The 72,089-nt window shown below is 42.6% G+C and overlaps 2 protein-coding genes across 6 annotated transcripts in view; one reads left to right on the forward strand and one right to left on the reverse strand.

The window, feature by feature from the left end:
- The first annotated feature begins 19,408 nt into the window (after nucleotides 1–19,408).
- Nucleotides 19,409–37,631, forward strand: POU3F2 (POU class 3 homeobox 2). Of its 3 annotated transcripts, XR_004426209.1 has the most exons (3): nucleotides 19,409–20,624; nucleotides 24,368–24,437; nucleotides 37,425–37,511. XR_004426209.1 is itself a non-coding variant. In XM_033143475.1 (2 exons), the coding sequence occupies exons 1-2, from the start codon at nucleotides 19,581–19,583 to the stop codon at nucleotides 37,497–37,499; spliced, it is 1,119 nt and encodes a 372-aa protein (XP_032999366.1). In that variant the 5' UTR covers nucleotides 19,420–19,580; the 3' UTR covers nucleotides 37,500–37,631. The 3 variants fall into 3 exon arrangements, 2 of the variants coding, with proteins under 2 accessions (XP_032999366.1, XP_032999365.1); XM_033143475.1 differs by lacking the exon at nucleotides 24,368–24,437 and having other exon boundaries at nucleotides 19,420–20,624; nucleotides 37,425–37,631; XM_033143474.1 differs by lacking the exon at nucleotides 24,368–24,437 and having other exon boundaries at nucleotides 19,425–20,852; nucleotides 37,425–37,631.
- Nucleotides 37,632–48,745: 11,114 nt separating this feature from the next.
- The window catches only part of FBXL4 (F-box and leucine rich repeat protein 4), a 25,023-nt gene continuing 1,679 nt past the window's right edge, over nucleotides 48,746–72,089 (reverse strand). For all 3 annotated transcript variants that reach the window (XM_033143476.1, XM_033143477.1, XM_033143479.1), the window contains exons 2-8: nucleotides 69,270–69,870; nucleotides 67,207–67,555; nucleotides 63,802–64,046; nucleotides 59,968–60,181; nucleotides 55,333–55,404; nucleotides 53,332–53,644; nucleotides 48,746–49,232 (exon numbers count right to left, since the gene is read on the reverse strand). In XM_033143476.1, the coding sequence (XP_032999367.1) occupies nucleotides 49,069–49,232; nucleotides 53,332–53,644; nucleotides 55,333–55,404; nucleotides 59,968–60,181; nucleotides 63,802–64,046; nucleotides 67,207–67,555; nucleotides 69,270–69,760 (1,848 nt within the window). In that variant the 5' untranslated portion in view covers nucleotides 69,761–69,870 and the 3' untranslated portion in view covers nucleotides 48,746–49,068. The remainder of the gene's footprint in view (nucleotides 49,233–53,331; nucleotides 53,645–55,332; nucleotides 55,405–59,967; nucleotides 60,182–63,801; nucleotides 64,047–67,206; nucleotides 67,556–69,269; nucleotides 69,871–72,089) is intronic.

Here is a 72,089-nt window from a genome sequence, read left to right on the forward strand (position 1 = left end):
TAATGATGCATAGGGTTATACTTGAAACAAATGCCTTGAGCATGCAGTTTTATATGTGGCAAGGAGTTCAATGCACACCAAAAGAAAAAGAAAAGAAAAAAACAAGGACTTTGCCATGTTTGGTGTTTTACACTTGAAGTCAAGGGCTGTTTTTCTAGAATAATGCAGAAGTTGGATGTTAACAGTGCAACCTTGTGCATGGTTACTCAGAACTATGTTAATAAGATTTACTTCCCAGCAAGAGTCCATAGAACTGCAGCCAAAGGTTGGGCAGGTAGGTAGAGTTAATTTTTAGTATTGATATAAGAGGACTTTATGGGATATAGTTATCATGCCTATTTGCTTAGTGATAGTTTATCCAGACCTGCTTACCTTCTGAACAGCTTCTTCCTTACCTAAAGACCACTATAGCAGTGTGTTGCCAGATATAAAGGGAAGAAGTAGCAGACAGTTTGAGAAATCAATGGAAAGTGCCGTTCATAACACTCACAGCTCAGTTCTATATACGTCTGCTCAGACGTACCACCCTCTGAGTTCAATGGGGCTTATTCCCAGTTGAGTGGGTATACAATTGTAGCCTGGTTGAGTGACAGCAGGGGTTGGGAAGCTGTGGCCATCCAGATTGTTTAGACTGCAACTCCCATCAGCCCTAGCCAGCAGAGTCAATATTCAGGGGTGATGGGAGCTGTAGTCCATCAACATGTAGAGGGTCACACGTTCCATATCCATGAAATACAGCTCCAGAACTGAGCCTGGTCTTCTTTGCTCCAGAGGAATCTTAGTAGTAGTAATAGTGGGACTACCTTGAAGAGGATTGTGGGTAATATGTTCTACCTCTGGGACTCATTTTAAGACATGAGATCTCAAATGGGGTACAGCAGGGACCTGCGGCCCTCCTGATGTTGCTGGAATCCAGTCCCCATCAACATAGTCAACAGGATAATGAGAGTTGGAGTTCAACAGCACAGCAGGAGCTTAAGTTTCCCACTCCTGGGGACAGTATACAATGGAGTGAAACTAGGTGTTCCTTTAAACATGCCTTTTTTCGTACAATCAAATTCCACATTCAAACACCTAGTGTGGAAGTACCCTTGTTTCAAATATGGCTTGTGCAAAAGCGTCATTTTAATGTGCTTGTTTATTTCATATTTTCAACTACAATATTCCAGAGTTTCTGTACAAATGGAAACTGAACAGGAACCAACCAATCCTACAAAATGTTATTCACCTGAGCAATCCCTACCCTCCTGGGAGCGCTTTTTACCTTTGAGGCAAATTACTTCAGTGAGCATAGAACCAAAAGGCAGGAGAGTTATCAACGCACATCAGATGAAACTTAAGACATGACAGAAATACCAGCGAGTGTTATATGCACTTTCAAAAATTAATTATGGTGAAGAGTTATGGGTGGAATCAGGTGATTGGAGAATGGCACTTTAGAAGGGGGGCAGGGGACACAGCTGTCTTTCACATGTGATGATGAGCTTACCTTGGCAGTTATTTTGTCTAAGGGACATCCAAACTTGTGTCGATTAACAATGCGATCCTGTGGACTCTTACCTGGGACAAAGCCCTATTGAATACAATAGGTTTTCCTTTCCAATAAATTTGCATAGGATTGCACCATCTGCATGGTTAGCGTTTTATGAATAGGAACCTTTCGGTACAATGTTCAGCATAACTACTAGGAAGTCAGGCCCACAATGGTGCTTACTCCCAGGAAAATGGGTACAAGATTGCACTCTCGTTGTCAGTACAGTGGTACCCTGGATTACGTATGTAATCCGTTCCGGGTTACAGTACGTAACCCGAAAAGGACGTAACCCGAACAATTCGTTCTGCCCATGCGCAGACCAAAAAAACCCAAAAACCATGAAAAACCACGAAAAAAAGCTCTGCACATGTGCAAATCACATGTGCATCAGGTTGCGCTTCCGGGTTAGCGGAGTTCGTAACCCAAAAAGTACACAACCCAGAGCGTACGTAATCCGAGGTATGACTGTAATCGAGGTAAAGATCGATATATGAATAGTCTCTGACAGGCACTGGGGGAGGGGAATGGGGCGGGGCTATCTACCTTATGCGTGAAAGTAGTTATCTGCCCCCCCCCGCCCCTCTATGATGCCTATAGCTAAAACTGCGGTCCTAAAACTCACCCTGAACACAGAGACTGGCATTTACTCCAGAGAAAGCATTTCTAAGATCAGACTTAACCTCCAACGAAAAGTTTGGTTTCTCGTTTGAGTTTACGACAGGGAAGTAAACTACAGAGGATGCGCACAGAAAACGCGTTCTTAAGCCTGGAGTGTCTCCGACTTCACGGCAATGTTCCCTGTAATAAATCAAAGCAGCAGCGCTAGCTAGCGGGAGGCGCCATAGCTCGCTGCACACAGTGGGTGCCTGCCTCGCCTGGGAAGACGAGCTGAACCGCGCCGGCAGAAGAGGAGAAATGCCCTCCTCTTGGAAATCAGGAGTGCCCTTGTGCATCTCGATTCTACGCGCGCCTAGTCCTCAGCAAGTAGTAGGCTACCGCTGACAGTGCGCAACGCACTTAATTGACCAGCAACGCAGAGTGTGCGCTGCGCCCGAAGTCACATGGGTGAAGAAAACTAGGACCCGCCCAGAGAAGCTGCTTTCGAGGATGCCTGAAGTCCATTGGCTGGAAGGGCACATGGCGCGGGGGCCTCCAGATGGAGCTACCGTAGGAACTCCTTCCTGTGGCGATCATACCTCGGCAGTGTCCGCAAACCAGGCAGCCGCGTCTCCAACATGTGCCCTGCAGCTGTCTCTGCTTTCTATCCAGCACCTCGCGCTCTGTAACGTAGTTCGCCTAGGCCACTTTTGGGATGGGGGGGGGGCGGGTTTAGAACGCACCGCACCACTGTTTACTACGAGTGGAGGAAGGAATCACATTTTTTAATGTTCTAGTTGAGATCATCCCAGACAGGAAAGGGCTAAGCTAGATTCTTTCCCCTTGATAAGGCTATGTTCTTACTTGCAGGGCGCTTTTTTTTCACCTGAGAAGTGTTCAAAAGTGCGATTTCTCACCTGCTGTCCACTTCACCTACCTGCTGCACGTGTAGACTCAACCTCAAGTGTTTTCTAAGCCCCTGACTTAGCCTTCCTTGTTTGGGGGCTCCCCCGCCCACCGTTGTCAGTAGGTCTTAGTGAAGAAGACAACTACAGCCAAATTCATTCAGAGGGCATCTTTTTGCACCAGAATGCCCCATGCTTTGAAAAGTTCACGCCATCATTAACAGCACAGTCCTTACCCGCGCTTCCTCAAAAGTACCGGTAAATAGGCAAATACCTAGTGGGTTACGCTGTGTAACTTTCTTTTTTAGACAAAATGTGGTTGCCCATTCTCCGGAAATCTTAAAGGCTAGGAAAAAAATCTATGCACTCTTTCTTGTGAGTAAGTCCCGTGGTTTAAATGCGTGTTGAACAGCAAGGAATAAGTAGACTTAAATCACAGCTTTCCCGGAGAGACCAGCTTGGACTGATTTATGCTTGCAGTGCAGATCTACGACGGTGGCAACATACTCCGTGTTTCCCAGCAAGCATTGCAGCTACACTGTTGTTTCCTGAGCTTCCTTCTGCCTTCCCCAGCATCTGCCTAGTACAGGGGTCTCCAAACTAAGGCCTGGGGCCAGATGCGGCCCAATTGCCTACTAAATCCAGCCCGTGGACAGTCCAGGAATCAGCGTGTTTTTACATGAGTAGAATGTGTCCTTTATTTAAAATGCATCTCTGGGTTATTTGTGGGGCATAGGAATTCGTTCATATATTTTTTTTCAAAATATAGTCCGGCCCCCCCACAAGGTCTGAGGGACAGTCGACCGGCCCCCTGATGAAAAAGTTTGCTGGCCCCTGGCCTAGTAGCTCTGTGCATGTGTGTCCTCAGGTCCTGACCTGAGTCCACCTAACTTCTTTTCTCTGTTCCTCATTGTTCTCACACAAAGTGCATGCTGAAACCCTTTACTTCGTCCATACACTCAACCCCCCCCCTTCTGATCTTTTAATTATTTTTATTTGTGATGTGCTTCATAACTTGCTGCTGCTGCAGCAGGAGTCAAATTCTCATGGAGGCATAAACATTTTTTTTCAATAAAATGCTCTTCCCCTGTAAATACTGCTCTCTCATCACGCCTTTCCCGTCACATCCATTGCTTAGCCTGGACGCATTTGATCTTTGTGTGGTGGTAAATCCTGGTTGGCTCCCCAGAGGGAAGAGAGGCAAGTCCTTCCTCAGACAAGTAGCTGACCACCTGTCCACTTCACTCCACTCCACATGCTGGACCCTTGTCCACTTTTTTGAAAAAGTGCTTTTCAAAGAGGTTGTCCTCTAAGAAATGCACATTGTCGCCCCCAAATATTTTTGTGCTGCCCCCACTGAGACCCACAGACTTCAGTTCTGCTTAAAAAGGTAAAGGTACCCCTGACCGTTAGGTCCAGTCGTGGATGACTCTGGGATTGCGGCACTCATCTCGCTTTACTGGCCGAGGGAGCTGGCGTTTGTCTTATTTATCTACTTGCAAACCCAAATTATGTATGGATAGGATGGTCATCTCTTACTCTGTCTACCTATTCACCTAGGAATTCACACATAAATACTCATGCACAGTATTTGTACATGTTGCCCTGTACACTAAAAAAAAAACCTGTAACTGCGATGCTTCCCACAATCTGGTGTTCTCCATATGTTTTTTGACTACAACTTGTTTCAGGCCCAGCCAGTTTGGCCAAAGATCAGGGATGGTGGGAGTTGTGGTCCAAACCATTTGGTAGGTACCAGGTTAGGTAAGGCACCATTACCCTGTTTACAACAAGTTTAGCTGTCACAGCAGATTCCTCCAAGGAATCCTGGGCTCTGTTGTGTGACCAGAGTGTAAAACTCTAGACGTCTCATGGACAGAAGACCTTCACAGAAGAAGAGTGGGAAATGTTTGGCAGTGTGTAAGCATAGGGCAAAGTCCAGACATCAAGCACATCCAGGAACCCCCAAGCGTTGGAATGTGAATGGATACTAGCAGAGGATATATTTGTTTGATATTATCCTTACTTTCTCACGTTTGTGACTTCAGCAGAGTGCCACCCATTTGCAACTTAAAAGAAAGTTCAGATAGGCTAGTTTTAACCTTTTCATTTAAGTAATCCAGGATGCTTTAAGGTAGACTGGATTCTCCTAGTATTTCCCCCCTTTCTCCCCCTTAAAATAACAATTACACAAACAGTCTTGTAAAAGGTTAAAATGGCATTTACCCACTAAGAATGCTTGTTGAAGAGTAACAGATACAGCAACTTTGCTCAGGCAGGCTTAAAATGATAAATTTGTTACAAAAACATACTTAGGTCTAGCTTAACATGAAGTTTGAGCATGGGAGCTCAGACTTAGCAAATGTTCTCACATTGCTTGCAGTGTGAAAGAGATGGGAAGAGGAAGAGAGTGTGCACAGGCAGGTAGGATAATTTATATGGCTATTCTCTCCCCCACCCCCCAAAGTGCAGTGGAAATGTCTCTTACAGAGTTCTCTCTAGCAAGTTTACAGGAAAACTTTGTGAGCTTCAGCTCCTATCATGTGCCTGTCTAGCAAAATTGTTGGTTTGACTGCACTTTATTTTCCCATACAAAGTAGAGGGGGCCTGCTGAAACAGACCAAAGGCCAACCAGATGTCCCCACAGGCAGGGCAAGAAGACAATATCCCTCTGCCAGTAACTGGCATCATTCAGTAGCATACAACCTCTGAACCTGGATGGTATTTTTATTTTATTGCATTTCTATTCCGCCTCTCCTCCAAGCAGCGCAAGGTGGTGTACGTGGTTCTCTTCCTCCCCATGTCGTTATCCTCACAACAACCCTGTGAGGTAGGTTAGGCTGAGAGACTGGCCCAAGGTCACCAAATGAGTTTCACGGGAAGTGGGGATTTCAACCCTGGCCGGGTCCTAACCCAGCATTCCAAACCCTATAACCACACTGGCTCCCGCGATTAAGAGCAAGTGGTAGGCTTCTTCTCCATGGATTTACTGAGCCTCTTTTCAAGCCGTCTGAACTTGTGGCCATATTCACCGCATCTCCCGCACCACCCCCCCCCCCAAAAAAAAACGGTATGGAGAGAGGGAACGCGGAATCGGAGAAGGGCCTGAGGTATAAACTTCCGGACAACCCCTATCACTCAGCTAGGCAGGTTGTTGTCGAAATAATACGACGAGGCTAAATTAAGCTCCTGTTCCTTGGCCTCTCTGGAGGCGCTATCACTGGGAAGCCGGGCTGACTCTGGCAAACCCCTCTTCGCTGTCCGCTGAGCCCACGTGACAGGGCACGGCCCGCCCCCGGCTAGACGCCCTGGGAAACTCCGCACCTGTTGTCCTGTGCTAGCGCGCGAACCCACGTGGTCTTTCCCGCCTTCCCTGAGGACGAGACTGCTGTGCCTTTCGCGGCCAAAGCTGAAGGCGGTCACAGCGCGGTCCCTAAAGCTCGTCAGTGACAACCTGCGTGGCAAAGCTTTGTTAGACAGGTTTGTTTGGTGTGTGTGTGCTTTTTTTAATATACAGTATATTTGTAGCATATAAATGCTCAGGACGTGGCCTGAAGGAGCTTTAGGCAGCAACCTCGCTAAAGGCAGGAGATTGATTGTAAAGTATGTTTTCTAGAGGAGAACTGGGTCAAATATAGGTCCGCTGAATGCTGAGTGTGGAGTAACCCGAACGAAAGTCTTCTTGCGTTTTCCCCAGAGTTACCCTGGCGTTGTTTTGTCTGGGGTGAAGGAGTTCACAAACTTAGGAGAGCGGGCTGGGCGAGAGCCAGTACTACCGTGAGAACTAGAAGCATTCACGAACTGAAGGAGTTAAAAGCACAAGAGGACGAGTCCCTTTGAGTTGGGTGTGTGTGAGAGAGTCCTGTCATCCACCCCCCCCCCCTCAGCGCCTTCTCCTTCCTGCCCCCAAATCTTTGTCTTTGAGGGCATCGCCATTCAAATAGTGTGTGTGTGCGCGCGCTGTGTCATGTGGTCGATTATGCGGGGAGGGGCTTATCTCACCACCACCACCACCAACATTTTCTTCAAGTTGGCACCCCTGCCTCCCCCAATATAATCGCGTCGCCACAGCGCTTGGCAAAATCAGTGGTGGCCTGTGCCTCGGAGACTTTTGCGACTGACTGGAGGGAAAACTCAGTCTGGAGGAGCCGAGAGTTCTGCGCGCGTTGTTCAAACCGCCTGAGGGGAGGGAGGGACTGGGGAAGGAGGGGGGGGGAGAGAGAAAGAGATGGGCCGAGGCTCCTCTGGGCTGCCGAGTGGGAGGGGCAGTGCAAGGCAAGGAGCGTGTCTCAATCGCTACCGCTGCGAAAGGCCGGCAAGATTGTCTGCGGGTTTTATGAGCGGGATGGCAGAGGGGAGGTCGCTGTCCTGCCGGATTCTTTGAAGTGTCATCGTAAATAAACTGTTTGCGGAGGAGCCCGGGAGGGTCGGGGGATGGGGGTTGCTCCGCGTCTCTGCCCCATAGACAGTTTGTGTGTCCCTGAGGAGAAGAATGGAGCTGGGGGGGAGGGGGAAGAGGAGGAGGGCCCGAGATATTCAGCTGTCCCGTAAGCCTGAACCTGACAACTTGCTCCCTGTGAAGAGTCCTACTGTGTCGTTTCTTAAAGAAGGGGAGAGACTCTCGGCACCTAGTGGAGTGATTTGGTACTGGGAGGAGAGAGCCTTCTGCGTTTTGATTATTACCTTGGGCTGGCAGCTTGCATCTGCTAATTTGCCAGGCACTTGCAGTGGAATTGCTTAAAGAAATCCAGCTGTAGGAACAGGTTGACCCGAGAGTATTCCCTAGACTCCCGTTCCCCGCCGCGCGCCCACTCCCCGCCCCCACCGCCCACCACGACAAAGTCCGGAAGAAGCAAAGGAAGGCAGCCTGGGGACTGCTAGATCTTGCCAAGGCTCAGAGGAAAGAACAGCATGCCCACACCCCTCCCTGATTCATTCTGCCTGTTTGTTTCTTTGGGGTGGGTTTTTTTTTCTAACACCAAAATCTGGGAAAGGAAATTGTTTGATGTACTAGAAGATGTTATCTAATTAGGGCGTAAGAAATTTAATCTTTCCAGCAAGCAGGTCATATAATTAATGTTAATTTAACGCTCAGATTCTCAGTCATTAATTTTTATTCTCTTAAATGTAGTTTGGCAAAGCCCCCTGATCCATAGCAATGGATTTTACTGGATGTAAGAGCACAACTTGGTCTTTGGAGTGTATTACCGCAGACCTCCCTATCCCAATAACAAGATCACATCATGTATGCATTATTAAGCCATGTAATTGAATGGTCCATAGTTTGCATATCAGACTATTAAAATAATGTGCTTTGCTTTTCTCCCAACACGTAATGATACAGCCTCTGCGAATATTGGGTGATTCTGATAATTATCACCAAATTACTACAAATGTTCTCTTCATTAAGATGATTTCTCTCAAGCGTTTTTATTAAAATGTGAATAATGCATTAAATGACGGCCTGTAAAAATCCCCCCCACCCTCTGTACCAATAACATTCGTCAACTGCGGTTGGAAAACTACACAGACTAGATGCATGCGCGCGCCCGCATACACGTGTTCTCTCTCTCTCTCTCTCTCTCTCTCTCTCTCTCTCTCTCACACACACACACACACACACACACACACACACACCGCATTGGATAAGATAATGACTGTCCAGTATAATTAATTAAGAGTTCTTTATTTCTCATTTCAAGTGCCTCGGGTTTCTAGCTATAAAGTTTCACATCTACAGAATTCTAAGCCTTGTCGGGTTTAGATCACACAGAGCAGATGAAGGAGTGAGGGAAGCAAGTTATAAACAGACCCATCCTCCTTTTTCAGGGGAGGATAGACAGACAGACAGATCCATTTGAAAACATACTGACCTGTTTTCTTCAATTCTCCTGGGGAGGGGTGACATATAGGGAGAGGGAAACTACCAAAACAAAAAACGCACACCATTAAAACAAAGTACTGGAAGGACCAGAACAGATTCTCGGTGAACTAATTCCCAATTAACTAAGTAACTAACTTTCTTGTCACCTCGAACCACGCGCTTCACTAAAAAATCTTGAGCCAAGAACCTTCATTATATTGCCTTCTCCCTCCTCGCTATTTTTCGAAGCTGAATAGCAAGGCAAGAACTACAGAAAGGGAAAAAGGAAAGAAAAGAACCCACCTCTGCAAAATAAGAGTCTCTTATTTAAAAAAAAAAAATTGTAAAGAGCTCTGCTGCTCTCTCGCTCTCATCCTTACCCCAGAAGAAAAGAATTGCTGGGTTGTGTTATTGTTGTTTTCCTTAATTAGATAATAAAAAGACAAAGAGGTATGCCTTTGGAACAGAGACAGTACAAGTTCGGGAGAGGAAGAGGAAGTTTTTATAGCTTCTACTGTTGCCTGCCCAGAAGTAGCGTTCTCTAGCTTGCATCTGGCAACACAATCCCTAGTATGTTTTCAAAGAAGTAAGTCTCGCTGAGTTCCACGGAACTCAGACAAGATCGATATAGTAATATTACTTCCAGGTAGACAGTTAATAGTGCATTTCATTTGGTGGCTTGGAGTAAGAACGAAGGTAGAAACAAGGCTTTATTTATTTGTTGCAGAGGACTCCGTCAGTCCACTTTGAGATGATATGCTTGACGCAAAGCGGATGATAGCCTCGACCTCTAAAACTAGTCGGTGGTGATGCTGCAATCCTATTCCCATTTTATTGGGAATAAACCCCCTGGATCTTCCTTCTGAGTTAACATGTATAGCATTACGTTGACGTGACCAGTTTTAACCGGGTTGTGGGTTTATTTAGCCAGTTTAGACTGTAAACATCTTGGGAGGGTGACCTATCCTCCCCGCTGGCCGGGTTCCTGCTTCTCCCTAATCCTGACCTGCGCCCTCTCCTCAATCCCTAGTTTGAGGACACGCACCCCTCTTGGGTCAATGCTGGCGCTTTTATTTTGGTTGGGACTATGTTGTGGGGGACGGGTGGACTCCCGCTCACAGAAGCTGGGGAGAGCTGAGCGAGGCGAACTGTGTGTGCTCTTCTGTTTGGTTTTGCGTCCTCACTATAGCAACCAACAGTGGGCTGACAAAAATGCACCCTCTCTGGACAATGGGCCGGCCTCCGTGTTTGCCTCCCTTCCCTTCGTCGGCGTCCTCCTCCTCTTGCAAATCCTAGCAAAGAAGAAACACACTCTCCCCCCCCCGCCTCCGCTCAGTCCCCGAGCCATTTTAACAATCTTCACAGCGCTCCTGAAACAGAGCAGGGGAGGAAGGGGGTGTTCCTAATTTAACAGGCTGTCTCTCTCTCATCATCAACACACCCACTACCTGAGATGTAAACCCGTGGCAAAGTACCCGCGAGAAACACACTCAGGCAATATACAGTTGGCTTTTGAGGAGATTTGCAACCTCGATCCTTCGTTACACTGAACGGGCTCCAAACGTACTTAAGGCTGCAATCCCTGTAATCAAGTACTGAAAAGTAACTTCCAGAAGCCACGCTTAGAATCGCAGTGCGCGGACCAGATGAGGCTGGTTCCTCTTGTAATACCCAGCAGGGTAAAGTCAGTTTAACAGGTTCTAGTTAGGTGTACTTGACAACTTTGTGCATCGCTCCCAGTCTTCTACGTGTATAGTATGACTTCAAGTAGGCCACTGGCCCAGCCACTGAGTTTTGCGTTTATATGGAAAGCACAAGGGCCGCAGTCCTGTTTGCATTTAAAAACTTGGGTGCTGCAAGAGGATCAGAGCCGTCCCCTCCTTTTAACGTGACATGATTTACGCATCGGTCTCTGTTTTGTTTGGTTCGGTTCACAAAGGAGATCGAGGGGGCACATGCCATTAAAAAAAAAAAAAAAGCCAGAGAGAGCGCGAGAGCAGAAATAAATGACGCCCACCACCGAGTTCATTGGAACTGCCTTCGCAGTGAGCGTGTTTAGGGCTGTCTGGGCTGCCACTGTCCACTAAAAGCTTTGAGTGCGGTAGTCCCGTCTTGCCTTTTGCATTTAACTTCTGCTGAACTATCACAGCAGTGCGGTGGGTTGGATGCATTTCTTGCCCCACTCCCAAGAAAAGAGTAGCCAGCATCTTCTTCTTTTTGAATTCCTAACATCATAATTATCATTATTATACTGCCAAATATGCCTAAGTTTCAGTGTCGCTGGCTTTGGGCCTTCCTCGTCCTTCCCCTCACCCCACCACCCCCCTTCCAAGCATGAGCTGAGTTTACAGTTGCTGAAATCGAGCCCCGGTTCTTTTATGGGGAGGAATCCTGTCACCACTAGCGGGGAATCCGCTGCCTTCTCCTTTCCCCTTGGATAAAGTGAAGCACAGGAGACAGAACAAGTCACTTGAGTGTGGCTTTATTTTGTCTCTCTGTGTGTCTTCGTCCTTCCCCCCAACTCGCCATTCACGGAAACATAAGAACATGTAACCTGTTCAAGGAAGAATAATTTCCCTGAGTCATGTAGAATAAGAAAGAAATCCTTTCTGAGCTGCATGTATCCCCCCCCTCCTTTAATCCTCTCTTAGGAAAATAACAACTTCTTTAGTTGTCAGGGGGAAGCCGGCATGATGGGATAGTCTCCCCCCACACACACACACACCACCACACATCACACACGATCAGGAGTGGAAAGGAGGCCGTCCTAAATACAATACATAAAGTTTTTTATACTATAACCTTTTAAAAGTGCCTGTGTAGCGGGGTATATTTCGCAAATGCTTTGGGTAGACTCTGCTAATGACAGAATATACTGACATCTGCTTTTGTCAGAAGTATTTGGGATACATCCAGTAATTTTAGGGACAGACGCAATCTATAGCATTCCAAATTTTAGGGATAGTTTTCGCGGGTGATTTAAGGGCCACGGGTAATTTGAAATAAGATTCATGAAACCCGAAGATGGATGTGTGAGGCATACATCTTCAAACAGTCTGTTTAAAAAGAATAAGGTTTCTCGTGAAAATCTTCCTACACCAGCTTAAACAGAAGCTTTGAGTGATCCTTGCAGTCTCTTCTATAGTTTATTCACCTACTTGCTTGCCAAAAGAAATCCCCTTTAACTCACATTGTTAAAGGGAACAGGGAAGAGTCACTTTAACAACAAAGCCTTTGGAAACGACATCGCACACAAATAAACTCTTCTCCACCAATAAATAGCATCTTGTCTTCTGTCTGAAATTTCAGTACAAACAAGCGACATTAGTTCTGAGTAGGCTCTACAGGATTCGTCTCCCAGCCTGATGGAAATTGTCCCCCTTCATTTCCCCCCTTCCCTTCTCTCCCCCCCCCCCCAAGGCCTCATATTCACCACTCCAAATTTAGCAGCATTCCTTTGATAAATTACTCAAAGTAATCCCTGAAACAGCTAAAGTCTGACTGGTTGACGTTCTGTTAGAAGTGTTCGTAGTGGTATCTGCCTATAAAATATTCACTTGCGGACTACAAAGGGTGGATCATTTTTAATGACAAGATTCAGAACCGGAGGATGAAGCAGGGATGGGGTGGGGAGGGTGGGGAAAAGAGACTAATATCCTGGAATTCAAATCACTAATTTCAAGTACTGAACGCAGAACATTCTATCCTGCTTGTTTGAAACAGCGAGGCAGATAAAATTTGGCAGTCAGCTTAGGAGTTGTCAGCGGAATACTAGTTTGGAGGAGGGAAAGTGATAAATCTTCAGCGTTCCCCCTCTCAAACTTTTCATGGGCTGGGTGGGAGGGGAAGAATCCTTCTCTTTTCTGTCTTCTGGGGATATCGATACTGTGGCAAGTAAGTTGCCCTTTTTCTGAGGGAGGGAGAAGCCCGTTCAAATGGTGAGCGTGGGAAGTGTGACCGCGCACAATCAGAGTTATCAATTTCTGTCCATTCTGTTTAGGCTTCTTAGTTAAATCATGTGTTTGTTACAGCCACCCGAAGGAGCCCCGACTTGAAAGTGTAGCTTTTCAGTCATCTTATAAATGCATCCCTGAGGCTGCAGCTCTTGCGGCTTGAAGGCAGATTTCATTAAAACAGCCCAGCTGCCTCTTTGTGCCAGATCGGATTCTTCAAGCGATCACTTGTGAAGCCCCGGCTTCGGAGAGGGGCGCTTTTCCCTTCCCCCTTCCTTCCTTCCTCCTCTTCACACCCGCCCCGCCGCCGCCGCCGCCCCCCGCGTTTCTTTTTCTGGTCCTTCTGCGTAGGCCCTTAAAAGTTGAAGTTTCATTCATGTGTTGTTGGGGTCTCTCGCTCTCCATTAAATCAGGCTCATTCGAGCCCCAGTGGAAAAAGCTCCGCCAAAGCGCAGGATTGAATGGTTCCTCGTATCGAAAGGTTAAAAGGGAACAAGATCAAAACAGCCTAGGCTCACAATAGTTACATTAAATGAGTCCTAGGCTAGCACATGTGCGTGCACACATCTCCAGGCTCGGCCTTTGAATTGGAGGAGGGAGGGGAGGGGAGGGGAGGAGAGAGGGGAGGGGAGGAGCAGCAGCAGCAGTGCCTGTGTGCGTCCATCCGTACTGGGCTGTATTACAGCTTCTTCACACCTTAAGCCCATGGTATGGGTGCTATGTCCATGTATTTTAGGATCAAGGGGTAAAAACGGCAGGGCAAGGGGCGTGGGAGAGTGGGGAGGTGGCACGATCCTATGCAGGTTCGAATGGGCGCTGGTCCTAAGGAGTTCAGCGGGGCTTAGTCGCCAAGCAAGTAAGCACAGAATTTCATACATTTTTCCCTAAGAGGCGTGTGTCAGCTGCAAAGTTTTCATTTCTGTGCATTAGTGGAAGGAAAGGGCTGTGAGAAGAGAGGAAGCGTTGAGGGGGCAGCCTGCCTCAGTATGGAAGAATTTTTAAGATGATAAGGTCTAACTGGATCAATTCACTCTCGTGTGTTGCTTAGGAAATTGCACTGAGTGCATTGCCTGAACCCAAGTGGGTTGCTGTTTTTGTTTTCTGTTACTTCAGAAGTACAATTAAAGTTTTCATGGCATTTATCTGTGATCAGCCGATGAATCGACAAAGCTTAACAAACTCATTGTCGGTGTCTTGTTGGGACGGTTGGCAAGTGTTGTATCCTGTGTCTTCCTTCTCCCTGCAAGAGAAATCTAGGGTTTGCTGTGAGTGATTCAGTGTTTGGCTACTTAACCAATGGGAGATTTCACAGCACCAGCTGACAACAGGAGACTGAAATCCACACAAGGTCCACCCCTGGAACTGCTTTGATTTTGATCCTGCGCTCCCGGTAGGATCAGCCCCTGGAGCCCATCTTTGAACGGAACCTTCTTCGCGCGCAGACACACACACACACACACACACACACACACACCATTCGACGTAGTTCCCCCCCCCTCTATCTTTCTGTGTATATCCTCCCCCCCCCCTCCTATGGAGAATATTCTCAGGGAGCTATACTGGAATGAAGGAGATATCAAGGAGGCCTGTCAGTTCAAAGCTTTTTAAGGTTTGTTTGAAAATCCTCTTCCCGTCAAAGTAAGCAGCCCTAGTATTTGAACAGCTGCTTTGAACAGTGATGGGCGGGAAGGAGAAGAAGGACTGAGCTGAATGAAGAAAGAAAAAAAGAAAGAAAGGGAGAGGGGGAAAGGAAGAGAGAGAGAGAGAGAGAGAGAGAGAGAGAGAGAGAGAGAGAGAAGCCCACTGCAGCGTCTCTGCCCAAGACATCGCCTCACCTTCAACCTGCTTTTCTGTGGGCAGAGAAAAGGAAAGAAAGGCTCCGGGGACCTCTAATCCATCCAGGGTCAACGCATAGACAAAAGGGACAGGCACATGAATATCTCTTTCACACTCCCAGCGCGTGGACCCAAACCGCTTCCAAGGACCCGCTTGGCCCGTTCCGAACTGAACGACGGAGTCTCCGGTTCTTGAAACCGCCCCCTCCCCGCCTGCCTGCCGCGCGCGCTCTGTGCTCCTTCCGCTGCTGCGCCCTCCCCCGCCCTGCAGCCAGACAACCGAAGCTCCTTTGCTGCTTCCAGCGGCGGTGACGGCGGCTTCTTCCTCCGTGGACACAGAAGGAGGGAGGGAGAAGGAGAAGCGAGAGAAGGATGCTTATAAGAAACAATATTCATGACCGGGATAAGCAGAATGATGGAGACGGGGAGGCGGGACTTCTGCTTCTGGCGCCTCCCGAATTTCACCCACTTGCGCTCTGAGCACTTCCCCGCTGGGGAAATTCATAGAAGATGTTGATTTCGTCGGTGTACTGTAGGGTGGGGGGAGGCAGGAAGGGGCTAGGAGGGGATAACATTGTATTAAGGAAAAGGAAACTAACCTTTTTTGTTCGCCCGCCCCCCCCCCCTTTTAGGGCAACATACTCTTGTTTTATTTATTTATTTTTACCATTCTGTGTTAAGCTGCTCTTTCTAACGTGTGTATGTGTGTGTGGCGCGCAGTGGCCTCGTCCAAGGATTTGCAGCCGCTGCGCTATTCCGGGGGGGGGGGGGAGTTTAAGCCTGACAATTTAGTCGTCCTGACTAAAACAGGATCCTGTTGCCCGGGCATCCCAGCTTGTCCGGCTCCCTAACAGCAGCAGCTGCCTCTTTGCTTCCAACACAGACAAATGTGCACACGCACGCACACGATTGACTTCCCTCCTCCTCAGCGGGAAGAGGAGGACTAATTTCACGTGGCTAGTTAAAGTGTTGACCGGAATAGGGGGGAAGGGGGGGTGCCGCTGGCCGCTTTCCACTAATGCCAGGGGTGGGTTGGCCTGTTGGGAGATCTCTCTATTCAAGTAGACTGTCAGAGAACTCGGTGGGAGATGCGCCTAATAAGAGGCCATGGAAGGAGAAACTCGCTCCCCACACCTTCTTGGCTTTCAACCCGCACTCCTGAAAGAAATCCTTGCCAACACCAGGCAGAACTGAGAAGACTGCTTCCCTATTCCAAAACTTCTTTAATTGTGCAAACACCCTTTGCTTGTTTCCACTGACTTTCAGTGGTACAAGACTGCACATCGTGTTCACTTAAAAGCACTTCAGCATGGTGTTTGGGAGGGACACTGGCCCAATTGCATTATTCTTGTATGTTGTTCACAGCGTCCAGCTGCTTTGGGCTGATGAGAAACAGTACATAAATGTTAACAAAGTTAGCTGGGGCGAGCTGGGTGCGGGGGAGAACTTCGGTGTATTCTTGTTAAACCCCCTAAACTATATGGTCAAATTCTACCGCAGCTCCGAACTATTGCTCCTGAAACAGCAAGGAGCGTTAAGGTAGCCTAAAAGGCTATGGCATAAGCTTTCCTGCGCCAGATTCCACTTCATCAGTTGCATGGAGCAGAACCCTAAATTGGCAGGCAGCTATACACACACTGGAGTGGGGCGAGTTTTGCCTCCCGATCCAGGATGAAAGTGGTCCAGGAAAGCTTATGCTATAATAAATCCGTTGCAGCGCAATCCTATACATGTCCAGTCTGAATGCCCTTCAGTTCAGTTGGACTTAATCTCAGTTGAGTGTGTAGAGAACGGCAGGCTGGTTAATCTGGTTGTTGATGTAACACAGACTGCTTTTCTGTGGAAAGGCTGCGGTGGAAGTTGTGGTATTGTATAGATATGATTGCATTAAATTTGTTCAAAGAAAATCAAATGTTTGCAATCCTGAAAAGTCTCGAGTAAAGACTTTTTCTCATATAACTTTCATATAAAGACGCCAACCCGCGTAAATTCTTTTCTTCCCATTTCTCAGAATCTAGCAAAGTAGCCAGGCCAGGCCACAGCCGTAACGTGCACCCCCTACAACAAGCTAACCCCTTGAGTAATTTATGTACGTTGACTTGTGTAAGGTAACTTACGCAAGACATACATAAATTGAAGGAGACTTGCTTCCAAATTCAGGAACCTGGTGGTCAGTTATGACCCTGTGCACACTTCCTTGAAAGTGTGAGACGTTCCACAGTGGAACCGACTCTCAGGAGACTCTCCTTCCTTGGAGGTTTTTAAGCAAAGGTTGGGTGGCCTTCTCGTCATTTATGATCAAATTGAGATTCTTGCATTAAAGGAGGTTGGACTAGATGACACTTGGGGTCGCTTCCCACTCTACAATTATATGATTCAATGTGCTATTGATACAAAGTATGACAGACTGGCTTCCAAGTGAGCAGGCAGCTAGTTGGTCTGAAAGGACTGAAGCCTTCCTACAACCCTTGCCGTGTCCAGAACCTCTCTCTTCCTGTCCGTGTGTATCCTGTTTGTGGAACTTCTTGCTTACCTGTGCAGACGCCTCTCTCGCGCAGAGAAATGTTTCCAGCCAAATAGCCTTCTCTAGGATAATGAATCATGAAAACAAAAACCTTCTGAGATAAGCTACTTCTCGCTAGTGATGCTATTAAATCCCCTCCCCTTCCTGCCCTGGTGTTTCGGGTAAGATAATTTGGAAGTGTACATTGTGTCCATTTTCTGACCTGGTTGAGTTTGGTCGTAGGACAACAAAGCTCTGGCTTCTCAAATTGGGGCTCTAACTCTTGGAGTTCCAGCGAAATCTGATGCCAAGTGCCCCTTTTATTTTAAGGCGAAACCCAGCGTGGTCACAGAACACCACGGATGGTTCTGTCGTTGCTAAACATTCCGGCCCCTTAGACCTCAGCTCAGAAGAAGCAGCACAGCTTTGGCAAAATGCTTTTGGAAATGTTGACAAGGATGTTATTTACCCTTAAGAGAACCACACTGGAGGATGGGCCAATCAGCATCACGATGCATCTAAAGTTGTGGGGGGGACACTTGGGCTTAAGACCTACATCGATGGACTTATGGGATTTTGTTTTGTTTCCATAAATGTGCTTAACTGGGGAGGGGGCGGTAGCGGATCAACCGTGTGTGTGTGTGTGTGTGTGTGTGTGTGTGTGTGTCCCATTCCCTCTCGCCTTTGCGTAAGCTCCTGCCCGAACAACAGAAAGAAAGAAAGGAAAGAGAAAAGTTGCAGGTCTGTAAACATACTGGTGATCCCCAGGGAGTGAGAGCCTCGGCGATTCTGCGAACAATAGCAGTTGGCTTTGCCTCTGCGCTTTGCAAAGTGTTAAGCCTTGAAATTCTTAGCGAATCCCAGTTTTGTTCTCAGGCAGCACCTGCTACTGGAACAGTTTGGGGACTTGACAGAGCCTCTCTCCCGAGGAAGCAGCAGCAGCAGCAACAACAACAACAACATACAGCCCTCCCCTCCTCGCCCCTTTCGCCATGCAGTCATCTTTCTTTTCCAGCCTTTGTGGAGAAGGGAGCAGCAGGTTTATCTCGGATTACTGGGTGCAAACACAAGGAGAAGCGCAAGCAGGAGCGGGGAGACGTTTGGGAGAGAAGAGATATTGAAGGCTTGAAGCCCCTTCAGTGGCTGCAATTCTATAAATGCACTTCTTTAAGACCAGGTCCCACTGACACCAGTGGGGCTTACTGTAAACATGTAAACATGCGCGCATGGAGGAAGCGAGGCCGTCCCTCTCCTTCTGATGATGTAGACTGAGTAACTGGAAAGCAAGAGTCCCTGCAAAGTTGGCAGGCTGATATTTACAAGAAGTACTGGTTTAATATATAAAGTTGCCCTTTCCTGCTAAACAGTATCTGGGGAATGTTGGAAGTCGGTCTACGGACGTGACGAAGTGGTGCGTGTGCGTGTGTGTGTGTGGATGCACCCAGTCCGCCAGTCAGCCAAGTGAAGAAAGGCATTGGACGGGAGTTTACAGGGGAGGCTCCCGCAACGAAGCCTGTGATTCTGGCAGGGCGTGATTCGACCGATCCCGTCCAGTCTGCTGCTTGCCGCTTCCTTCAAAGAATACCTTCCCACTGAAAGGACGAGTCCTCCTTTGTAGCCTGGCAGACGGGGGCGGAGTGAGGGGGAAGGGAGGGCTCGGGTTGGGATGCGGAACGAAAGAGCGAAGCCGTCCTGCGCCTGAAAAGAATCCAACCAAGTTTCGGAAACAATGCAAGCAACAGGAGAGCATCCCCACCAGTAGCCTTAACCACGGCGCGCCTAGGGTCAGTTTGTGACCTGCTTGCTTTTCCAGTAAATATAGACAAAGGTGGTTTTCGCATGTGTCTTCTTCTTCTTGTAGTTGTTCTTGCTGTTTTACAGAGGAGGTGAGCATCATCGGGTCTCACACACAGCCCCCGTCATCCGGACTCAGCCCATGTGGCTACAAGCAAAGGAGCTACACTTTTCATCATCATCATCATCATCATTATTATTCCCTTTCTTCCGTGTGTGTGTTTGTGTCTCTTCCCCGCCCCCGCCGCCACTTCTTTTCTGTTCCTTCCCCCTTCCTTCCTTCCTTCTCTCCCTCCTCAGAGTTTGATTACAAAGCGAGAGAGAAGGAGGCTGTGCGGGGGGCGTGGTGTCAGCGCCAGGGCCGGGGCCAATGGGAGGCTCCCCCTGCGCCGGTTGCTAGAGGTCTCCACGTAAATCAAAGCGCAGGGAGCCAATGGGGGCCGGAGGGAGGGAGGAGCGGGGACGCGTGCCTTTGCAGTGGGCTCTGCCAAGCGGACTTGCGGGGGAAGCGAGCGGCGAGAGGAGCCCGAGGCGAAAAAGTAGCTGTCAAATGCGCGGCTCCTTTAAGCGGAGCCCTCAGTCCGGCTCGGAGAGTCATGGCGACCACAGCGTCTAACCACTACAGCCTGCTCACCTCCAGCTCGCCCATGGTGCACGCCGAGCCGCCGGGGAGCATGCAGCCGGGCGCCGGCTACAGGGACGCCCAGGCGCTGGTGCAGGCGGACTACGCGCTGCAGAGCAACGGGCACCCGCTTAGCCACGCTCACCAGTGGATCACGGCGCTGTCCCACGGCGGCGGCGGCGGCGGAGGGGGAGGCGGCGGAGGAGGCGGCGGCGGTGGCGGCGGAGGGGACTCGCCCTGGTCCACCAGCCCGCTGGGCCAGCAGGACATCAAGCCCTCGGTGGTGCAGGCCAGCGGCCGGGGGGACGAGCTGCAGCAGCAACATCACCAGCAGCAGCAGCAGCAAGGCAGACCGCCGCACCTGGTGCACCACGCCGGGAGCCACCACGCCGCCGTGGCCGCGGCCGTGGCGTGGAGGACTGGCGGCGCGGCTCACCTGCCGCCCGGCATGGCTGCGTCCAACGGCGGCGGCCAGGGCGGGCTCCTGTACTCGCAACCGCCGGGCTTCACGGTCAACGGCATGCTGGGCTCCGGGCAGCCGGGCATGCACCACCACGGCCTACGGGACGCCCACGAGGAGCCGCAGCAGCAGCAGCAGCCCCCTCACCACCCCGATCACCTCCCCCAGCAGCAGCCGCAACAGCAGCACCCGCACGGGCAGCAGCAGCAGCAACAGCACCACCACCCGCACCACCACCACGAGGCGCACTCGGACGAGGACACGCCGACCTCGGACGACCTGGAGCAGTTCGCCAAGCAGTTCAAGCAGCGGCGGATCAAACTGGGATTTACCCAAGCGGACGTGGGCTTGGCCTTGGGCACGCTCTACGGCAACGTCTTCTCGCAGACGACGATCTGCAGGTTCGAGGCCCTGCAGCTAAGCTTCAAGAACATGTGCAAGTTGAAGCCTTTGTTGAACAAGTGGCTCGAGGAGGCGGACTCGTCGTCGGGCAGCCCCACCAGCATAGACAAGATCGCGGCGCAGGGGCGCAAGCGGAAAAAGCGCACCTCCATCGAGGTGAGCGTCAAGGGCGCCCTCGAGAGCCATTTCCTCAAGTGCCCCAAGCCTTCCGCCCAGGAGATCACCTCGCTGGCGGACAGCCTCCAGCTCGAGAAAGAGGTGGTCCGCGTGTGGTTTTGTAACAGGAGACAGAAAGAGAAACGCATGACTCCCCCGGGAGGGACTCTGCCGGGAGCCGAGGACGTGTATGGGGCCAGCAGGGACACGCCGCCGCCACACCACGGGGTACAGACTCCTGTGCAGTGAACTCCGCCGTCGGCGGGGGAGGAGGAGCAGGGGGGAACTGGGGGGGCCGAGCCTGGCCCCTTCCCTCGAACCCCTTACTCCTCCAACTCTTTCGATTGTTTTCTCCCTATCCCCCTTTAAAAAAAAAAGCAGACAAAACAAAAAAAGGAAGGGAGGCGAATGCACTGAACTATCCTTGAAACGGTAGCAAAGTGTGTAATGAATGGTGTGTTTCTGACCTTTACAGGCGAGTAACCAGGCAATGAAGTGCAGTGAGTATATGGATGTGTGTGTCAGAGAAGCGAGTGCATGTTTGCCCCTTCCACCTCTCCCCCCGCTCTCTCTTTCTCTCTCTCTCTCTTCCTTGCATCCAGGCGCAGGCAGTTAAGAGAGACACCCCATTGCAAATGTCAAGGCGCTGCACAAAACCTTCCCCCCTCTGGGTATAGGCGAAAGCCGGCCGGCCTTTTGTAGCAGGGGGCCTTGCCAGTTAAATACTTGGTGGGGTCTTTTCCAAAGGCGCCTAGAAGGAAAGCAAGGAAGATGATGCTTCAATGCTCTGCAACGCGCATTAGGTTGGGTTGCTTTGGCTGGGGGGGGGGGGGCGATGGATACAAAGGCAAATGTGGTAGCCAAGTGTCATTAGAAGGGTTATGCCGTTCTTGTAAAAAGAGCGAGAGAGCGAGAGAGGGGAAACCATCTGAATTTGCACTGCAAGGAAACAGAAGTTTACAGATCTCTGCCTTTCTTGCCTCTGTCGGGAGGTGACTTGCCTTTTGCTCTCTGTGTGTATGTGCTTACTGGCCAGCGGTGGGACAATGTACAAAAATCCGTGTAAGCCTTTGCCTTTCCTCTTTGTGTTGTTGGACGCGAAGTTTTGGAGTCAGCCTTCGGCGGAGGTCATGTTTAATTTGCTTTTTCTGCCATCATTAACCTCCGGAGTGGGGAAAGCTGGGCTCTCCTTAGTGTTAAGTAGATCTTGAGGGGAAGCGTTAAAAAAAGGACAGAGACGAGAAGGAGGTGGGGGAAGAAACAACTGCCACTTCCCACACTGAGAAATGTGGCTGTTGATATCTTTTTTTTTTCCAGATGCAAGGCAAGGTAGGTGTTTGTGTGAATTAGTGAGTGAAACAGAGAGGGGGGCAGGATTGGGGGAAGGGACGTGAAGAATTAGATACACGCAGAAATAAGATTATAAGTGTGTGTGTGTGTGTGTGTGTGTGTGTGTGTAAGAGAGGGACCCATTCAGGCTTTTTTCCAGCAGAAAGTGGCACTTTGAAAGAAACTAACAAAAAAAATTGGGGGGGGGTGGAGTGTCAGATGGGAGAAAGAGAAAGAAAGAGAGACTAATGCTTAGCTTCACAGATCCTGTACAGAAAGTTCTCTGTATGTCTTGTCCAGCGCTGCCCTGCCCTATGCTGACATCTGCTTTTAAATTTGGAATGGGGTGGGGGTAGAAATTCAGCTCAAGAACCTTCATTCTGATCCTTAAGGTTGTCACTTGGAAGTAAGTTCCACTGATCTAAGCAAAGGTGCTCAAAGTTGCAGCTCTGGGCTGTGATCTTGAGATGCATAATTTCCATTTTGGGAGAAGATAACACTCAGTTCCAGAGTGACACCCACTTTAGGTGGGACTGATTTCAAATCATGTGCTGAAAAAAAAAATCAGGATTTAATATAAGTGGTCTAAGAACTGCAGTCCCATTCATCTCAATGGGAGGTTTCCAACTTACTTCAGCAAAGATGTGGGATTGTATGAAGTACGCTCTGGACAAGAGAGGGGAGGAATTTTAAGCAATGATTAAATCCATTGAAATCAGTGAGGTTAAGACTGAGAAGGTAGCCAGGATTTCTCCCACTGTAATCAATGGGACTTATTTCCAAGCAAATGATTCTATGGGGATTGCTTTAAAAATCCAAGTACTGTGCTTGGTTTTCAGTGGTCAGTATGTGGGAGTTGTGGCCACATGCAGCTGGGTGAATTTCTCTTTAAGGTTTATTCTCACATTTTAGGTGTATCCCACGTCCTTTCTTGAGACTTCAGCATAACATGTGGCATGAAAAGGACCGGTTTCAACTTTGTCGGCCTTTTCTCTTTTCTCCAAAGGGAGCCAAATGAAGGGAAAACAAAGCAACCAAAATGCCATTTTTCAATTTGTCTTTTTCCTGTCCCTTTTGTGTTAGTCATTTAATAGCTGCATTTTGCTTTGTTAGAAAATGGTTAACTTTCCAAAAAGCAAAAGGCTCCAGAGAAGGAAGACAGGAAGGGGAAGTTCAAATTGTATATTATATTCTATATTGGGGCAAAGGGGGAGTAAACCATGAAACTGTGAGAGTGAAATATTCATATTTTGAAACATCTACTCAGCACAAAAAGGGGGTGGTCTGTGTAACTTTTTTAAAAAAATATTTACAAAGTTTGCCTAGTGGAGTGTTTGAGAATTCTGAGGCCAATGAAATATTCTCTCAGAGAAACTTGCAGATAAACATTGGAGGAAGTAGGTGGGATTTTATAATACTATATTCTTCAACTGTTTTTCTAAGCGCCAATGTCTGGCATCAGATTTTTTTCCTCCCCCTTCCCCTTGAGAAGACAAATACAGCTTTCTGGGAAGCCTATTCATTGGGCCTTTATTCTATTTTTGCAACAGTGTTCCCCCCTTTAAAAAAAAACCTATATGGACACTGGTTTCTCTTTAATGGTATTGAGCTGCTGTTGATTATTGTATGGGGACAAACTTCTTTAAAAATATTCAGGTTGGGGCAGTGGAAGTGGCAAAATGGGGGGGGCAGTGACACTTATTAAAATCTGGGTAAGGTCAAAAGAAGGAGTTTGGGGGAAGTAGATCCTCTCAACCCTCCAATAAGTTTACTTAAAATTTTAAAACAAAGTTACCACACAAACCTTACCACTCTGTATATATGTTTAATATTTGTCCTTTGAAATGCAGAAATAGTTTAAATGTTTTCTTTGTCTATTTTTCTTTTTTTCCTTTTTTTTAATGCTACCCAGGGAAATATTTTCATATCATTTTTAAGTGGGCTGCCTCAATGTATATTTATTTCTTTTAAAACAAACAGGTTCTGGAAACTGTTTTTTCTGTAGCTTTAAATGAGTAGGTGAACAAACAAACAAAATCTATATGGGATGTAATATTTTTTTTTTGGTTCAGTCTCTTTAAAGAAATACTTTGTTTTTTGGTACATTTGGATGTGCTTGTGGGGAAAAATAAAAGCGCAGAGATCCTTATATATTTATGTTAAAGTAATATTTTATTATCTACATAAAACAGAAATACACAAGACCTTTATAGTTTGTTCGAGTTATTGGCATATCTTTTATTTTCCTTTAAAAAAAGAAAAGAAATAGTACTGAGAGTGGCGACATAGTTCTTTGGAAATGGGAAATATGTGGGAAGAAATAGAATCTAGCCTTTCTATTGCCTTGAATTCTCTGTCCTTCCTTCTTACTCCTTGACATTTTGGAATAAAATGTATGCCTAATCTATTGACAGATTTCGCTGGTATAATTCTGGCAGCTGGTAGAGTGCAGGAGGAATGTGGGCCGGGAAGGAACACTGTTAGGTAGGCACAATTGTCTTTCCAAGGTTCGGCCTTTAATGCTGAAAGCCACCGCAGTGTGTATATTTTGATGCTCTGGGAACCAGTTTCTCTTGGAACGCATGTGCGGAGAAATATACAGCTGGTTGGAGGCTACACAAAATCTAAGCACCTACATGTTCTCATTGGCAATCGCTGGGCTGGGGTTTTCGATGTAGCGTGTGCAGTAAAAAAAAAAAAAGTTCCATTCAAACCACAAAGACTATATTAAGTTGAAGGGCAAACCACTTTCTCTAGAGTAGGCTCGTTGATATCCCATTGCAATCCATGGGATTCACTGCAGCAGCATCACCACAGGATAACCGGTGGATGGATAACTGCAGCCCAACGCCTAAGTGTTTTGTTTTTAAAGGAACACGGCATTGTTACTATTTTTAATCAAGCTCTTTTAACGCTAAACATGCGGTTGTTTATCTTGTACTTCCTTAGTCAGTCTTGCTTAGCCATGTGCATTTTGTCTCCTTCCAAATCAAAGTTTTGTCAGGTAGATGGCCAGTTCTTCTTTAGACATTTGAAAGGCTTCCGTGGGCTATGCGACGCTTTCGTTCTTTCAAGTAACAAATAAACTATTCTTTGGAGTAATTTCTACGCTGCACTGTAGGTTCTACAATAAAGATGCAGCCAGATCCCCAACTGAGGAACAGCTCAGCTGAAGTGCTATAATCTCTAACTGGACCCGCGGCCCTAAAGGTTGTCTCTTGGAGGTGAGTTCCTTTGAAAGCAATGGAACTTTACCCTCAGGAAAGTGAATACAGGAACTGGAAGTTTAGTTCCAATGGAACCTGGACTTTCCACTAAGCAGTGCATAGATTGGATAGACTGTACGCCAGCTCAAATCAAAATGCTTTCGCCCAAGCTGGGTGTGGTTCAGATTGCTAAAGTGTGTGCACACGAACAACATTATAGGGGGCGGCAGGAATCCCGCGATACATTTCTGTGGAGCTTCGGTTTAGGTACTTGTAGACATGACTAGTTATTGGGAGCTATCCCCGTCAGTAGCCCATTTCCTACTTTTTCCATAGATGTGGGGTGGCATCTTCAGTGTTAGTATGTTTTGGATACTAACACCTTCTCGCCTAGTTTCTTGGGTTTTTAGAAGAAAACTCCACCAACGCCACAGCCACTCCGCCCTAAGTCTTCCCACCACCGCCTTTCCCCTTTTAACGATAGTTTCCAGGCTTATTAGATTTAATCATCTTTTCTAACTCCTAGTCAATATTACACGCGTCCCAAACAGATTCAGCTAAATGATCTTATCAATAGTCTGGAAACGAAGTGACAGAAAGAAGGAGTGTTCTGTGACCGCAGATATGCTGATGGGTAAAATGTTTAAGCTGGGTATAGATTGAATGTCCCTTGGTCAATAGCTCGCTGAATTGTCTGTATTTTTTTAATAGTGGGGGGGGGGGGTGTTTGAGGAGTGGAAAGCTGGGCAGCATCTGCCCTCTGCAGGACATTTCAATGGTCTTGGAAATGGAATCTTTTGCTTCTTCCCCCTGCGCGCGCGCGCGCCACCCGAGTTTGTGTGTGCGTTTGGAGTGGTGGTGGGATCACGTGCGCGACGCTTGGTTGGGCCAGGTGTGATTTTTAGTTGAGCGCCTCGCTTTCATATCTGAAAGGAGGATTAGTTTGGAAACAGCCTTTCCCTTCCTCCCCCACTAAATAATTTGAGCCTCCTACCTATATTGATAGAATTGCTGGGTGATGGTTACTGCGTTGGGACAGAGAGAAACTACTTTGGGAGAGCTCACCCAGGGCGCTTCAACCAAGGATTTAGCATTAGGGATATTTGAGGAGCATATATTTTAATCGAGAAGGAGGAAACTGGCCAGGCACCGTCGAGGTTCCCTTTCACCGTCACCTTGTATCAACTGTCAACAAGGGAAGTCCTGCTGTTACTTTCTGCTTTTGTGCTTCCCCCTCCCCTCTTAAAAGACTGTCACCAAGATTTTGTGGAAAGAGGAGCTGGTGTCCCAGCAATAGTAATAAATATCAGGAGAGCGGTGGGAAGTATTGGGTGCTTGTCAAAGTGGGAGCTGCGCTTCTGAACGGCTTTTGAGCATCTCTAGACAATAGCAAAATAAGGCCATGGCCTCATCTCTTGCAGGAATTGACAGAGATACGAGGATGTTAGATCTGGTATCAAACTGTGGACGAGAAGGCCCAGTGTTTGGGATTGAAATCCTAATTTCAAAAGTGGCTTGAGAGAGAGGAAGAGAGTTTATCTGAATAAAGAGAGAGGCATGGGGAAGTTGCAGTGATAACAATCTTTTCTACAAACAATAATAGTTGAAAATCGATTCATTCTTCGACGGAGCTTCAGTTTGGCTTCAATGCCTTGCCTAATAAGGAGGTGTTGGAGTAGTGGCGAACAGGAGATGTATTTATATTTTCGCTTTCTTTTCTTTTGGATAGCAGAAAAAATGAGATGTTCTCCCAGTGTTTCTTTTATTCTAGTGTTTTTACTTGTTCAAATGAGAAACTTTCCCGTCAGGATGGTCTTTCTTTCTTTCTTTCTTTCCTTCTTTTCTTCCTTCTTTTTTTCTCTAAGTTCCACGGTTGATGTTTACATTTTCTGGGCCATGTGATAAATGCATATGTAAACGCTGCTGATTTTTAAGGGTTTTTCCCCCCACGAGGCCTTTGTATGGAGGCAGCCTGTTCCTGACTACTGACCACCTCGATCCACAAACTAATTAAGCCAATTTGTTTGCTTGTCATTCCATGCGGATTTCAGCTTCCTTGCCTTCAAAAATACTCCCACTTCATTTGCTTGCGATCCGGAGTCGAAAGCAACGCGGGCGCTTACCGCTGCCTGCCTCCTGCCCCCTCTCTCATTTGCTGGTTCTTACTTATCTATAAATCCTGGAAGGCAAGAATATTGGCAATAATTTGGCACAACTTTAGAATAATAACAACAAAAAAGCTCACCGTTTCTAAACTTCCTAGCCTGACTTGAATTTTTCAGCTAAATCCTATTGGATTTGCTCTGACCTCTCTGAATACAAGAGAATAGAAAGGCCACCTCACAGACAAATAGAAACCCGCCTCTTTTCTTAAACTTTATTCAGTGTCTTTCAATACAATTCCCCACCCCGCTCGGATCTTAGACTTGCTGCTTTGAAAGTACGACCCACAGAGCTCCAGGGTTTTACTTCCTCGTAGGTATGCTTAGGATTGCAGCCTTTTACCTACCTGGTAAAAGTAGAAAGGTTACGGCGGAATAGATATGGATCTTGAAACTGGGAAAGATTGCAGGAAGTGAACGAGGGGATTTGGAGCGAGGGTGTAACTTTCACTTGTCAAATGTGGCAGACACCAAAGCGTTAACGAAAGTGATAACTGAGAGTTAGCAGGTGTGTATGCTACATTATGTATACCATACAACAGTAAGTTAACTGCATATTACTGGAGAAAACAACTTCCTTGTAAAATATCCTTTACGAATGCTGAATTTTATATTTTTATTTTAAAGTTTTAAACAGGATAATTATGTCTCAAGCGATAACAAATCACCCAAGCAAGGAGAATGTCATGGCATTTCAGTATAAAGGCTGCAGTCAAATCCATATTTTCCTGGATATAAGCCCCACTGAGCTCAATAGGTCCTACTTTGTGTGAAGCGCCCTGAGACCTTGGATGTAGAGCGGTATATAAATCTAATAATTAAATAAAAAGTAAAACCCTTAGGATTGCACCGAAATGGACATAATTTGCAATTAAATGCAGGTTTGGGGAAGATAGAGCCTTCTCATCCCTGGGCAGGTAACAATGGCCGCATTTTAGTTTGTTTCCCAATCCCTAGATTGTGTTCGAGTTTTTAAGTCTACACTCCTTACTTGAGTGTAAGCCCCATTGGACACAGTAAGGCTTTACTTCTAGGGGAAATGCATAGTATCGGGCAGAAATGCCACAATCACATGCAAATTCTATGAAATTCAGGTTTAAGCTGCAGGGTTTAAAATCCCATGAATGAAATAAATCTCATTGAACTCGGTAGGAGTAATTTACAAATAAACATGCGTAGGATCGTGCTGCAAAGCACTTTTTTTAAAAACAAAGTTCTGTAGTGAGAGTTGATACAGTTGAGAGAATAATATGCTTCAGACAGAATTAAGCAGCTGGATCAAACGCCAGCAGAATAGCATTCGGTTGCTTGTGAACCAGCTTGAAGGTCGAACACACACACACACACACACACACACACACGTGCAGATGTTTATGTTTAAAAACCCACAGTCACCCTGTCTGTAGCACACTTAAAAAAATACTTTAGCTTGACAGCTTATTCTTTATATGCTTTAAAAAATATGCTTGATACTTAAGTATCAAGGTAACCGTTTAAAAATAAATAAATTCCTATTAATATAACTGGCGATTCAACCCACTTTTTCAGGGAAAGTCCCATTACAGTAAACAGGGCTTGGATCGAAGCCACAGCTGGAAAAGAAAGGGTTTTTTAAATCATTGGAATTTCTGTCTAATTCAGAACTGGAATATTAGTGTAAATAACATTATAGTCTATTGGCCGTTTATTTGTTATGTTACATTCCAGTTCAGTGCTGGCTCGGCCACAAATCAGCAAACTATGGTGATTTCCATACACTCTGGGTATCTTAGAACGAAAAAGGTCGATTTGCAACAGCTTGTTTTGCTTATATTTGCATCCTTGCATGATTCACCTATCCTTAAGGAACTCCTAGGTCTTTCAGAATGATTGTATTTTATCTTCTGACACCCTGTTCTCCACTTGCAAGGGGGGGGGGAGAGCAACAACAAACCATTGAATTGCAAAGGGAATTTCTTTCAGCAAATGCGTGTCCAATATCTGGAGTTTTAGCTAGCTTCATATGGTGCCACATTTGAGTAATGTGTTTTGCCAAAGCGAAAAGCTGAAACATAAAATCATAGGGAGAAATAAGTGAGCAAAGAAATTATGCTTAAAAAGGTAAAGAAAAGCGGAATAGCTGAAAGGATCAGGGAGGAGATCTCTAAAGGGGACCTCTTAAAATGTCATGGCCTCCTTCCCCCCCCCTCCCGAGTAGGATCAGTTTTTGAACACTGTCTTCAAACTAGTTCCTCGTCATAGGCTAACTAGCAGTTCTGAACAGGGAAAACGTTGTTGAGCTCCAAAAGAGTTTATTAATGGAATCGCCAACAAACAAAACACCTCTACTCTTGTGTATGAGACCACCATAGGCACCTTAATGTCTCTAGTTAGTAGTACCAGGCAAATATATTTCGAATTTAACTTGAATGTCAGTCAATGAAGACTAGACGAGTGGAAATGGGTCTTTCAATAAGACTTTCAGAACACTTTTTCTGCAAAGCTGTTAAAACTCAAGAGCGGGCATTCAGACAACTGACGCCTCGACCCATAAGCTTACTGGGAAGTAAAATTCTTAACGTAATAAATGTATTGCTCTAATAGGGGATTTGGAATTCTACTAGAAAGCGAGTCTCGTGGATTCTTACGGACATGACTGCCAAGTAAATACTCTTTGAATTGCTACTCCTCTGAATCCATTTTTGGGTGGTAGACATCCAAATATTTTGCCTTGACTGCTGGATTTAGCAGGATACCAGCAAAAGGGGTGGGAGTTATAGGTGGTCCCACAGATCTCGGTGGGTGAATACAGAGGACCAACTTAAAAACCACGCCATGTTTTAATTAATGCGTTTTGGGCCATTGGTCCTTACTGTCGAGTAGGCATGCTTAGGATTGCAGTCTTGAGCGCCAAGAATGTGCACGATGACCGTGTTGTTGCCCTTATCACTGCTTTTGCGCCAACCCCGAGGAACTGCCTAGATCTAAAACTGCACTGAATAATGCAAAGGAGAGTAGGGGGGGGGCGCACACCGGTTGCCAGGATCTAGGACCAAGGGAGAAACAAGTGTAGGTATCGCTGGGCTTTTGTTGCCGGAAAGAAATTGTCTCCTAAATTCCTAATGCAACGTCCGCCTGCCAGTGACTCGCCGGTCGAGTGTGGTCCTATTGCCAGTTTACTGCGAAGTCAGTCCCATGTTATTCAGTGGCACTTACTCCCCAGAAAGTGTGCATCCGATTGCAGCCCTCGGAGAGCTTTCTTTTACCCTCCTCGCGCCCCTGCGAAGAGAACAGACCCATTCTGGCCCAGCCTCTCCCCACCCTCCAGGCTTGGTTTCCAAGTCTAGCCGGCCCAAGAACTTCTAAGCGAAAGTTTTCGGCAGCCCGTCTCATTCATTAATTGCCCGTCCCTGCTCGTTTCATTCATGGCTCCTCCAGTCATTCATTGCCAAGTCCACGGAGGCACCAGCTCCTTGGTCAGTAGGGGAGACGCACAAACAAGGATGGTGCTATTTATTTCCCTCCGCCTGTGGATTTCGAAGACATTCAAGCAGGCACAATCATTAAACTAATTTGTATTTGATTGTTTGGGCGGACGAGGGTGAGTTTTATTACACTAAAGCATTCAAGCACGCACGCACCGCTGATTAGCAGTATACATTAAATAAAGTTGTTTGTACACATTGTCTTACCACATATAGGCAGCCTTATTATTCTAATTACTCTAATTAGGGCATTGCAATGGTTTCGATTTGATTTGAGGAGGCATGGATTCGTGCTAGTCCTTTTGGAAAAAAGAAAACCGCTCTCTGTGAGCAGTTTCTCTCACTACTTCCATTTACGCCTTCAAAATACATCACATTATGGGTCAAACCCATAAAGAACCTTAGGAGACATCAGAATACAGTAGAATGTTTAAGGATAAGGAGTCTAGTCTCAAGAGAGATAGTATGTGCGTGTCCCATTCCTCAGCATTATTATTATTATTATTATTATTATTATTATTATTATTATTATTATTATTTCAACCAACCTCCAGACCAACAATCTGCAGCTTCTCCTACCTGCTCCCCTCCCCAAGGTCTCTCTTCTCTTAGCTATTGTAACGCTCACTTTAAAAAGAGCTATCTTAAGTATATATATTTCTGGAAATCTGTTTCATAAGCTTGAAATGAATGTGATTATTATCTGATATCAGTTCATGAAACGTGTTACATCTATAGGGGACTTATAATTAAATTCTTAATCCTGTTTGAGACTTCTCCCTGCCCCTCCCCCCTCAAAAAAACAATCAGCAGCCGAGTCTGGGAAAGAGATTTTACATTTAAAATAATATTTCTTCTTTCCCTGTTTTTATTTTTCAAATGAGCAGCGTTGAAAAGTGTCTTTGCGGAAGAGGCATGAATTTGTTGTCTAACCAGCCGAACACAGGGGTCTCTTAAAACAGGACTGCTGCGAAGCTTATACTTCTCATTCAGCAGAAACATTCTTTCTTTCTGTGTTTGTCTGTCTTTTTCCTCGGAAATCCGGCTGATTCTTACATCCACCTCAACCTTAGGAGAACTTGCCTGAAAGAAGCTCTTGCGGTTAGGCGAGTAAAAATGTTCTCCTTAGCCGGCTTGTGCTTCCACAGTTCTTAAAACTGTGGATTTGGAACTATCTTGTAGATGTGTTTCTCATACCCAGACTTTTAGCTAACTCTCTGTCCCTTAATGCATCGCCTCTCTACAGTGGAGCAAAGGGAGAGAGTTCCTGATTGACTTTTGCAGATCACCCAGTTGCTCATGTGTCTTACAAGCGTGCCCACCCCCCTCACCCCCACCCCACCCCACCCCCTCCATCAGCTTGGGAAGCCTAATGAAAAACTGACACCCCCCACTTTCGCTGATTGTACCTAAAGGTGAGGGATAAACGGCCGTGAGAGAGAGAGTGTGTGTGTGTGCGCGCGCGCGTGTTTCATGCACACCAGGAAAAACCACCCGCCTAAGCTCCTTTGTGAGGCTTTGGCTGAGGAGGAGAAGGCGTGTGGAGGGGCTGGAGGCTTGAGTTCTCTGAGAACTCCCTTTCAAGCTTGCTCGGGCCTGCTTTGGATTTATTCTGCAGCTCTTGGTTGCTTTGAAAACCAGGTGGACCCTCCACGGTTTGAGAAGCCCAAGCCACATGCTCTCAGCGTCTGGGCCACCACCCCCACCACCCCCATTCATCCCACCGGGCCCACAAAGAGAGAGCGGAGGGAGACAGAGGGGAGGGTTTGCGTTGAAAGGGATCCAAAGTCTTCCAGCGCCAGGAAAAAGGAGTGGGTGGGGGAGGGTGGGGGGCGGGATTGGCCTTGTAGAAGTCGCAGCAGCCCACCCGAGGGGAAGAGGACGGCCAAGGCGAGGCCCCGGGTTGCAGGGAATGGAGAATTCGGCTGAGATGGCTTGCCCGCCTGGCGGCTACTTTCCAGAGGAGATCAAATATTCTCCTGCAGCAGAATCGCGAGCAAGAGAGCGCCCGGAAAGGACGAGGGTGGGAGGAAAGGGCGGGTGGGAGGCTTTGAGCCAGCCAAATGCCCCTCTCTGCCATAACCATTCTCTGCGTCCCTGGATTTATCCTTCCCTGGGGAGTTCATTGTACAACACAGCCCGCCTGCCCTTCTCGCATGAATCTGTTTTGTAACAAAGTCTCCCCAGCGAGTGTATTAGAGAATAAAGCCTCTCTTCCCTCCCCACCCCACCCGTCCCTGCCCTCTTTCTCCCCACCCCCTCCCTATCCTTTTGATTCACACACCCCCTCCCCTCTTTCCCTTCACTACAGCATCTGTTCTGGGAGCGCTCTTCTTTTCCTTAACTGCAGTGAAATAAAAGAGTGGAACTCGGGCGCCCCACAGCGGACACGAACGTAACTTGCTGTAACAAACAGAGGCAGGGGGCGGGGGGGGGGGGAGAGAATATACATATATATATAAATCCAGGCGTCTAACCTCCCGCGCCTTGTCCAGTTCGGAAATAAACTTGCCGATTAGGATATGTCGGTTTGAATAATCGCTTTTCAAGACAAGCCCACTCATGTCTGAAGCCAGCCTGTAGCAGAAAGGTTAAAATAGGAGAAGAAACATGAGGTGGTTTAAAAAAGGGGGTGAAGGGGAGAGAGTCTCCCTCCCGTCACCACCTTCTCTTGTTTATTTATTTCTTGCTTCTCTCCAAAAATCTCGAACAGATCAGGGATTTCTGTTGTTGTTTTAAGGCCATATGCATCCTCCACAGTTCACATTGCTGCGGGGCAGGATATTGGTTCAGTCCCTTGATTTCATTTGAATTGCCTATAAATCTGGTATAATTTTAAAATACAGCCAGCAAGGTCAAAGGTTGTTTTTGTTTTGAAGTCCAAACTCAAAATGCTTTCATAGATGTAGTAGTTCTTTGCTTCTTTTTGTTTTCGATTTTGCATTCCCACACATTTGTAATTCAAAATAGTGACATTGGCTAGAAGGTATATTCATTTTCAAAACAGATTTCTTCTGATTTTCATCCATATAGCTTTCTGCAGTGGGTGTTAGAATCTGGGCCAAAGTCTTCCAGCGGAAGCGTTCGCAACGCAGTGCCTTTTCCTTCTTCTTTCTTTCAAACTGGGTCTCATATGTATCTAGAAATACTCTCAAATCTGAAAGCTCCCCAACCCCCAACCCTTTAACAACAAGAGAAAAACCTGTGCTGGATTGGACCAAGGGTTCAGCAAGGCAAGCATCCTCTTTGCAGCATGGACCAGACAGATACTTCCAGAATTGCCACTCCCCCACCGCCACCCAAAAACCCAAAACTGTTACTATTGCTGGGTGCCTGCAAATGGTATTATTCAGAGGTATACTGGCTCTGAACAGGAGTGTTCCAATTAGTTATCCTAACTAATAGCTGTTGATACTGTTGACAGTCTTATCCTGCATAGGAAAGCTGCCTAAGCCAAAGGCCATCACTACATATTGTAGCAGTGGATTCCATAAGTTAATTATGCATTTGTTCAAGGTAGAAATATAAATTGTCCGCAGTTTTTCAGTGGTGAGGGCAATGTACCTCAACTCATATTCTGGATCACATTTATACTTTTTTATTTTTACTACTTAGTATGTCCCAGCATCGAGCCCTGCCACACACTGGTGGGTAGTGTGATGTATTTTTGCCTGCAACAGAAAATTATCATTTTCCCAACAGCTGTTAAGGTTTCAATCCTACATATGCTGACCATTTAATACAACAGGACTTGTGAAATAATTTATTATACACCACTTACAAGAGTTTTCACCTACAATCAAGTGGCATACCAATTTTGTTAAATACAACTTAAAAAACAAACAAACCCAGAGTAAGGATAGATAAGATTGCACAGCACAGCTCTTTGTTTTATGGCTGCATGTGTTGATGACTCAAGACAGCCTTCGTCAGCTGGGTTCCTTCCAGATGTTTTGGACCACAACTCCAATCAGCCCCTGCCAGCGTAGTCATGCTGGCAGGGACTGGTGGAAGTTGTAGTCTAAAACATTTGGAGGGCACCAGACTGGCAAAGGCTACTTTAAGAGGCAATATAGGAAAATGTGCAAAAGCCTTTATCAGTAATGTTCAGGCTTTCATGGAACCATTTTACACATCACCAAATGCCCACAGAGAAGTGTAATTCAAATCCTATTTCTGAAGTATGATGCATGATCCTATGTGCCATAAGAAGCCATAGCTGGCAATCTGTTGTGCTTCAGCTTGTACACACATTGCCTGCATGCAGTCATTTATACATGTGCTATGTTTCATAGCAGACAACTCTGGGGTTGCGGCACTCATCTTGCTTTATTGGACAAGGGGAAAACACTGTTTACCTTCCCGCCAGAGCGGTACCTATTAATCTACTTGCACTTTGGGGTGTGCTTTCGAACTGCTAGGTTGGCAGGAGCTGAGACCGAGCAACGGGAGCTCACCCCGTCGTGGGGATTCGAACCGCCAACCTTTTGATCTGCAAACCCAAGGCTAAGTGGTTTAGACCACAGCGCCACCCGTGTCCCTGCAATGATACCTGTCCACAAAGTTGATACCTGGGGATCAGCAGAGGCTGAAGTACTGCCTTGAAACAATCAAGTCCCTAAAATAGGAGCTGTGTGTGCCTGTCCCACAGTAGCTATTTCTATCATTTTACAGCTCCCCAAAATCCTGCCCTGATCCAGCAAAAGAACTGTTGTAGTGACTTTCCAGTTGGTGTAGCTTAAAAAGAATATTGTAGCCTTTGAGATGTGTTGATGCTCCTTTGGCATATGAGACTGAGTTGTCGCCTTAGGGAGGTTGATGTAGTATATGAACAGCAGCTGTCTAGGTTTCAACTTAAATAAGAATTTTCAAGTGGCATGTCCCTATGTTGATATTTATAGTTTAATCTATTTTTTAAATCCAAGTTTGCTCTCATTTCCATGATGAGACATTTGCTGCACTGATATTCACTTATCTTGGGTCGTGCATGCTTTGTTCCACTACTTCTTTTTGGAGGGATATTCTAATTCCACCATCCTTGAAAATTGCTACAATCTCTATCAAGATTCAGTACAGTTGAAATGAGAGCTGTAGTCTAGTAATTAGAATCTAAGGCTGCAATCCTACGCACACTTACTTTAAAGCAAATCCCACTAGACATACTGGAACTTTCTTCAGAGTAAATATGCATAGGATTGCACAGCAAGCCTCCCAGATTCAACAAAGATCACAAATGTATCAGAAACAACTCCAGGTTCTTGAGAAAGACTTCACACAGAAATTGTGTGTGTGTGTGTCCTCCTATTTTCCTGTTCTCCATATCACTGATGATGACTTCCCTGTATTATGCAATCTGTGTTTAGAAATACATCAAGAATGGAAGAGTTCACAGGATGAAAAGGTGGGGATGTTACCCAGATAATTTAGGATTCAGAATTGGCGTGAAACAGATGTTCTAAGCACAGAAACACCCGTTTCAAGTTGTGATGCTTATCCTTCTTGTCTTGATAATCAGCAATGTGCCCAGAAAGGTTGACTTTGTTTCCAGGACTGGTGAAACATAGCCCTCTTATCACCTATGCTGTCTTCTTCATATGCGTATGAACACGCTCAGACACAAACTCGGGGGTAGGGGAAATCAATTTTTAAAAAACAGTTTAAGTCCTCCCTCTTGATTTTTTTTTTAAGTCTGTTATATCTGAGATACAGTACAACAGCAGTAGATTGCAATCCTACCCAGCTCACCAAATAGCACACACTATGTGTATGTCTGTCTGCACCCTTCAAAGTAATGGGCACGTTCTTCACCTGTACTGTTTTTTCTTTATAGAATCTTTACGTAAACCATATATGGTCTAAGGAGAAGCAAGCCTTTTCTGACTTTAGCCATTTTCTCTGGGTAGTTCCCATTTTACCCCAGTAATGTACACATTATGCACATATTGGATGTTACTTATTCACATTCATCTAGCAGCTGCAGCATGATGGATATGAGCATAAACTGTAAGCAAAGATGCCTTCTGTTCAAGACACAGCTTCAGAGTTGTCTTAGGCAAATTGCTGTGACTCAGACTCAGCTCACCATCAGTACAACAGAGATGAAAATACTGGCCCGAGTATTTTCATCTTGTGGTGGCAATTATTTAAATAATTTTTATTATTATTATTTTTATTAATAAATTATATCCCGCTCTACATTTTTTTCAACACGGCTTACACAACACAATATGTGTGTGAAGTACATTCAGCATTTTGGGTATAGGCATATAAATATAACGCGTGTGTGTATCAGTGCACGCACGCACACACACACACACACATATACACATATACACACACACAGTCTTTCCAATACAGACACATGCTCAAATCTACATGACTAAACACGCACCTAATTGCTGCTGTTCTTATACCATTCATCCTAGGAATGAGCTCACGGATTTCAGAGGGATACTTTGGTGTAAGTGGTTTGATGATTGCGTACCTAGCCAGCCAGTATGTCTGTCTTTCTCTTGATGGGGTACACCTTTTTGTTTTCTTTAAAAAAAAAACACCTCTCACAAACATGCTCTTTGTTGGAAATCTTTGGCAGCATATGAAGGTTCAGAGGCAGCCTGTGTTTCTTCCTTCTTGTTACAGGAAGAAGACTGGGGAGATGCTCTTCCCCTCCCTTCAAACCACCCCCTGACAACGTTGCTTCAAAGCTGCCTTTAATTACGGAACAACTTGCTTGATAGTCGGATAGAAGAATGCGGCCTTCCCTTCACAAGGCATCCAAATTCCACATGCTCCCCTATCTATTCAACTAGCCCTAATGGGCTTTAGCTTTCTCATATTATTATTATTATCTCTGGGGTGGTTCTGGATTATGTGGGGTTTTTTGCTCACCACATCATGTCTTTCTCTCTCTCTCTCTCTCTCATTGTTGTTACTGCTGGTAGTAGTGGTGTACAGTTTTCTCCATGGAGTGAATCATTCCTGTTTAAGACACAGTAGGGGGAAATGCTGCTCATAAGCAGGATCGCTATCATTTCTGGCTCTTCTTTCCTAAAGCTCTTATAACAAGAACTTGGCAGGAATGCACTTTCAGCTAAGGACTACTAAACAGTTAAGCAGCCAACACCTAACGAAATCTTCCACAAAGAAGACAAACTACCAGCAGACATCTAAACAATTTTAAATACTTTAAATTAGAATACATTTCCTTGAACGGTCGCAAGTTGGTGACACCTAGAAAACACGTGGGCTCCTCCAAATACCTCCCCCCACCCCAAAGAATCCAATTGAATTATGTGGAGCTGCCCTAGAGCAATTGCTCAAAGAGCTATGACCCATTCAATTCTCGAAGTGTTTCCTATGTTCACTGAGCTTATGTGTACAAATCACACACACCCCTTTATTTTTGCCTAGCTGCTGCGGAAAGAGGCAAGGACACATCTGCCACCATGTAGCTGCAAGCCTATTTCTAAAGCAATGTCAGTAGGCAAAGGTGATTTGCTAGAAGCTAACTGTGGCCTGCCTCTGAAGTTGGGGACAACTTTTTTGAGATAATAAATTTCCATGGAAATGTATGGTGTGCTCTGAAACTGCTCTGGATTAACCAGTATAAGTGTTCAAGGTGATGCCATCTGTCCTGAAGGAGGCATCGGAAAATGTGAAATGTATAATGGCCAAAAAGATGCCAAATCTTCTTTTTAATGGGACTCTCTTGAAGTTCAGAAATTTGTCCAATAAAAAGATATCACCTTTCTTTATGGTATCACTTATTCTTGATGTAGATCAACATGCCATCTTACACACACGTGAAGGAGACATTCCAAAGCTTTCTAGAATCCATATAAGCCTTGGGTGGCACAGAAATGTTACACACGGGCCTAATCATGTGCTAAGACCAGTGCAAATATTAGCATCGACTGTGCCATATGGAAGAGTTTGATGATTGCTTCACTATAGGGTAAGTAGAGTCCTTAGGTTTGTATTACACACCAATTCACATCTCAGTTTAGCTGTGCCAAACGTTTATATAACATATTTAGCCAGAAAATCCTCCCAACAAAGGGGACGACATACAAACTAGGTAGATGAAACAACCGCCTTTCAGTTAGTGAACATTGTCCTTCGACCTGTTAGAAATGTTTCTCCTGAAATGTAGTTCTTTTATCCATTGTCCACAACAGATATATTCAACCTTTTCAGACCTCAAACCCACTTTCAACCAGGACATGCATTTAGGAACCCATTTCTTAGTCTTTTACCACATACTTCCATGGCAATAGCCCTCCTGCTGTGACCCAGTGCACTATGGCATCATATGATATGAGCTGTAATAGTACTATATTAGTGACACACACTCTCTCTTTTCCCTCAACAACACGAGAAACTGACACTTGAAGTAAGCAATGTCCTAATTTATGTCTAGGTTCTTTTACATCATTCCTATAAACAAGCAAGCAGTTTCTGCCCCAAGTGCAATATGACTACAGCATCTCTCAACACAGCTGCCTAGGAGGTGGAAACAGATTTGTCTCATATCCCTGCCATGGTCATTGTTTCCCAACAAGGACTTGGTCTTTCAGAAGCGTGTGTGTGTGTGTGTGTGCGCGCGCGCACAAGTCAATAAAAAGTTAAATGTCAAGTGTTGTGTACTTTCTATTAGACACAGTACATTCACATGCGCAAAGGGGGAAGAAACAAATTCCTGCATTAAGGATAGTCAACTTCAGAGTACTGTAATAATAAATTGTGGTCATTAGGAAAATGCACAGATACAGTATTCTTTTTTCCTTTTTTTTCTCATACGTGTTCTGTAAGAGGCCATGTACTTGAACTGTACTATATAAACAATGTTTTTCTACATCTCCTATATTTAAAACCTTCAATTTCTGCAACCAGAAACTGAAATGATAAAATCACAATTAATTGCACTGATCACATCATCATTATTTGGTGGTATTCAACCAAGTTTTACTCAGAGCAGATGCGTTGCTGTGGTACACATCCACTGAAACATCACTGGTGGGGAACCATCCCTGCAAGAAAGGTAATGTTCACACCTCCTTTCATTTGTGCTGAAGTGTGAATTTATTCAGTTTTAAGATATCTTTTTGCATCAAAACAGGCTTGTGAAAAATATAGATTAACTAATTGAAAGAAACAGTATGTCTGAATCAGGGCTGACATTGTATGTACAATGCTAAAACAAACAAACAAAAACAAACAAACAAACACAGCACATGGAGCACACTGAACACACACTAAACTGTAGTGTGTACACAAATGATGCCATGAACATATACATAGATAGATTGCTAGTTTCTCTTCATTTTTGTGGGCTAGATTCAGTCACCCTATACTTGGGTATTTTCTAACTATAATCAATGGAACTGCATCAGTTTAAGTGACTTTTGTTCCTGCTATTCATGCAGTGTTAAACACTAGACAGAAATGTTTTATTCTTCTCAGTTCCATTTGTATCTTCCCCTTTTGGCAGCATCCCCCCCCCCACCCTCAAAAAACCCCATAGTAAATATAAATTTGTTTTTTCCCCAACACAGAAAAGGAACATACAACTGTACCTCCAAATATTCCCACCCCCAAGATACAATTCATTATATTGTATAATTTGCATTGCAAAAACACTAATTGCCCTTACCATTCTACTATGATTTTAAGGATATCAGAGACATGATCTTGCCTGAGTAACACACACAGAGACATAGGTTGATATTGCATAAAAACTACCCCCATTGGAAACAACAGAAACAGGACAATACATTTTAGATGATCTTTGAAAAGATGTTGGCCTGAGGCCAAGTACTGAGAAAAAAGCACACAAGCCAAGCTCAACATGATTGTAGCACATTAGCAATTAAAATTTTGTTTTAAAATGCCTCCTTTGAGATAAAACAAAACAATGCAAAGCTTAACTTTAAACTGCTGTTGAAATTCTTTGAATAATAAATAGAAGCAGGTGCATCAAATCTTCTTGTGGACTTGCAAGCTATGACAGATTCACCATTTCTTTCTAGTTATTAAGTAACTTGGTTGCCTTTGCTCTTTGGGAAAGTGCACAAGAAACTGACTGTTAACCACAGGTTGAATGCAAGTGTCTGGCTACCTAGGTAAAAGTGTGCACCAACCGTAAGATTTGGTTCAGATCCGGATTTGATGCTTTGTAAAACCACCTGATTTGGACCAGAACAATTCAGAGGCTCCTCAGTTTCCCCTAGGTGTCCAAGTCCGTTTCATCTTCCCTACCCACATTTATTATTGGGATATCAAAAATTAGCTATAACCTTTCCCTTTTGACAGAAATGGATGAAATTTGCAGGTAAAGTTGATAGAGCCATTTTAAAAGTATTTCTTTTTAAAGGAAACATATATAGAATTTAGACTTAGAGGCAGAATAGATGAAATATGAAGGCAAGGATGCACATTCTGAGGGTATGGATCCTGTTAAATCTCAGATTGATAGATGCAGTGGTTTTCCTGCAAGGGCAGCCATTACCATTTTAGGGTGAGAACTACTTAAATCCCTCCTAGTGTATCATGAGTAATTGGTGTGAAAATTGCAAATGTGAGAGAGGTGCCCCTAGGAAAACCTGTCAAATGCAAATAGCTCTGGGGTGTTTGTGCTAGACACCTTTAAGGTTGATTTTGGAAAGGGAAGAATTAAGAGATCCACTTTCCAGGTAAAATAAATCATTCTACTTACAGGCTAACCACAGCCCATTGGTTGGATCTGATCTAGCAAGCTGCAAGAAGTGGCCTTTCAGCCCCCTGGAAATTTATCTCTTGATCTGATCAGAAGATAAAGTTATTTTATCACTTTAGAGAGTGATTGCTAAAGAACAGACAACATGCTTTCTTTGTCAATCGCATTGCTGAAATGCTGCTTGTGTGTTTGTGCGAGTGTATGTGTGCCTGCATGTCTGCGTATGTGCTAAAGATGTGCTTCTGTTGTGTTTGATGTAGTGAATATATGTGTATGAGTGTATGGTTTGTATGACTATTCTGTGTGTGTGTGCATGCACAGGTGCACTGCCATGTGGCTCTTGAAGGGGTGGCTGAATATCCAGCTACCCTGGATTACAGGCAGGGCCAGTCCAAGACCTGAGGCGAACCACCCACCAGGGAAGAAGGGGTGAGTGAAGATCTACACCAGGAACCCAAAACTACATTTGGAGCAAGGGTGGGAGGAGACCAGTATGGGGGTGAGGCTGCTAAGAAGGAGGCAGATCTAGCCTCCAAGGAGCACATCACAGCCATTGCTGACACTGCAGTAGTGGTGATGGCAGCAAGTGATGCATTCTTTGGAGGTTGGATCTGCCGTCCCTGTGGATCCTGCTGCCTGAGATGGTCTTCTCACTTTGCTTCATGGGAGGGCTGGCCTTGATTACAGGATTGATCTGTGAGTCACAGAAGAGGTCTTTCTACGTGCTCTCTTCCCTCTCTGGAGTTTGCTTGCCCTTCTCCCATCAGCCCACCCTTGTCCAGTAGTGTTATGGCCAGCTTAGAGATATTCTTTTTGCTTTCAGAATGCACTTGTATTCTGCATTAAATAAAATGCCTGAATTGCCAAGGTGTCCTGAAGTACTTCAGGGGTCCTTGTTTCAATTCAACGCATACCTAATTTTCTCACAAAACATCTGACTTTTTAATTTTTAAAAAAGACAGCCTTAGTTCAATATTTCATTTTCTTCTCTCATACCCAGCAAATCACCCAGGGGTAGAAAAGGTATTACCAATGGATATAAGAGCCTTGGACAGGCTCATAGCACAGGGAGAGAGGGCTGTGTCAAGCATCACTCCAGAGACCTCATTTCCAGGCCTCTCTCATTGTTAGGATATGACCTAACAACAATAATAAAATGGAGTTGTTTGAGATTTCTCATAACCTTTAACAAAATAAAATTGCCTACCCCTTAAAAGTTTTTAGAATATATTAGTAATAATGATTTTATAGGCTGTGTGCAAACTACAACAGCCATTACATCTAACTTCACCACTGGCTTTTTCTTCAAAGGAATCCTTAAGCTATCTTGGCTATTTCCATATTCTGCTTCACAAACTCTCTTTGAAGGAGTGTGTGTGTGTGTGTGTATCAATCACAAACCAGCAACTAATAAAAAGGCATTATGTAATAGCAATTAAGTTCAAACCATTCTGTAATCACAATTCTGCACCACAATTTGGCTTTATTAAGTGTTTTAAAAACATGTAAGAGAGGCTAGTGAACAGAGGCACCATTTATTCTGATCTCCACACTAAGTGCTTCACAATAAATTCAGTCAAAAGAGAAAGATGAATTAATTTAGAAAAAAACCCCCAAACCAGCCAGCCAGAATAATATTTCAATAGCTATCTTATACAAGCAGCAGAGAGACCAAATTGGTGAAACAATTAGTAATGAAACTGAAACAATTACAATATCATCTGATATACCTATAATTTCCTAGGGAGTATGAAAAAAATGTTCTCAGTGCTGCATTTACAGACACTTTCCCATGTTACTTACACACACACACACACACACACATATATGTGAAACCCACAATCAAATAAAAATATAGATTTTAATAAAAAACTAATACTGCTTTAAACATTGAACACCAAAATACATTCTTGCTTAGAAACTATTCCAAAATAAATTTTATTTTCTTCAGTCTTTCCATAGAAATGACCTAACTCAGAAGTAAACATATTTTAAGCCTCTCAAATTAAATGGCTCAAGAGTGCTTAGCTTTGAGTTCAATTGTGGCTATCAAGTGCATGAAACAAAATTTCAGTTCGATTTCACTTTTCCACTCATTGATATCAGCTCTGCTTTTTTTGCCCTTAAACATGCACTTAATTTTTTATTATTATTGCTGTTCTTTGGTCTTTTATGTAATACAAGCCCTTGAAATGCTAATGATTCTGATGATAGTTTTAACGTTTTCTAGCTTCTAATATGTAAAAAATGGTCACAAATAGAATCATACAACATAAAGAACCCAACCTTTACCTGAAGAACAAATATTCTATCCAAACTTTTGTTGTTGTTGAAAACTTCTCTGTGGCTCCCCCCCCAAACTTCAGTAAAGACCAAGGGTCCTGGTCAAAACAAAATAAAATAAAAAATTCCTTCCAGTAGCACCTTAGAGACCAACTAAGTTTGTTCTTGGTATGAGCTTTCGTGTGCATGCACACTTCTTCAGATACACACGAAAGCTCATACCAAGAACTAACTTAGTTGGTCTCTAAGGTGCTACTGGAAGGAATTTTTTTTTTTATTTTGTTTTGACTATGGCAGACCAACACGGCTACCTACCTGTAACAAGGGTCCTGGGAAAGTGATGAAGAAACCTACACTTTAATAAAGACTGAAGACACATTGGAATGGATTCACAAGAGAGCAGCAAGATGGTACCAGCGTTTTTGTTAAGTGCATTTCAAAATAAAGTGTGCTCCAACACTGCCATTTTTATTTTGAAGGAAAAGCTGCTGAATTAATAGCTGTTGCTGGTGAGTTGTGGCAGTAAGCCATAAATACCGGTAGTAATTTCTCTGCCTTTCTCCTGCCTTGCAACTGAGGCTGGAAAAGTGGGTGGCAGAGGGACACCCAAGCTGCTTTCCCATGGCAGTTAGTTCCATTTTCATGATATTTCCCTGTTAATTTCCACATTGTATTTGATCTCTCTCTCTCTCTCCCATCTCCCAACCATCTTGGGATATACACTTCTTCAAGTTCTCTCCATCGCTTTCTGTTGTTTGCTTCCCTGTATTCACACAAGCCCTGCTGCTAGTTTGAGCTTCCACATGATAGAAAAGTCACTTCCGGAACTATAGTGAACTTTAGTGGGTCTGTAGTGAAATATAGCACAAGTTTAGCACCCATTTGCAAACAGATTTGTGGGTTTTTTTTCTGGAAGCCAAGAACACAAAAATGAGCACTAAACTTCCACTGTTGTTTGAGAAGTGGCTTTCACATCACATGTGAAGGTTCATATATAATGCGTAACTTAACAGTTAGAGAAAAGTTGTGAAAATGGAATAGTCATTTGAACGCAGTCAAGAAGCCTCCTAACCTCCTTCCGAGGCATCTCGTCTGAGGTCTACTATTTCTGGTGATGGGGAGTAGAGAATCATTTAAGCAAGAAAAAGACAAGTGGCTGCTCCTATGTCCTGTCCCTTACTCGTGGAATGCCTTTCCCTTGTGTCTGTGGCATTTGGGCTTCCTCAAAACAGGGATGGAGAACTTCTGATCCAGGGGCTAAATGCAGTCTTCAGACTTCTCCCATCCCCTCTCCAAGCCATGTCCCTCACTAGCCCTTCTCCAATCCTTCACGGAGTGCTTTTGCCCAGATGAACTGTGTCCCTGAACCATAAATAATGCCTCTTGCTCGCATGCATGGAGAACTGAAAAATGTGTGTGTAGAAACTTCTGATTTACAGTAGACCACATTCCCGCCACATATAACTACGGTAAGAGTCACTTCCATTGTTCCACACACTTTCACTCCTGACTCTGGCCCACCTCTAGTATGTGGCCCCTGAAAGGTTCTTTGAAGGCAATGTGGCCATCCAGCTGAAGAATATTCCCTATCCGGCTTTAGAGACATTTGTGCTTTTTAAGCCCCAAAGCACTCATCTAACTTTCTGGGAGAATAAATGGTGTGTACTAATAAAGCTGTTCCCTGCTACCATGTACTGTATGTCATAAAACTTTTTTTAAAAAAATATATTTTTATGAAGGTTTTCTCCATTTGGTGAAAATAGGTGACGCTCTGTAATGGGCATTCTCATCTAAAAACATATTGCTCTGTGGGAAATGGATATAACATGAGGATTTGGGGAAGAAGCCAGGAAAAAAATATGCTTTGGTAGCACTCTGTCTAAATCTTTAGTTTTCAGACCAGTAAAAAGATAACTAATTTATTTTTTCTTCAATTCTTGTGGTTCTTATTCCATACTGGTGTGATTGCACTTCTTTCAAAAATTACCAATCTTGTATTTCCATAAGGATTAGTGTGTTCAAACTTACAGAAAAATCTTCTTTACAAATACCATACTTTACTTTAAGACCTAATGTTTTTTTCATTTCAAAAAATCCCTCTAAAGCACTAGATCTTTTATATGGGATAGGACCAAACTGAAAATACATGAACACTCCTCCACTACCACTATCTACTCTCCAACACTCAGAAGCAAAACATTATCCTCAACGGATGCGGAATACTTTTTCCTTTCTTTTTTGAGTTAAAAGAATATGGACAAATTAGTCTTTCAAAAAAACTAATAGTGGTAGAAGGGATGCTGCCTAATAATCAATCAATCAATCAACAGTTCGACTATGTTGTAAAATTCCTCTAGGCTATGCTTATAAATGTTATCTTAGATGGATGGCTTCCATGGGTGTAGCCAGAATTTATGTGCTGGCAATTTGAGTTGTAAAAACCTACACTTAGAAGAGCACAGATGTGAAGCCTCCAGACAACCTGCTTATTCATCCTTGTTTGCTTGCACAAAGCTTATGCAGAGGTTAGACTGCATCTAGTTTTTGCTGTGAATTAATTCTGATTTGTTTGTGGAGCAGTTATATAACGAGCATCATCCTACACTTTCAATGCATTTCCTTGTCACTTTTCAAGCTACAAAATGTCAGATTATTATTATTATTATTATTATTATTATTATTATTATTATTATTAATTTTACAGTGGATAAATTGCACTAGGGCAACAGAGACTTTTAAACCACTTTCACTTCACAAAGTTCCCTTGAGCAAAATAGTAGCAGTCTGGTGGCACCCTTAGTCTTCTCTGAACATTCCAGTTAATGCCAGTCTACAAATCATTTGAACTATACCAGTGAATATTATCTGACAAGGCTGCGGAAGTCTGAATAAAGAGTTTAATTTGTTCTTGGACAAGTCTTGCATTCCTAGCCTAATTTTCATGAAGAAAATAATCCATTGTCTTTAGACGTATTACTGATTGTAAAAACAGAAGACACACATTTTAAACACTATAGTGATAACAATATTTAAACAAAAATGTGTTTATCTAACTAAAGAAAACATGAACATGCACACCCTGAACTACATAAAACAAGGCTTATTTTAGAATGTTAACATCTGCAAATATACAGAGTCCAAAGAAGCACTCTTCTGTCACAGGTATGTACATATATAATTTTTAATTACACTGGATATAATTTATAAAGTAACATTTAAAAAAATGCAAAATAAAAAAAATATCTTTACAGAACAACTTTAGGATAGCTATCTGTCAGCAAAGTACAATGTTTTAAAGTCTGGTTCACACATGCATGGCGTGTTTATTGTATCCACGTGTGACTATATATGTTGGTAAACCAACACATGAAGGAACTTTAATGTGAGCTGCATAGCACGTAAAGCAGCCAGCGGCGATTTCCATGATTGTGGCAACAAATTCTCCAGTTACCATGATCACAAAGAATGCTGTAGTTATCTCTATATGCTTCTTGAATATCAGTAACAATCCTCTACAGGCAGGTACACGATTGTGTACTCACATACTTGACCTCACAACGTGGGTGGGGGAAGAAACACAACCAAGGATTTCATCAGCTAAGCGATCCTGCTATCTCGTTTCCTAAAGGAAGTGGCGATCTCTGTGCAGGAGGTGCAGACCAACACACCCTACTTAGTATTTTCTGCAGGCTTGTAGAGAAGTTTCAGGAAAAGTGGTAGAAATGAACCAAGTGGTTCCACCTGCCCATTTTTAGTAAAAAATAGTTGAGTAAAAATATGAGCCTTAATTTATGACTGAACTGACAGCTGAGATTTATTTCTGGTTGAAATCATGTCCTTCTCCAAGTGTCCCTCCTTTTTCAGTGGGTTTTTTGGGTACTATTCACTGCTGCAGCAACTTCTTGGAATAGAAATCCTGTTGTCTTATTTACTATAGGAAGCAACATCAGCAGAATAAGCATGCAATCTAGAGAAACTTACACATGCTAAAGACTCATTAAAATAAAAGAGATACAACTATTTTATACCATCTCACACTTACTGATTTCAGTTCTGGTTTAAATCACTGTTTTAACTGCGTAATGTGTTTTATTCTGTTTTATGAATTTTGTTTTTTTTTGTAATGGCTTCAGCTACACTAATAAACAATATTCATATTAATTTGCTTCCAAAAGTTGGCTTTCTCCAACAGAATAACCCTACCAAGGAAGGAACCTTTGCTTTCAACCATAACATGAAGTGTTCCCCCACTCTGCAATAAACCCAAATGAGATGCGGTTGCTGGATGCATAAAACATGCAGAAACTGGGGGGGGGGACCCGAGGTTGAATCCGTGCACGGGGTTTCTCCTTTGTCTCCTCTTAAATTGTAATATTTTATTATCATTTTTCAATCATAATCTATCAGATTAATACTTGTTGTGTTTTTAAACTTGGAAGTCTTTGTCTAACTGAAAGGGATTATTATATAGCTACAGAAAGTTAAATTGTACATCTGAAAATCAGCTATGTAAATGTAGGATTGACAATTAGTGATGGGTCAACGTCTCCTGGCTTGTTTTGTATCTACTTTGTCTTTCAAAGTCTTTTTTTCCTGCACCATCACTGGTCCCCCTATCCTTGGGCACAACCTAGTAGTGTAAGTGGAGAGAGAAACCATCAATGAGGAAAGCTGGCAATAGACCGATGCTTAAGTTGCTAGGATTCCTAAAAGCAAGAGACACCCATAAAACTTGTATCATATAATGCAGGATCTTTAGTGTCAGCTCTTCGATTAACTAAGAAGGTCACAGATTTTTATGTGTAACTAAAAGTTTTAATTTATTAGGGTGCAATCCTACAGTCCCTGGGGACCATAGAACTTTCTTGCAGCAAGAATGAAGGTAGAAGCAATGTGAGACAACTTAAAAGACTAATGCTAAAACTTAAAAATGGAGGTGTCTCCTTTATTTCTTGCTTAGTTATTGCTACAAACTTATTTCACTGTTAACATCCAAGCAGTCATGAATGCTCCTTAATATGCATTTAAAAGTATGCCACCTTACATTTACATGATTATTTCTAGTTCAAATATGGAGGTCCACTTGTGAAGTACAGTAACTGGGAACTGTACACGGAATAATGGCTTATCACATTTTAAATCTTTGATTTGACGTTTAACCTTCATGTCAAGAAGAGTTAACTTTTACCCATTATTCACAGAATATTTTTCTTTGAAAAAAGTCAGCACAAATTCACAGGAAACGGAATTGTCAAATCAATTCCATATAGCAGCATATGAAGTGAGTCACTGAGTGAAACTCTTCTTGATGAGCACATTAGGAAAATTGGCATTCAGTTCTAGGACAACTCTATTATCAATTTGTGAACAGAAGGACACGTCAAGTAAGGAAAGATCTTTGCAAGACTCCAGCAATTTTCTTAAAGAAGCAGGGCTCACCATTCTTGTGCCTAGAAAAGAAAGGGGGGGGCAAAAGGGAAAAGAAACCAGTTGAAAGTTAAATAAATAAACAGAGTACAATGTGCTACTGGGAAGGTGAGGAAGTGTAATGTTTTGTCAGTAAAAAAGATTTCATTTTAATGGGACTTTCCCTTATCCAAATCAATAGTACAAACTGAAGCTTCTCTGATATCCAAACACAGGCTCAAAGGCCAGTGTGGCATAGTAAACCCAGAAGACTTTGTTCATCCCTAAAATTCACTGGATGGTCTTTATAAGGTTGCTGTAATGATAAAAGGGCTACTCATCTTCTTTGAGAAAGGTAGAATAAAATGGGTGGTGGTGGGGAATTAGCAGAAAGTCACATAATAGTCATTAGTTTTACACTAACTGCCTCCTTTCCCACTATCCTCTCTGACACAGACTGGAAAACCAGTTCTATGTACTTGATAAGTCTTCTATCAGCCCAGTTGAGACTAGCCCAAAGCACTAATTACAGAAATCAAAACATGCTCTGCACAATCTTTGCAGTGTGCGGAAATGTGGTTTAATTAAAACAAAAGCATGCCTTGTCAATCTGTGTTCCATCCACAACTCCCCACCTGCTGTGTTCTTGTGAATTTTTAGAGAGGGACATCACTTAGAAAACAGCAGGTCAGAAGAAATCATACATCATATACTTTCCTCCAAGCTTCATGGTATTAACCATCAAAAGGTATTAATATAACATTTCACAGGACTCATTCTGAATTTTTGATAGTTTCTCTCATTGGGCTAAGGTAAAATGTAAAGGGACCCCTGACCATTAGGTCTAGTCGTGTCCGACTCTGGGGTTGCGGCGCTCATCTCACGTTACTGGCCGAGGGAGCCGGTGTACAGCTTCTGGGTCATGTGGCCAGCACGACAAAGCTGCTTTTGCCGAACCAGAGCAGCGCACAGAAACGCCATTTACCTTCCCGCCGGAGCGGTACCTATTTATCTACTTGCACTTTGGCGTGCTTTCGAACTGCTAGGTGGGCAGGAGCTGGGACCGAGCAACAGGAGCTCACCCCATCGCAGGGATTCGAACCGCCAGCCTTCTAATCAGCAAGCCCTAGGCTCTGTGGTTTAACCCACAGCGCCACCTGGGTCCCTTTCTCATTGGGCTAGCTACCCACAATTTAGTTTTAAATAATCACACTTGAAAACAGTCAAATTTTTCCATGTACAAATTATTTGATGCAGGCATGCCAACAAGCAGAATTTCATTCCTTTGCTTTATTTACCATATGTGAATATATCTACAGTATTCAAAAATCTGAACAGTGGGTTGTATTTGGCTAAGTCCTACTCAGAGTAGACCCACAGAAATTAATAAACCTTAGTCATGCCCGTTAACTTCAATGGGTTTGCACAGGAGTACGACTAGCATTGATTACCACCCGGTGGGTAAAGAAGTTATAACAAGTATCTTCAAATTGTTCTCTAAAATGTTCTTGGAATCTGACAGCTCCAAAGAAAGGGAATGCTGCATTGAAATGGTGGCGGAAGGGTTAAAGAGTGGCCTGGGAGTTCTGTGAAGACCTTTTGAAGGGAAGCTCTTAGGAATTCAGGCACAAGATGCCTTTCTGGAGAGGGGACTATGTTTTTCATGTGCTGCTTATTTCTGTACAGAAACTGAGTAACTGCATTTTGAAACTGTCAAGGAAAGCTGATGATTTTGACAGCCATGAAGGGGACAGTTGGAGCTTTTGGCATTCTAGGAAGATGTGGGAGGTTTTTTTTTGGGGGGGGTGTTACAGCATGTATGAGGTAGTGAAATATTCTTGTACAAGGGGAAAACGCATTGTTATTCCTCCTTTCATGCCCGGGTGGTTTTACATATTTGAAAATAGAGCTTTTAAATTTGTGTGAACTTACCTAGAGTTACAGATTTTAATTCAACGAGTTTGGAAAGCACTGATGTATTGTGCATACAGATGGCTTAAACCCACCACATTCTTCTAAGATGTACTTTATGCTGCCTGGCTGCAGTCAAAATATCAAAAGGGAGTTTGTTTTTCTGGAGCATGTTCTCTGCCCTTATTTAAGCATAATCCACACATATGCTGCAGTTTATGTGATCACACAATGGCAATGCATATGGTGCCCTGAAGGCAAGGAACAAAACTATGTATTCCACTTTCACATATTACCCATTTTCATACTTTAATCGGTCCACTAAACCTGGCATTTCAGGATTAACAAACAGGAAGGAATGCGAGGGGCAAATATTACAGGAACCTACACAACATCATCCAACAGGGTGACCAAGTTGCAGACTTGCAAATACGTAAGTTCTTTTAGTTGTGCCTCTCAAATTCAGTAACTGCACTGATTCCTAAATCAAAATTTCTACAGTAGAGAAACAAAACATTTTGCTGCGACATCTTTGTCTGTTCTTAATTTTTTTGTTATTAGTGCCAACAAGAGAGCTAGATGGGAAAGGGGGCAAAACTAACTTTCCAAAAGAAGGGATTAAAGTTCTCCCTATGGAAGAGATTGCAGAGATTTAGGCAGAGTCTGAGCTCAAGAAGGAAGTACATACAGGTATGGGAGATGGAGTGCACTGAGGCACTCAAAAGTAGTGAAGGCAAATCTATCTGCATTTCTATGGATTCAGTTATTGTTGTAACTGAAGAGTTTGGAATTTAAAATAAAAAAATACTTATATCCCATGCCTGCCTCCCAAGCACCTCAGTAGTAGCAGCAGCATCTTGCAACAAACATTTTAAGATGAATAAAAACAGTATGTTAAAGCCTAAGATTTACCACACAGCTTAGAAAACACCCAAAGCATCACTAATCCAACAAACCATATCCGTTCTAAAAAGTAAGGTCTTGATTGATCTCCTGAAATGTGCAAAAGAGTCCTTTCTTTGGAAACAAAATTTCAAATCCACATTCTCTTGGAATACTAAACAGCATGACTAAATAGAAATATGCCTCGGGCTTCGATCCTAAACACACGCTTGAACACAATGGGATTTATTTCTGAGGAAACACCTAGAACTGAGCTGTTTGGGGAGGCTTTACTAACCACTGCAATGGAAAAATCGGTGGAGGCGTATATTTTAACTTTATACAAGGGGTTTGGTGTACTGTTTTCTTTTGCTGTATGAAAGGTTGAGATCAATCCATCTGTATAGATGGGCTCCTGTAACATAAGCAAAGATGGAAGAATCCTGCTGTCTATGCAGTCACACAGCATGAAACTTGTGTAAATGAACAACCCCCTTCTTACCATATTACACTGGAGCAACATTTTTTTCTAGACCTGGAATACCCAGAACTAGTGCTTTGATTTTATGTGTCAATGAATTAACTTCTTTTGGCTTCCTCTTTACATGCCACAAACACAGGAACATTCATATGAACTATTTAGTATGGATATTTCAAGACTGTGTATCAGAACACAAGGCTTTCCATTATTATTGTACTTTTGGCTAAGATAGTTAACATGTGTAACCTATAGAAACAACTCCTTTTTAACCTTCATGAAAAAGCTTTCGTTTTGACTAGCAAAAGCTTTCTACGGTTTTAAGCTGTATAAGTTTTAAGCTTTTGGGGCTGGGGGGCGGGGCGGGGGCAAAGACCATCTCTTATAGCAATTGCAATAGAAAATGAAAAATTATGCTGATTTCTTTTTTAAAAAATAAAATTTTGGTTTCTTTTTGAAGAAAGAAGCCCAACAGAGCACTCTATTATGTGCTCTGCAAGAAACTGTTTGATCATAAGGTTCACACTTTATAAATATATCCTGTCACACACTATTCAAATTCCAAGAGCTTTTGAAAACCGGCAATTGCAGTTAAAACATTTTCAGGAAATCATCAGAAAACTAGTCCCTTTAGCAGCAAAGGATAAACGATTAAACAAATTTGCTGCCTGCTTCACAATCCAGGAAATCAAAGAATCTGGAATTAAACTGGTCTAACCCCACTGCTTTGAACCAGTGAGAGCATGTGAATCATCAACCCAGTATTTACTTTCAAGACCACATCTTATTTTATACAACACATGCGTTTATCTTCTGCTGTTGATACATTCAATCGATTTAAAGAAGATCCAAGTGTTTTTATGGCTACTCACCCAAGATATCAAGCTGCCGGAGATTAGTACAATTTGCAGCAAGTTCATCTATGTCGGAGTCACACACAGACCTGTTGGCTGTCAGAAAGAGCTTTTGCAAGTTTGGGAGTTTACGCGCAAGGTGCGCAAAGCAGCCGGTGCTGCTCTGAAGGGTTGGGCACCAGCCAAGATCCAGCTCCTCCAACAGTGGACAGCCGGAAGCTAGCTCTGCTATTCCATTTTCAGTAATGTTTTTACATCGCCATAAATCCAGTGTACGAAGATTTTTGCACTTGGCTCCCATCATGCTAGCTATTGTGTCATAGTCTTCAATCTGTGAAGAAATAACACTCATTTGGAGCATACTGGTATTTATACCCTCAATCTTGCATTTAAAATTATGAATCTGCTAGCTGCAGGTTAGACACAAGTACCACAAATATCAAGCGTGTTTATAAGCAAATGGTCTTTATTCTGTGCGACTTCACACACTTCAGGTCAAGTAGCCTAGGCCTCCTAAATAGGGATGGCCAGCTTGCCAAGAGGTCATGGGTGGCCCCCAGGAACCCCCTCACCTTCATTTTGTGACTATTTGGGATACACCACATGGTAAATTCTGTATTGAAGCAATTCCATATACTCAGGGAACACAATGTTTAAAAACCTGTTTCATGGCAGAGTATATGGGTGGCAGCCATCTTGATAATGTCACTTAGGCTATGAGTCAGTCATGAATGGCACCATGAATATTCTTCAACTATAGAGGATTATTACTCAAATGAAACTTTCTGTATATATTTACTATTCCGCCACAAAATTAAGCATACTCCTATTTTTAACTGCTTTGCTTTAACTGCTATGCTTCTCGGTAGTGGCGCCCTCCCTGTGGAACGCCCTCCCATCTCATGTCAAAGAGATAAACAACTACCTTACATTCAGAAGACATCTGAAGGCAGCCCTGTTCAGGGAAGTTTTTAATGTGTGGTATTTTCCTGTATTTTAATCTCTGTTGGAAGCCGCCCAGAGTGGCTGGGGAAACCCAGCCAGATGGGTGGGGTACAAATAATAAATTGTTGTTGTTGTTGTTGTTGTTGTTGTTGTTGTTGTTGTTGTTGTTGTTTTATATATAACATTATGGGATATATAATATTAATGGGATATATATTTTGCATTTTTAATGTTTTGACAGAATTGTTTTATTGTGTATTTGAATTAAGTGCTTAGAAGCCATTTTGGCATGGAAGTGGTATATAAATTGATGAATAATAGTAATAATACAATGTCTGTTCTGCAGAAGAATTGTGATACATAGAAGCAGCGAAGCTGCAGATCATGGACCAATCACCAATGACACTGTATAGTTCTTTTCTATACTTTTTTTTGGAGGAGGGGGGAGTACTTTCAAAACACAGCCATGGATGCTGCAATCTGCCTGTGTGTGGCACTGGAAAGCTGAGGGAGAAATAGGGTTCGTATGTAAACTATATAATGTTCACCCCACTCCACACAAACAAAGGTTTTCCACAGCAGATTTCAGCTTCTGCAGTGGAATCTGATGAATAATTATCATAATATGAGCTTGGGAGAGGGGAATATACAACTCAAAATCATATGCAGTCTAGCTCATAATCCTAAAGGTGCATATATAGAAGGAACTGAAAATTTAAAAATCTGGAAGTTATATATTTGCATACACACATGCACGTGACAAGCAACATCATCACATGGGAAACACCACAATAGGGATTTCCATGACTTGAACTAAATACATAAATTAATTCTACCCACCCATGGCTATACACAGGAGGATTTCTGCAATTCCACAAAATAGCCCAAGTGATGAAATAGAAGCTTGGCAGATGGACAGATGTAAATTCAAGCAAACATTAATTTTATCTTTTTTATAAGAAGTACATAGGTGTTAGATGAAAGGATGAAAACAGGTGGTTAGATTTTTGTGTAAGTGAGCTGGGAAGTCTAAATTCTGATAACATACACTGAGCCTGGACTTAAAAAACTTACCATTACACAGCTACCCAGGCTGAGGTGCTGAAGATCTGAACAGAAGTTCAGAATGCTGAGCAGTGCTGTTTGCTGCCATTGGGGAACACATCAGAAGCAAATATAGAAAGCAAACACAAAGAGAAAGGGTCAATTAGACATTAAAGGCTGTCACCACTTTCACTGAAATTCAGCTCAAAACCTAGGTAACAGACACCACAAATGCCATTTAATGAGTCCCCAGATGCTCTAACCATTGATTGGCTTAGAGTCAAGGTAATCATTACAAGCCTTTATATAATAAGTCACTCTGGATGTGGTTTTGCATGCCCTGAAGACACCTTTATTCCCATGACCTATCAGTTCCTTTCCCTTAGGAAAGCTCTTTAGAAGTCTGGCAAATTCAAACAACAAGCAAGGCCACACCAAAAACACAGAGGGCTGGTGACATCCCAGAAAAGTGAAGCATCTCTTGACATTCACTGATCGGCTGCAGCCTGATGGAACTGCCAATAGAGTCACACAGCATCAGGACCGAGCTGGTGACTTTAATGTCACAGGATGCTCTTGCTGACAAGGGTACTGACAATCATCGAGCACCTGTCACTAGCAACATACAGATGGAAACAAATGCAACGTGCACTTTACAGTCATGTTGCTGCTATTTTAAACATGCTTATGGTGAGGTGCCACATCATTAAAACATAGCAAGAGGGACTCTACCAGAATATCAGATGCACCTTGCGAAATGGCAATTATTTTTTTTTCTTTTCGAGGTTGCAGTGAGCATTACAACTTTAGGCATATAATACACATCTCACACAAAATAATCACAAACTCATATTCTAAATTAGTAGTCCAACTTGTCCTGAGATACAGTTTTCTGTATTTCGTATCTTAGTCTGGAGTGTGATATTTAGTTCAGAAATATTCTTGACAGGAAAATAAACTGGGGACCAACATAATTAAATAAAAATTCTGAATGACTTACTTCTAGTAGAGTAAAAAGATTTAAAATGTTATATTTTACTGTAACATAATAAGTCTGGTGCATTCCTTTGACTTGAAAAGGACTTTTCCAGGATTTTTACTGAAGGAAGAAAATGCATAAATACATCTCATAGTTAACCATTGATTAATAGTAAGTCCTATCTAATCATTAATTATCTGCCCGCAGTGTCAGATTAATATAACAATTTGCAATATTTGCAACTGTTAGTTATTATTAAAATGTAAATAGACAACGCCACAGTGGTTGATACTTTTAACATTAGTAAACTGCTACATAACTTCTAATATTTCTGTAAGCAATACTGATTTTCAGTATTCAAACATATGTTTGATAACCTCTTTAGTAATGTAGTCTTTATGGACAATTGATTATTATCAATTATTAATGGCACAAATGAGTCCTAATCAGGCTTACTTTAATATACAGACATGATGACTCAATAGGTTTAGTCTTCAATGAATATTTCTACAACATAAGGGGAGATGGAGAAAAGAATGGAAAGGCCAAAGTCCAGCTATCAAAATGCTGAACAAGTCCATTTATTTAATGGTGAAAGAAAATGAAAGCCAGACTAATCAAATATAGTTGGACATGCCTTATTCTACTGAAGTATTTATCAAGCTTTTGTAACACACACCCCCTTAGCCAACATAAAAAATCCCATGTTCCTCCTCAAACCTGGCCCCTGTAATTATTTTATTTGAATTTTCAAATGGAGTGATACGTTGTGACTTTCACATTTTTACTTATATTGTACATATTGTTTGAAAACACTCATGCCCCCCCCCAGTCTACTGGAGATATATTGGGATGATCATAAATATAACCTTTTGCACTTCAGGATGCTTGTTTATTGCTTGCATGTGTTTTACAGTATTTTATTTTAACCTTGTATGCTCTGCCTTGGTTAGGCTTCAAATATATTTCTATTCTTTGTTTTGCCTAAAGGTAAAGGTAAAGGTACCCCTGACCGTTAGGTCCAGTCGTGGATGACTCTGGGGTTGCGGCACTCATCTCACTCTATAGGCCAAGGGAGCTGGCGTACAGCTTCCGGGTCATGTGGCCAACATAACTATGCCGCTTCTGGCGAACCAGAGCAGCACATGGAAATGCCGCTTACCTTCCCACCGGAGTGGTACATATTTATCTACTTGCACTTTGACGTGCTTTCAAACTGCTAGGTGGGCAGGAGTTGGGACCGAACAACGGGAGCTCACCCCGTCTTGCAGATTCAAACCGCTGACCTTCTGATCGGCAAGCCCTAGGCTCAGTGGTTTAGACCACAGCGCCTTGTCACAACTGGGTTGGTCATTGGAGCAATCCTTTGTCTTGGATGGAGGGGAGGTTGTAGTCTCTGCCTCCTCTCCAAACGCTGGGGTATTCTGTTAAAGTGATCCGGGGGCAGCGGTCATGTCCATGTGCCCAGGCGGGGCCAGGGCCAAGGGCACTCCCCCAGATGACGACGGTCCCTGTGGAGCTCACCCTATTTGATATAAGTCTTAGGAAGCCCCCGCCTGGATTGACCTACGTGCCAAACCTCTTTCATCTGCGTTCAATACAGTTGTGGCCTGTTTCGATCCAAACCAGTGTATGTGGTCCTTTATTTGTCTGCGGATTGTGGACTGGGGAGCACAATGCCTGGACGCGCAATTGAAATGAAAATAAACAAGTATGATTCCATTTAAACAGGGCCACTTTAAGACATATTTAGAAGTGAGTTTTTTGGTGCAAATTAGGACAAAATGTACTGTGCTTTTAAAAAAAAATTGCATGTATGTTTGGAAAACTGAAAGAAGTATTTTGTTGCCTCAAGCAACTTTTATACTACAGGGGATATACCACCTTTTTGGGGTGCAGCGAGAAGGACTTTAAAGGTGGCAGGGAGAAGATGAGTATATGCCCAAATTCCAGATTCCTTAAGAAACTAGATTGCAAATAGGCAGTGATCTGTTCCCCATTAACCACTGTTCAATGCCAGTTCTAAGATGTTACCGTGTTGTACAAAATATATAATTATACAAACATAGGTTTGCAACAAGTTCTAAATTATAATTCCTATTATGTACATTCAAATGCAACAATAGCATAAAAAGTTTGAATTGGTCGGGTTACACAACATATGAATTGATACTTTATTTTTAAAAACATGACATTCTGATGCTTTTGGATGTTAAAAGCACTAGAATCATAGATTTGATAGCTTCATCAAGATATCATGTTGGCTCCAGCACAGAAGTGGAAACAGAAAATCAAGATAAGAATCAAATCAAGATAACATACATATACAAGCCAAAATAATGATGTGTATTGTCAAGTTACTATGAACAAAGTACTTTTATTGTCCATTGTGCACCTCAAATGCATCAATGCCAACAAATTCTGGAAGTATGCTGTGAATGCATATTCAATGAATAAAGGATTAAAGAGTCAGCAAATACTAAGACCACCAGCACAAAACGCTTTTGAGTATAACTGTAGTCTTAATTAAGTATAATTTAAAGATTACTTAGATGACTCAAGCAAAATTATAACTTGTAACAAGTGCTTTCAAAAAGTAAGAATATTTAAGTTGTAATTATTTATAATCAGAAAATTTACAACATCTTGGTTTTGTACACAGTTGGTTGCATTTCATGAAGGGAAACTACTGCTGGATTGTTTAGGTCTCTTCTAAAAGGCATTTTTAAATGGTAAAATTGTTCCACTATTGGCCCAACACAGAGATAACTAGCCATGTGCATTGAATAAACACAGGGTGAAGTACTGTAAGTTTGCAATAAAACTGGCTACAGTTGCAGCCAATAATTTGAGCCTGAAAATGAAACATGCGTGTACGTGTGACTCTTCTGCCTGAACATACTTTAATAACACATAGATTACAACAGGTGTATTTTCCATTGGCAGCAAGGAAGGTATTTACGATTGCAGAACGCAAGCTGTCATTACATCTGTGTGTAAGTAATTCACAAAACAGATCAGGGAAAAAATTATTTTACTAACCTTAAATTTACTAACTTTTGGTTAGTAACAGAAAGGTGTGCTATTGGTGAAGTTGAAACTTGGAACAAAATTATCATGACTGATGCTTTGGCAGGATAGAGGAAACTTAGGGCAAACCCCCCCCCCCCCGAATTTCGCTTAGATTACTCTCAGGACATCATAGTCGCAATCGGCATTCCAGGAGAGAGCAAGTTAAGTTACACATGATAGAGTGGATGGTATTGAATTCCCACCTTACACGTTAAAAATCCTGAGGGATTAGGGAGCAGAGAAATGCAGTAAACTAGGAATGCATCTATACTAGCAGATGCAATCTGTATTTATTAGCTACAGTCTTAAGTATGAAATCCAGTGATGGCTGTCCAACAGCAGAACTGACACTGTTGATAGAACATATTTCCCTTCACTGCTTAAGTCCTTTGTGTTCCCACAAAATGTGCTCTGGAGCATTGAGGGATCCTTGGGACAGATCTGGGAGGGGGTAGGGGAAATCCTATGTGTGATATTGGATTGCAGGATACTGCCCTAAGATACATATATTTCCTGATTTTTTCAAACACGAGTACTTCACAGAAGTTACACTCTATTCTGTTTCTGAGGCTTAAGTCTTATCATCACTGATAAAAGAAGAAGAAAAACTTTACCTCTACTTTCGTTCGGTAGAGAATTAGACGTGTAAGGTTGCACAACTTGGCAATGTGATTGAAAGCCTGAGGTGGTAGCTTATCACAGGAGGAGAGATTTAATTCTTGAAGATTCAGACATGTCTCAGCAATGACCTCCAAGCAAGCCTCATTGAGGAAATGACCACAAGACAACTCCAGGCGCACTAGTTCTGAACCACAAACCTTCAAGAATCTGTAAAAAGCACATTGCCATGTGGGTTAATTCAACAAGAAAAGAAGTGTCTTTGCTTACAGTAGTTTATATTGGGGGGGGGAACTACGTGGATAAAGCCCAGTTATTTCTCTTGCCAGTCTTAGTAGCTCGAGAACAGAGCTATGCATGCTAATAAGAAGCCTTATTAGTAAAGCAACAGCTTAAAACACAGAACTGAGGGGGAAGCATAATCAACACCAGGGACCAAGAGAAAGCAGTTTAACCAGCCAAGAGAAGTTTCCCCGCAGCTGCAAGAGGGAAAATTCTACCATGGAAGCATCATGATACACCTAAACCAGAAAGCTAGGGCCCATTTTATAAATTACAAAATTGGCACTCAGAAATGCTGCAATGTGTGCGTATTGTGGGAATTCAATTGTAGCTTCTGATTCAAGCCTCAGTTCTCGAATGGCTCCGTTTTCTAACATTTTTCGGAACCCGAACATCCGACGTGGCTTCTGCCTGAGTGCAAGAAACTCTTGCAACCAATCAGAAGCCGCGCCTCGGTTGTTGAACGTTTCGGAAGTCGAACGGTCTTCCCGAACGGAAGAAACCAACTCCACAGACATGTATTCATCACACATTATAGGTCATTGGGTTCACGCTTGGGTTTTAAGTTAATTTCTACACCGAAACGTCTCCTCTAAAAGCATGTTGTAACTTGTTTCAAAGGTTTCCCATATATCCTCACAGCATAGCTTGTGCACTGATATGCTTGCCATTGTGAGGGACAGTAGCGTCAGGGAGACCCGAACTGCATACACACCATACACTTAAAGCATCCCCCTCAAGAATCATGTGAACTGTAGTTTTATAAAATCTGTTTTGGGAATTGTAGTTCTGTGAGAGGTAGGCTACAGTTCCCAGAGTGTTTTGGAGGGAAATGCGCCTTAAAATATGGTGTGTACACAACCCAGGAAACGAGAATGATGATGGCAGAAACTACTGTCTCTAGATTAATTGTGACACACCAAGAAGACAGTAAGGAAGGGACAGTGTCGGGACAACAGAGTACAGGCACAAGGCTCATGCACATCTAAGCTTATTTGCAGAGCAGATCACATTCACAAAGTCCAGTAGAGTAAAAGCAAACTTTCTTACGATCTGTATTTATTACTGAACTTATTTTAATGCAGTTTCCCATTGATCAGAAGAAGAATCCTCTAGAAGTGCTAACATTGATTTTGTTTCATTAAATATTATTAGTATCAATTATACCATGCAACTGAAATTTTGAAACACATCAAGCCCTAGAATTTTGGCATCACATTATTTCATACACACTTTACATACATAAGAAGCATACTGTAGAGGCCAATTTTGTAACATTGTACTGCAAAATTTTAGACTATAAGACATCAAGCCAACTTTATTCAAGTAATGTGAACATTCTAGACAAATTCTTATATAACCATGCCTTTAATTTTCACCCCCCCCCAAAAAAAACCCACACAGAACAAATGTAAACAGATTTGTTTCATTGTCTTCATGATTTACAATGTTACATGTAATAAAGGGATTGAAATCTCAACTTTTAAAGTATAATTTCTTTAAAACATTTCTTGCTCCCAAAACACTCCAATATTCTGCAGCAGCACAAACTGTATCCTGCTACAATTGACATTAGCAAGTAGTCCTAAAAACTCTACTGCTCTTCTGATGCCAAATCAGAATTATCCGTATGCAATATGATTATGCGCACCATTTTCTCGATTCACATGCCATTCTTTCACTGACAGAGCAATATAAAATTATTCAAATATATATTACTAAATTTGATTTATTGTCCCAATCAGTATTTCCCAAACTCCCTTTTTAGCTCAAGCACAGAAGTTTAGCAAACTTAGTAATTCTCAAAAGTAAAACATGATGACATTCTTATATAGCCCTAAGGAGATGGACATTATCAATAAGTTAAATTACCTTCAGCTTTGCCTCAGGATGTTCACATGCCTGAAGCATTCTGTCCTCTCATGGTAATATATCCTTTGCTTGTCAGATTTCTTACGATCACTATTCTAATTTGTTCTATTTCCTTGGAGTTAATATATATTCTACTGATACTCAACATTTTCAGAAATAGAAACAAATAGCTACCTACCTATATCTTTAAAGGACTATAAACATAATCTAAAGTTTGGCCCCCAAAGGATAGAGATACTAGGCAGCGCTACCTCTTGGTTTTTTCTACCTAAAAACTAAAATCCTGGACAACTTACTCATGGGTCCACAAGCATCAATATACTGTAATAAGATGGGCTGTAGATAGCAGCCTAATAGTGTTCAACCAATGGGCTGGATGTAGGCTACCCACAAGAGGAGTTCTGCCCACATAGCCCATGGAAACCTGAACCAGCAGGCTGAGGGACCTTCAGAAACCATATGGGAGGTGATATGGGGAGCCGCAGTGGAAAGGGGGAGGGAATTGCTTCTGCTCCCTTCTCCCATTGAGCCCTTCCACGTCTCTTTCATTTGCAAAAGGTAGGTCTACATCCAGCCCAATAACTTCTAGATGGACAATTACTTTTTTTAAAAAAAATATGTCTGACATAAAATTTGCAAATATTAAAAAATTAGGTTAAAAATAGCAAACCACACTTTTAAATCAGTACCATACAAACGACTGTAGCCCACTCTTTCATGAGTTCCAGAATTTCCATTCCCCACTAAGCATCGAATAATATTTTTCTGCTTTGTCTATCTTGGGTCATCATAATTCCTTAACCTTACTTCCCAATCTGTTAGAGAAGCTCCACTGGCATGAGGTTACTACTATGATTGAATTGACCATGAGGATGTTGTATAAATGATGTTGAATATCTGTAAATAAAGCCAGTAATAAAGTATATGAATCAAAACTAATACGAAAGCCAGTTATTTCGCTTGACTGGGTTAAAGGTTGGGAACTCAAGTTCTGCTGTCCTGGCTAGATTGCCTATCACAAAAGCAAAAGGCTGAACAAGATCAAAACCCACCCAAATCCTGGCACTAATATGTGGAACTGCAACATTCTGAACTCTTCTTGCTAGATTCTCTGTTACTGCTAATCTTTTAGAAATGACATTATGTTCCCATTTCTTCAATGAAGCCTACCTTCTCTGACCCAATAAACATTCCTCATTTCTCTCAGATAGGTAATTATTGCCATGATATAGGGACCCATAAACACAGCAGTGGCAAGTCACAGGCCTTGCTGCTTTAGTTATGGGTCCACTTACATCTCTGCCCTTGTCAAATATGGCTTTAGTGGCCAACTGTTTGACAGGTGGAAGGGAAATAGCTTGGGATAAAATGGCAGAGAATGCAGAGAATTAGGCTGAACTTACCCTCAACCTTCACTCCAAGAAGAGAGCAACACTGCTTCTGACACACACAAAAGCCAGTTGTTAAAAATGTAGATATGTGCCAAATTCCATTGCCCTCTGCTGCTGCAAATCCATGTGTAAAAACCCATACCTGAATCTGAATTACTGTTGCTGGATCAGGGCCATGTGAAAAAGAAACAAGAGAACGTTTCCTGTCCTACCTGAAAGGGTATGGAAGCAGGGGTATGGGGATGATTCTCAAATATTTAGTACATCATGATTCAGAGCACTGACCTGCTAAAAGCAGATAGAGAAATGGTTCCTCTGTTTCCAGTCCAAGATAAATTCAGCCACTGGACAAGGATACAGCGAGACTGTAGGTATTCTAGAGCTGTGTCGTTTATTCTTGCCCAATAAGGTTGCAAACTAAGGTGAATGTACTGTAGAGGATCACAGCAGTGCTGATAAAGTAGCTTACATGTCTGCGATAGTCTACACAGATCTGGGACTGCAAGGTGACTCAAAATCAACTGGATAAGCTGAATTGAAAACACAGAAAAGAACATCACACCACTGTCCTTAAAATTACAATTTCCACTGCATTTGATAATATATCCCATTAGTTAACTGATTTTTAAAAACTGAATACACTTAAGGGGAAAACATTTTCAGTTCCTAGTCATTTTTCTATTTAGTGCTTCTTTTGTTCCTCTCTCCCGTGCTTTTTAAAAGACTTTACATAATTAAACTTCATTTTTTTAAAAAACCAACAACCTGCTTTTTTAAAACCATGCATTAACATAACAGAAGATATTTCTGCTTTCAAGATTAAAAAACATCAGTTGAGTCCTTCTCTCTCTCTCTCTCTCTCTCTCTCTCTCTCTCACACACACACACACACACACACACAGAGCTTGCCCAACACAAACATACAAAATCAGCTATTTCGTTATTTGGCATGATTATGTTCTTTTTAAGTCCCATTAATTTCTATCAGAGAGTGAAGCACATTATTAACTCCCTTCCACTGAACTTAATGGGGCTTGATTGTGTCCACCAAAAATGCAAATACCATGAGAAGGGTGGAATACAAAATAAATAAAATAAAATAAAATAAATGCATACAAAATAATAGATCTCTTGAGACCCTATAAATTAAGACACACAGGATATAAATATTAGAAATAGTCTACTAGTTATTCAGAATTTAGCCACATGACTTATATGTTGTCACATAGCCAAAACAAGAGTCATGTATCACATGAACAGAAAAATCAAGTTTGACATTAAAGACCCAAAATCCACACTGAATGGTTTGCTCCAAATGCTGCCAGAGATACATAAACTGAACTCCCTTACATGATGGTTTTGGTTTTATTGTAAGCAAAACAGAAATATAGGATTTTCAGAATTGCAGACTGACTTATTTTACAATTACAGGTAGGTAGCCGTGTTGGTCTGCCATGGTCAAAACAAAATAAAATAAAAATTTCCTTCCAGTACCACCTTAGAGACCAACTAAGTTAGTTCTTGGTATGAGCTTTCGTGTGCATGCACAATTCTTTTTATTTTTTATTTTGTTTTGACTATGGCAGACCAACACGGCTACCTACCTGTAATTATGGTGTCATTGTAAAATAAAATAAAAATAAAAAATTCCTTCCAGTAGCACCTTAGAAACCAACTAAGTTAGTTCTTGGTATGAGCTTTCGTGTGCATGCACACTTCTTCAGATACACTGAAACGGAAGTCACCAGACCCTTTTCAGTGTATCTTAGTTGGTCTCTAAGGTGCTACTGGAAGGATTTTTATTATTATTATTATTTTATTTTACAATGACACCACAATACCAATAGCTGTGCTGGTGATGGAGTAGGAATCAAGTCAGTCCTATGCAAGAGGCAAGTTTTCTTCCAAGTCTAATACTATGTGTTATTGTGGTTCATGTAAATCACACCGTTAGTATTTTTGTTTGTTACAAAAATAGGATCAGGCTGAAACGCTTTGTATGCTGTTATTTGTGAGCCCACACATCAGCTAGTCAAAGAAGTACAAAGTGAATTTTCAGACTTAAATTGACAACATTCATTGCCATTGCAGTGAAAATAGTAAAGGAAGGTTTAAAAGGAAAATAGTCTTCATTTAAAGAGAACAAAATCATGCTTCTCATATTTCTCTACTATAACATGGTTAATAAGGATATGAAAAACTCAATAATGTCCCCTTTAACTAATTTCATTTTTAATGTATCTGATAATCTACACATCACTAACTCTGCATTAGAGATAAAAAAATCTTTTAACATGTCAGTATCAACACCAGAAAAGTTAATCCCACTTTAGACTAAAATTACACTTCATGATACCTGAAATGAAAAGGGTATAATGAAATGTCAGTAAGATTATGACATTAAGATGTAACTGAAGTACTTTTTTTGCTTTTGATTAAACAAAGATAACAGCTTCCAAGCCTACAGGCTAATAGCCATTAATCATTACTACTTTAGAGTCTGGTGTCTTGTCAGAAATTTGCTGTGTGTGTGTGTGTGTGTACCCTAGCATAAAGCACAATTTGATACTATAATGAATAAGTGAGGAGACATGTGTTCAGAACAACTCCCAGAATGCCGTTGAATATCCGCTTTTAAAAACTAATCCTGTAACATGCAGGATCTCTTTCAAACCACTGTGGTTATTATGCATTACTGAAGAAAAATGGCAGCTGTTCTCTGTTTCTGATGGCTTTTCTTTTTAAAGTCAGTTTACATAAAAGAAAAGAACTGTGGAGGGAATTTTGAAATATTTCTAAGACTTGTATAAAAAAAGGGAAGAAATTGAAGAGGAGTAAGAGCTCCCAAAGTGAGACTGGTGTTATAGCCTTAACAAATGGCAGGGATTTAGAGCAGGGGTCGGCAACCTAAGGCCCATGGGCCACAAGCGGCCCACGGGGGTCGTTTAACTGGCCCACGAGCCGCCCCTGAACCAAGCTGCCCGCTCAGCGAGTCCCCGCGTGCTGCGCTAAACCAGCACAGTGCAGCATGGGGACACACTTTCACAGCGCTGGAAATTACGTCTGCGTAGACGCCGGAAATTGGAGGCGCATGCGCGATCCGGCCCACGGAGGGATCTCCGCTGGAGTGAACCGGCCCAGGCAAGGTAAACCTTGCCGACCCCTGATTTAAAGTGACTACCTTTTCTCTTTACAAGAGGGGAAAACATACACCCCCTTGATTTGGTTTAGTATGAATCAATCAGTTTCCTCCATAATCAACACTATACAACAAACATTGTATACAACAAACATTGTATTTGAATCATATCAAAACTTATTTTGCACAGTATAACCAGCAATGATAAAATATGCTTGCAAAGGTTATTTTCCATAACAGATCAAAAGAAGAAAGCTATTTTCATGGGGGGGAGGAGTTCCATTAACAACAGAATTTCAGCTAGATTTTTGTTGGATTTTGCTATTTTTAGGAAATATTATTTGGATTTTTTAAATACCACCTTGAGAAGAACTCGTGGTTTATTTAAAACACATCAAGAAAATGGGATTTTGTTTTTAAAAAGCATGGGCAGATTCCAAAGGACTATGAGTGAAGCCGTTACTAATCACGGATATGAAGCTATCTTGAACCATTGCATCCTAACTGGTTATGGCAATTCTGCTTTAAAGAAAGAATCCCCACTCCTTTACCTCATAAGGCAATTTATCAAAGTATCCATTAGTTGTCCATTCCTTGAAGGCAGCCGCACTAAACTGCTTATTAAGGCTGTCCATGCTGCAGCTGTCTTGCTCTCCATCTTCATCATCATCATCTAGATCATTCATATCAATCAATGAGGTATTAAGAGAAAGCACAGGCCTCTCTCTCAAACCATGTAGTACTACTGCATCCAACTCGGTGTAATAATCCAGAAGAGAACTATTCACTTCTAGACGAATCAGGTTTGTAGGAAAGTTTATCCGTTTGATACTAGGTGCAAACCGACGTGCCTGAGGCGAATTTACCTTGGTGGGTGGCTCTGACCAAAGGATTTCCCATCTACAAAAAGAAAAGTATACATATAATACCATAATTAGACAAAAAAAAATTAGTACCTGTATTGGTAATGAAATTAAGCTGAAGTTGATAAAAAACACAGCATGAAGAACACTAAAAGGCGGCTGATATAAAACAGTCTTAACTCTTCTATCTCATAAAACTTAATATCTCACAAAATAAAAAGGTTAGATAATATAGTAACATTATTCACTGACTCCGATGTTGATTTCCTCTTAATATAGCACAATTTACACAGGTTTAGGAGGGAAAACTGAGAGTGCACAGTGAACAGGCATTTCAATAAGTGAACAATTAAAGGGGCTATTTTTAAAAAATTGCAGGTAATTGCAGATGAAGTGATAACCAACACATGTGGCTATGTGAGTGTTTTTTTCCAGACAATGGCTGTACAGACAGCACACATTTTATGGCAGAAGATTTTTCTGAGCCTTGATGTGGAAGAAATGGTCTCCTTGGGATGCCAACTAGTACATGCCCAGTTCATGCAATCCAATATTTTGGAAATAAAACTTTAAAGATATTGTGATGTTGTTGTTGAAATAGCTCAAAAAGATGGAATTCTGAAGCCATTTCAAGAGCTATTTTGCCCAAGGACTGGCTTTATAATGAAGAAGCCATTAGTAGTCCACTGTGGTAACACACAAATGCCCACGATTATGTTGAGAAGATTATGTTGAAATCCAAAGTTCTTCTGCCTTGAGATCTATGGATGAAGGATGGTGGTCAAATTTAATAAATAATGATGAATAGTAACATGTGATGCAATATTGCCATTCTTAAGAGCTTTCTTGCCCACTACTGTTCAGCTCCTTGTCACCTATAGCAGCAGAGAAGATTTTGTTGTTGTTGTTGTTCAGTCGTTCAGTCGTGTCCGACTCTTCGTGACCCCATGGACCAGAGCACGCCAGGCACGCCTATCCTTCACTGCCTCTCGCAGTTTGGCCAAACTCATGTTAGTAGCAGAGAAGATTTTACAGCACAACAACTATAGGTCACATGCTGAATATATTGAGATGCCACCTAAGACAGAGGATTACAGGGCTGCCATTGCCTAATTCTACCCTGGCCCCAAAAGCTATTTGGGATAATGGCTATATGGAAACGCCATGTTCAGATATGGTATGGCACACTGAATATCATTTGCTGGAAAAGTTTATTGCCTTGAAGACCTGATGGTGGGCTTTATGGAGGCAACAGGTTAGTCACTGGGGAAATAAAGAAGATGGAGTAGGTGGATCTTCCCGAAGAGTTCTTCTTATAATCTTCAGGACCTGTTGAAGACCAGCCAAGCAAGGGTTTGTGTCCTCTGTGCCTCCAACCCCACACCTTGTTGGTGGGTCTCAGCATCATCCGACCCTGTATGAAACATGTCTACACACAAATTGCTTAAAAAACAACAACCCTTCAAAGCATGGTGACTAAACATCAACTTTGTTTGGATACCTATTTGGACATTTGGAGGGCATATGTTGCACTGTATGCGTAAATTAAGATTGATATATTGATGTTCATTGTATTGTGAATATGAGCTGATTGTTTTCTTTTCTTCCCCCACTCTCTTTGTGTTGTGTTCCCCCCACTCTTTCATTAATAAATTTGCATATATATATATATATATATATATATATATATATATATATAATCTCACATCTCATATCAAGGAAATGAAAAGTAAATTAGTAAGATGAATTACCTTACTTCAGCAGGCAGCGTTTGGGAATAAGGACTTGCAGAACATGCCAAAATCCTAACAACAGCACCAGGGTGATAGGTTTCCAGGACATGTATTGCTGTGGGATAAACTGGTTCATCAAAAGCAAGCTCTACATAGTCGTGACTATGGAAATTGGATGGTGTCCTTGTGAAAGGTGATCGTGCGCTAGGACAGACTTCCCACCAAGTTCCGTAAGTCCGAAATACAGCAGTCTGTGTGAAGTCACCAGAGCTAGGGTACACATTAGGAGTTCCAGCCAAATTCCACATGGTGTATGACATGCTGTTTTCACTACCATAATGGGAACTGAAATCCAACACTTCTTTGGCATATTGGACCACTTCGACATTGATAGGTAAGGCTCTGTTTGATTCAATAGCTCTCCGATTGTTCATAGGTTCACCCCTTGTAGCTGTCCTGGCTCTGCGTCGAAGGCAAATGTAGTAAAACATGCTCAGAACTGTTAACATGGGAAATGCTAGTGATATCCAGATAGCTATTATCAAGTTGCTAAAGGTCAGGGCTCCTCAAGAGACATGCACTGCTTCTTTGTGGGACGTTTGGAAAAACCAACAGGCACCTAAATAAAAACAAAAACAAAGCACAGTTAATACGAAAACAATTCAAGAAACAAAATTGCTTTTACTAGTTTTAGTTGGCCAGCCTTAAGTTTCCACTGCAACATTTGAGGAAAAACAAGTTAGTAAAAGTTTAATAAAAATATTATTGTCTAACAAAATGTCTCATATTGCCTTAAAAACAAAGATTGCAGACAAATCATAGTTTTCACTTCATTTTTTGCAGTAGTAATAATGAAAAGGCATCCAATTAATTTCAGAGTCATAACCTTGGTCGCTGTGCTCAAAATAACATCATTTTGCATGAAAAGGCAGCATCACCGAACATGGACAGGTTATATAGCTATGCTGCCCTGCAATCTCACACCTCATTCACCATATGGAATAGCAGATCACTGTGGTCCAAATGACAGTAGGCTACATTGATCAAATCTGCCAAAAGCATGAATAAAATCCCCAACATTATAACGATGCTATAATTGTTGCAGTAAATGTTAACCGGCTTCACGGCAAGCTACATCTGCTGAAATCCCCCTTCTATGTAACTTATTAAAAGGTACAGGAACACCATACTCTTTTTATGTTGGTCTGACTCTCGATATAACTATTTCCCACACATTATTGAATTAAAGCAAACAAGTCTACTGTTCCGCGTGAATCTCTTTGCTAATGTAAATGTCTTATATATTAGAAATCAGCATCTTTGGAGGTAAGAATAATGCAGCTGACCAAATACACCCTACTGATGGCATCAGTTAACATGCTCTGCAAACTCTCCTTTCATGGGTAACTTTAATTTTGATAGCATCTTCTGTGCTAACCAGATCTTGCAGTGCACCCCCAATGTTACACACCATGTTTTGAAACACGAGGTGTAAATTTTTAGGATTCACCTTAATCTTGTAATTGTCAGCTTTTAAAAGCTGTTTTCAATATAGTGTTTTCATACTGTAATCCACCTTGGGACCTTAGGGTGAAGTGTGGGTTATTAGAAGAAGGAGAAGGAGAAGGAGAAGAATTTGCATCTGAAAGCAGGCAAAGTATATAAATATGAGATGCACAGAACAGAGGCCATACTGAACAAATATATCAAGTTGCCACAAGTTTCAAACACCCAATAGAGCCACACCTAGTAATTAAAAACATTTTATAAATTCAATATATAATAAATTTATTTAATTAAATTTTTGTACCCCAAAATAAAAGTATAAAAGATAAATGAATAAAAATGGCTTTGCCATTGCCCAGAAATATTAACTTAAAGCAATATTAATATAATTGAAGCACTTAAGTTAATTTATACATAATATTAGTTTCAAATACATAATTACTACATTAACATAAGGAGGGAATGAAGCTACATTTTAATAAAAAGAACAGAAAGTTATGTGTCCAAAGTGCTTTAGTAATCCCAGAATTGTATTAACCTTGACAAATATACTTCTGTACAGACTTATGAGCCAAGATGACCCCCCAAATTAATCTTCTTGTCTCTGCTCTTAGCTGTTTATCTTCAGCGGCAAAGAGAAGTGCCTATAACCTGTTGAATCTGCAACAGGGATGATGAAATAGCTCTTAAAATAGATGCAGTATTTGTGTAACAGACATTTATTTGAGCATGCACAACACAAACCTAAATGTTGCCTGCATTTCAAAGGCAAACTATTTATTTTGCTGGAAAACAAAGCCAAGAAGGTAGCGATAGCTTAATTCATTTCAACACTATACGTTTTAAAAATATATTTAATCTATCGTCTCAGAGAGAACTTTTTTTGTTTTGACAGCTCCAGAACTATGAGAAAAACTACATTGTTCTACAGATTTATCTATTCATGCTCAAGAACGAGCCTACTGTACCCAAAACCTATGTACCGGTAGTTCAGGGTATTTGCTGTTTTCACAGTAGCCAAGCAAAACCCCTGTGCAAAGTTCACAATCCAGACATGATCGCAAGAGCACTCTCCCACCCATGATATCTAGTAACTGGGGTGCTTGCACTCCATTCAGAAACTGGGCAGAGATTTCACTAGTGCCAACAGTCTACTCCATCATCTTCTGTTTCAAACTGTAGATGCTTTATTTTACGTAACGTGCATCATGCAAAACAGTACACTTGCCAGCAACCCACTCTGCTGGAAGGCCACTTTTACTAGGAAATGTCAAAGCCTCCAAAACGACTGCCACAAATGTTTCTCATTTACACCTTGTTTTCCCCTCCGAA

This window comes from Lacerta agilis, chromosome 3 (genome assembly GCF_009819535.1).
Source record: "Lacerta agilis isolate rLacAgi1 chromosome 3, rLacAgi1.pri, whole genome shotgun sequence".
Taxonomy (NCBI): Eukaryota; Metazoa; Chordata; class Lepidosauria; order Squamata; family Lacertidae; genus Lacerta; species Lacerta agilis.

What these genes read in the sequence shown, in the direction of transcription:
- POU3F2 (XM_033143474.1), top strand. Translation starts at nt 19,581, where the DNA reads ATGGCGACCACAGCGTCTAACCACTACAGCCTGCTCACCTCCAGCTCG. An exon ending in CGCCGCCGCCACACCACGGG is followed by an intron (nt 20,853 to 37,424) that starts GTACAGACTCCT and finishes TTCTTGTTACAG; the next exon opens with GAAGAAGACTGGGGAGATGC.